The 72089-nt window shown below is 41.3% G+C and overlaps 1 protein-coding gene across 1 annotated transcript; it reads left to right on the top strand.

Annotated features, from left to right (window-relative positions):
* Window positions 1-49131: 49131 nt before the first annotated feature.
* CAVIN2 (caveolae associated protein 2) lies at window positions 49132-62292 on the top strand. Its single transcript, XM_021703054.1, has 2 exons — window positions 49132-49828; window positions 59582-62292. The coding sequence occupies exons 1-2, from the start codon at window positions 49346-49348 to the stop codon at window positions 60374-60376; spliced, it is 1278 nt and encodes a 425-aa protein (XP_021558729.1). The 5' UTR covers window positions 49132-49345; the 3' UTR covers window positions 60377-62292.
* The last annotated feature ends 9797 nt before the right edge of the window (window positions 62293-72089 follow it).

The following is a 72089-nucleotide window of genomic DNA, read 5'->3' as shown; positions in this document are numbered from 1 at the left end:
CTGATACCTAGATAACTCATCTTCCTGGAGGAGAAAATAGAATACCCCAGTCCAAAGCCATTTAAGAAATAGGGCTTTAAGCTTCCAGCATTCTCCTCCAGTTTATCCTTGCTAAAAACTGAATGCTAGCTCAAATGTCCCGTTCATTGATCCTCTTGCCCAGATTATTGTGGGTTGTTTTCCTTAGGAGCCAAATATGAGAGTAGCAACCCCATTTTTTTTTATCTTAAAAGAGAGTAAGTATATTTATTAGATAAAAATAAGAAAGACACAGTAGTAAAATACATGATTAAAAAACCTGATTCAGATATTGACTAGTAATAATCAAAATGACAATAACAACTTAGGGATATTAAATATTTTCTATGTATCAGAGACCAGGTAAACATTATTTAAGTTAGTAATCACCATGGCCCTATGAGGAACGAATTATTCTCATCATGGTTTTACTGATTAGTAACCTAAAGCTTGGCAGAATTAATTGACTGGTCAAAGGTCACCCAGTCAGGAGAAGGGAGAACAGAGACTTGAGCCTGCTTTATCTGGTTTTTGTTTTTTGGTTTTTGGAGTCTATGCTCTTAACCCCATGTCATTGCTACGTGACAAGTCCAGGTTATCCTGGATTGTGATGTTCGTTCCCAAGATATTCCTTTCATGGTGGCTCTAGAGCTTGTCCAGGTGCGGCCAATGAAGAATCAGGACCACCTGAGCCTCTAGGGTGAGCAAATCAGCCCCCTAGGGTCTTTGCCCTAAGTTTCGATTATCTTTATAATATGTACAGATATTCACAGCCCATAATTGGCCACAGCCCAGAACTATATTCGTCACTGAATAAAGCCTTGTATTGGGTATCAGTGAAATCCTGGACGGCTCCAAATGAAGAAGATAACAAAGAAGAGACACGATAGGAGGAGGCAGAGGACAGACAACAGACGAGGAGAGCAAAAGTAGCTTTCTAGCTAACCACACGGGTTCCAGCTGATCCCACACCTCCAGCAGCCTGATAGGACTATCAACATCAGGGAGGTCATTAAATATCCAGAAAACAATAGAACGATCCCCAGATTTGGCCTTACTGATGGTATAAACCATAATCATTAACTTGGTTATAAGGGCCTGCTGCTTTTTATGTAAAATGTCAAATGAACTGCCTGGGTCAATTTATAAATTGAAAGGAAAATGTTGACTTCTCCCAGACCAATAGAATAGAATAGAAAATTGTGTCAATAATATAAAAGGAAAAAAAAAAAAAAAGCCTTCCAAAAGGAAAAAATAAATAAACCTGCAAAATGATAGGACATACCTGGATGTCAGTCAAAACAATGAAAGTGACCAACACTTCGACATATTCCCCAATTTATTGAATTTCTAGGTTGAGAAAGAAACCCACAAGAATTCAGGCAGGAACAGAAGGTAACCTAGACTGAGTAACAAAAAATCAGGCTGACCTCAGACTTTTCCCCTAAAACATTAGATGCTAGTTGAAAATGAAGGAGGGGCACCTGGGTGGCTCAGTCGGTTAAGCGTCTGCCTTCAGCTCAGGTCATGATCCTGGGGTCCTGGGATTGGGCCCCACGTCGGGCTCCCGCTCAGTGGAGAGTCTGCTTCTTCCTCTGCCTGCCACCCTCCCTGCTTGTGCTCTCTCTCTTTGTCATATAAATAAATAAAATCCCAAAAAAAGAAAAAAAAAGAAAGAAAAGAAAATGAAGCAACACCTACCGTATCTACAGAATTCTTCTCTTGGGGGCCCAGAGTGCAATCAGCACAGAACGGCTCTGCTAAGTCCTGCTATGCATGGGGGGAAAATATCAAACATTAAGTTGTCTACACATATTGACCTATTGACTTCTCCTTACTTCCATGAGGATGATGTTATTATTATTTTACAAAAGAGGATGCTGAAACACAGGGAACTTAGTAAAATGCCTGAGGTCACCTATCTAGAAAGTAGCAGACGCTGTGATTTGCGCTCAAGCACTCCAGCTCCAAAGTCTGTACGTTTAGCCCTTATGCTGTTTGAAAACTAACAAATCATCTCAAATAAAAGATAATGTACAAGTACCATACCAATCGTTGCACTATAGTCAGCCCATTTAGGGGAGCTTCTACTCATCCCTTAGGTTTTAGCTTAAATGTCACTCCATTAGGGAAATCTCTATGAGGCCTACCAGTCAGGGTATAACTAGGAAATGAATACGTATTTCAATACGTATTTCAAACAAAGGGGATTTAATACAAAGAACTGGTTACAAAGGTGGTGAAAAAACTGTGAAGTCAAATAGGGAACAGTGATGCAAGAGATGAGCAACAGAGATTATCAGCAGCGGGAAGTTACCATGGTCTCCATGGAGTAAAAGGACAGTGACAACAAGCAGTGTCCCAGAGACCATGGCTATTCAGAGGAAGCTAGGGCCACAGAGTGAGGGGTTTTCTGATGGGAGCTGGACACCCAGAGGGGATGCAGCTATGGCTGGAGAGACCAGAAGGGGCAGATACAGAAGGGGAGAAACACACTGGAATCTCCTCCCTTCTGCCTTCTGAATTCCTGCAAGTGTCCCCCCACTGGCTGAACCAATCTGAAAGGTACAGGACAAGGGAAGCTGGGTAACATGCTCCATAGGACACAGAGCAGAACAGGGGGAAAAGAGTGACTGCAGATAAACTTCCCCTCTATACCACCAAATACCCCTCAATATCCCTATGGTAACATGCCTTATCCTTATATCCACATGTTCAGTGTTTGCCTTCGCCATGGCAACAGCCATGTCCATGCACCCTTTAGATCACCCTTCAGAAAAGAACTTGTCCAGTTAGCTGACAGCCTCCAGCCTCCATACCTACTGGATCCACAGTGGCATTCACACCAAGGCCATATTTGCCAGGGTTGCTCTGAGCCAATGCCTAAACACAACAGAGGTATTACAGCTGGGCCCCTCCCGGCCACTGTGACCAATGTGACTCCCATAAGTAAGTTTTGCTCGGTGCTCCCCATCAGCCTAGCTGAGACTTTCTCAGAGCCACACTGTAGACTGAGGTTCTTCCTACCTTATCCTCTCTTCCTGCAACATTGTCAGACCTTCTCATGTTCTGAGGCTGTCCTCCACCCGCACTCCCTTCATGATCCGTGACAGGTATTTTCTGCAATCTCTTTCCTTTCTAATTCCATCTTGGCATGCGCTTTCCTGGAAAACCCACCAAACTATAATCTTCTAGAGAGAAGAGAAGGTGTACATCTTGTTCATTGCTGAAGTCCCATGACCCAGTGTAATTCCTGGTACATAGCTGGCACTCAAAACATATTTAATGAATAACTGTTAAATGTTCGAAGGACTGAAATGACACCACACAGTCAATCTTCAGCAATAAGTATTAATCATGAATAGATTTGAAACAAGCAATAAATAACTCACCTTCAAATGAGGATTCATTATAAGTCATCTTGCCATTTGCAGCTTGCTCTCACACAAAAAAGAATTCTGTATTAATCATTAAAGCCAATAACATACAAACATTCCTCGACTTGACATAGGGGATAACTCTTAGAATTCATTCTTGGTTTCCAAGTAAAGCAAATCACTTTTAAGTTGGCATTTCAAAATTTTCAGATTTTCACTGTCCACTGAAAGATGTGTGTATTCAACAGATAGAGAACAAAGGCTCCAGACTACATGAGGTCAGAAGACAAGATTATTAATAGGATTATTCCTGTAGTCAGGGGACCGAACACTGTAGAATCCAATTTAACTGCCCCTCACCCCACTGGCCCCTTATTTGAGTCTCATGCCTTTTTCAGGGAGGAAAACATTTAAAATAGCTGAATCAAAGCCAAGATTACTAAAACCAAGCACACAGTGCTATAGAGTGCTAGCAATTTTCTTTCATCTTATTCCACAAAACCAAGAGCAAGATAAGAAGATAGGATGTCGAGAGAAATAATAGGCATCATGTTAAGTGCCAACCTCTTTTTTAAAAGTCTCCTTTGCCACTAAGATTAACCCCTTCCTAAGATAAAAATTTGAACTAGGCAAACATTTTTGTGCCTTTGTGTGAAATTTCTGGAAAAGTTTAGGCTTACTTTGCACAATGGATATGTATTCATTCACAGTTTCAATGTCTGTTGTATTTCCAAAATTAATTATATATAAAATAAGTTTTAAACACAACTGTTTCCTTTGACCAGCATTTCTTGTAAATTGGTAAGTAAATCTACAGGCTTAATGAGATTCAGGTTTTATTTTTTCGGCAAGACTATTTCAAAGGAGATGCTGTGAACTTCCACTGGGAGGCACATAGCGTATGGTCAATATCTGGTCAATGTCCATTTTATGATGGCAACAGACAATGACGCTCAATGCCCAGCTCCGTCAGGTCAGTAGGAGTTGCAAAATGTTACTGTAGTATTATTTTTGTCCTCATTTATTAACTGGAATGCTTTGTAAAGAGAAATCATCTCATTAATAATTTGATTACCTCAGGTACAGTAAGTATAGGAAAAGCAGAATGAAACCTTGATTCTATTCATTTACTTACCAGCTTTCAAAATAATGAATTGGAGCCATACAATCCTCAAAGGTGACTGATGGATTTTTCTTTCTTATTTATTTTAGTATCATTATGAAATCATTTCTTTAAATATATTTGATATGTTTTAATTCATCATAACTGTTATCTTTATTCATGCACGAATTAGTCCATCTTTAGCCAGTGACAACCTACTCAAGTTGGTACCTGAGTCTTTTTGAAACAACCCTTCCATTGTAAATCAGCAGTATAGGCATGCAATGAGAAAAACCCTGGCTATGGAAAAACAGTACCAACTTATTTCCTTAAAAAAGAATGAGAGGAAGACAAAGATAGAGACAGAAAGAAGGAGAAGAAATGTATTGATTAGAAGAGAATTAAAACACGCACTCATTAGGATGGCTATTATAAAACACACACACATACACACACACACACACTTTGGTACAGAGATGGATGTTCCCCAGCAGACCTGACCCCTCTGCTTCCAGTTGCCCTTGGAACCCCGTATTTCAAATATCCTGATCTTGTGCAATTTTTCATTTCAGATTTTAAAAATAAAATTCTATTGATCATCTTTAAAAAAAACAGAAAATAACATGTATTGGTATATGTGAAGAAATTGGAACTCTTGTGCATTGTTGATGGGAATGTAAAATGGAATTACCATATCAACCAGCAATTCCACTTTCTGGCATGTAACTAAAGGAACTGAAGGCAAGGTCTTTAAGAGATATTTGTACACCCATATTCATAGCAGCATTATCCACAAGAGCCAATCAAAGTGGCAATTCAAGTTTCTATCAATGGATGGATGGATAAAAAAAATGTGACATATACATGCAATGGAATAGTATCCAGCTTTAAAAAGGAAGAAGGTTCTGACACATGCTACCACGTGAATGAAACTTGAGGACCTTATGCTAAATGAAATTAAGCCAATTACAAAAAAAAATAAAGGCAAATACTCCATGATCTACCTATATGCGGTACCCAGGGCAGTCAAATTCATAGAGACATAAAGTAGAATGAGGTTGCCAGGACCCGAGAGGAGGGAGGAATGGGGAATTTGTGTTTAATGAGTATGGAGTCTCAGTAACAAAAGATGAAATGAGTTTTGGAGAAGGGTGATGGTGATGGTTGCACATTGTGAATCTACTTAACACCACTAAACCGTACACGTAAAAATGGTTAAGATGGGGGCGCCTGAGTGGCTCAGTCAGTTAAGTGTCGGAGTCTTGGTTTCTGCTCAGGTCACGACGATCTCCTGGGTCATGGGATGGAGCCCGGCGTCAGGCTCTGTGCTCCGCCGGGAGTCTGCTTCAAGATTCTCTCTCTCTGCCCCTCCTCCCACTCGTGAGCGCTCGCTTACATGCGTGCTCTCTCTCTTTCTCTCAAATAAATAAATAAATCTTTTTAAAAAATGGTTAAGATGGTAAACTTTATGTTATAGGTATCTTACCACAATTAAAAAAAAGAACTATGAGATAACAAATTACAATGTTATTTGGATCTGGATTCAAACTCTGTTTAAAAAAAAAAAAAAAAAAGGATAGGATAACATAGTTTGCATTACCCAAGGGCTTGAGATGTCACTCCAGGAAACAGAATCATGGGAACAAGGAAGTATTGCTGGGAAGGAGGAAAAGCTGATATGAAAGTACATTAGGAAGGTAGCCTACCCATAGGGGCTGATTCAGCCAGAAGCCTCTGAAAAGCACATGGCAGGCTGCCGAGAATTGTCTTCCTGTAGGACAGGAGGTGGAATCCTAACTCCACAGACTCCTGCTCCCTGTTTGTATAGTGCCACCTCTGGGTTTTTATGACCCACACGCTGGGGTTGCATTATGCACTCCCTGGTTGTTGGCTCCTTTGGCGGAGAAGGACACGGACCTCAGGCTTAGAGTAAGAGTGCCAGCAGGAAGAAGCCTGAGCTCATGCGAAACTCTGAGACTGAAATCGGAGGGGGCTGAGACGGTGTGACCTAAAGACCGTAAGGCCTTTCCCATGGAAGACCAGGCAGTAAGGAAGGAAGGATATGGAGTGCATATTGATGATGCGGAGGGATGATCATTGTTAACTTTTTTTAGATTTGATCATTATACTGTGGTGTGTTTAAGAGAGGGAAAGAAAATTCTTGTTTTATGGATACATTTTGAAATATTTACAGGTGAATTAATAAAAATATCTGGGATTTGCTCCAGCATAAATGGAGAAGTGTACTTCCGTACTTCAATGGAGAAAACAGAAATAAACTTGGTCGTGAGTTAATACTTGTTAAAGCAAAGTACTAAGTACATAGGAGTTTACTATAATATTCTTTCTATCTTTCTGTGCATTTAAATGTTTCCACAGTATAAAAACTTTTATTTTAATGTAATTGTTTGACAATATTCATGAAGATAGCCTCCAAAATTCACTGATATCAAAATGTATCTTTCTGGGTGGCCTGTTTTTGTTGGCTAGTCATGAAAATTATTTTCCATTCTCAAATTCTGAAGAATTTCTGAAAAAGATCATTTCTGTCTACAAAGTTTGAAAATGTTTGTAATTAAACTCCGAACTAGAAAGACCTTAAAATGTTAATTGCTCCTGCAGTGTAATTATTTACTACCTATGTTTTTTTGTTTGTTGGTTTCCTGCTGCCATAAAGTACTGTTATGATTTGAAGTTGACCCTTACAACACTGTACCGTTCACTCCAGATGGATATAACCAATCCTGAACTGGGAAAGACAACAGGCGAGACTTTGTTGCACTGTGACCACAAGTCACAAAGACTAAGTGTTCTGCCATGGGAAACCCCAACCTGCTATAACCAACTGCATGTGCTGTTTCCTCAGAAAACTTACAAATGTGTCCCAAAAGTCAAAGAGAGGTTTTGCACTACCTTTTCTGGACAATTTACTGTTCCGAATTACGGCATCTCACCTATTTCTACATTGATGTTAGCTCTCTGGTGGCACAGCAGCAAGAACCAACCACTGGCAGCTGAATCTAGGAAGGAAATGACTGGAAGGATGCAGGGTAACTCACAGTGTGACCAAGCAGCTGACTAGGGGCAGAGACCTGAGCCACATCAGATAATGTGGTAGCGGGAACAAATGGATGGTATCTCAGGGCACCCCCCCTCCCCCAGGGGGAATGGCCTAGAACTATTTCCAAGCTTTCAGTCCCTCTGCTCAAGAGTCTTCAGTTGGTATGAGTTGGGCCGAGGCCCCTCTGTGGGGCTTGACTGACAATCCTAGCATGGCTGTATCTGTAAGGAGTTGTATTTCCCCAAAGCAAAATTAGGCCAAAAAAGAAGGAGACTGGAGGGTGCAGGCTGGGCAGGCAAAAGCAAGAGAGGCTTTCTCCTATCTCCCTCACTGAACTGCAAGAGGCCCATTCATCTCAGTCTCCCCAGAACACGGCCCAGCGCCTGGCTGGGGAATGTGCAGAGCAGATGCTAACCCTGGGCCACAGGGGACATGCCAAAAGCCTGGACCTGGGATGGGGGAAGGCGGTGCCATCCAGTACGACTTGACGAAATTAGATGTGTTGGAAGAGAACAGATAAACCCAAGCAGCTTAGAGCCAGACAGAATTAGGACGGGAGGAAGAAACAAGCGAGAAGCACACTTTAGGTAGACCGCCTAACTCCAAAGTAATCAGAGGCAGCACACATCCTTTTAAACAAAGTTTTGATAAAACGGAAGACCAAGGTGCTGCGTGTACACATATATCAATTAGACAATTTCTTGATTGATCACTTGAAGCCATATGCTGACTTGTATGTGGAACCACCAACTTGAGGACGAAATTACAATGTGAGACTCCGCCATACAGTATTTCCCACCCCGTGTGCAGTGAACTATTGATCACGTATTGATTTGGTAGATACATTCCTACATATCTTTGTCAGTGTTATCATTTCCAAACACGAAGGGCAGCAATATTTTGCCATGAGTTGAAGGACTGCCATATATTGCAGAAGCACAATTAGACAAGAGGCATTCTTTATTGAAATTGAGAATGTTATATGAACAATTATATAAAACATGTCAGGGCCTTGCCATGTCTAAATCAACATTGTAGTCCATTAATATTAATATGCAGTTTGTGAAAGGCTGCGAGTACAAAGGTCTTTTTAAATGCAGGTAACTTTAATAGCAACATGCATGCAGGAGTAAATATAGTCTCACACTCCATTCATGCAAATGTGATTATATGCAATGCACTGAAATAATTTTGCACCAGACTATACACGAAAAGTAAGTCACTTAAGTAATGTTCTGATTCTAAGGTAATCATCATTAAAAATGCTGGCTATTTCTAAAACAACCAAAATGTGCTTTCCTCGTACAGACACAGAACCACTCGAACACTAAGGAGAAAGTTAGATTATATATATTATCCATCAGTGGCTCATTCTGGAGAGTTTAAATACTTCTGCACTTTTCTAATTATTTCTGTTTCTCTGCAAAGATGCCTAATCAGCCGGTTAGATCAAAGTTGTTCAATAATGGCCTTCTTACATATAAAGACGCTGGCTGGACAAACCCATATTCCAAAAGTACATCCCTTCTCTACTAATTGTGTTTCATTTGAAAATGGCTTCATGGTCTCAGTTCAGAGGAGTCCTAAATGTCAATTCTTCAATTCGAGCTAATCTTCCAAAGAAAAAATCTTCTTTAGAAAAGAGAAGAATAAAGGAGAAAGAAAATCTTTCTCACATAAAATATGCTCCAAAAGTGGTTGTTGAATGAACAGTGTCGGGGATCCCAACTGAAGCCTACATTGCTACCACATTTCAGAAAATTCTGTCTGGACATCTCGGGGAAGCTGGTACGGAGGACCTGACAGAAATTTATTTGCTCTAAGGGATGAAGAACTTTCCAGAGAAAGCCATCCTAAGAGAATAAAAATTGCCCCCAAACAATGACTCAGTCACTGAAGAGAGGCCCCTCATGCTGGCATTTACCTCTTTCCACTCCCCATCCCCTGGAGGAGAGTGGATACCAAGTAAGACCTCAACATCCCATGTCATAAATCTCCACGTAAATAAAGATACCAGCAGTGACATGTTCATACACAACTAAAAGACTGGGAGAGAGGTCCCATCCCCCACTTTGCCTCAGACCGCCCTGCAGGTGGGCCACTGAGAGGCTCTGTCTTGTCCCCTGTATGCCCATGGGGGGCGGGGGGGTGAGGGGTTAGGGGGGGGCACAGTGCCTGACTCAGAGAGCACAGCGGCCACAAGGCTGGGCATGTCACAGGTACCTGTGGAAATCTCTGGAACTGCCATTTCAGAGGAGCACAGCATGTGGCTTGAGCAGGTATTAGTGAGAGCCCATAAAATCCAGGATATTAATGATTATGTGACTCCATTGTACCTAGAGATTAACAAGCCTGAGTCAACTCAGGGAACAAACAAACGAATAAGCCCTACTCACTTTAAAGCACTTTTCCCTTCACGAGATTTGACTTCAATCAAAATTCAAAGACTGTGATGTCACAGGAGGCTGTGATGTATCAGCTTAAAGGACAACAATGGGAAATATCTGGGTTTATCCTGGTCAGTGGTCTGTGGCAATTACCATTTTTTCTCTAAATCCCCCCACGGTTGCAGTAAATCAATCTAAGCAACTCCTAAGCTCCTTAAAGATTGGCTTGATTTTTATTTTTAAATATGCATTCTGGATCGTTTCTTTCCATCGTTCTAATGTCATCTTGTCCCATCGTATCTGACAAGCAAAAAAATTAACTCAGGTTGACATCCTCCCTACCAGAGACACAGAGCTATTGAATTAACTAAAGATGGTTCTAAATACCAGCCTTTAAATGATAACTGATCTGCAAAAAGCAAGCGTTGTTTCCGACATGCCATGTCACATTTCTAACTCTTCACTCTGCATTGCGCTGCCTGCTGCAATGTCAGCTAACATGGAACGCAGCCGCACGCCACAGGACGGGGTGACTTGAAATTGAATGAAAGCCACTCTTCAGGCTGAGTATCCATTCTATGCCATCCATTAGGAAAAATATAAGGGCAAAGAATGAAAGGTTATTTTCAGAAACCATTGTTTAAAATAAGCCATGCTTCCTTGAACACTCACATAAAATGTATCTCTCTTCTCTGTATCTTTACTCCATAATTTATTATTGTGAAAGCCAATTTGAAAGATAAATCCTATGCCATTTCCCTAACCAACTTGCACTTACCCATGCTGTCACCCCCATCCCATAATATAGTTTCTGGCTTGAAATCATGGGCCTTTTAAAATACTGGAGTTGGAAAGGACCTGGGAGATAATAAAGGTCAACCCATTTACTGTGCTGACGAGGAAACAGAGCTGGGATGTAAAAAGATTTGTCCAAAGTCACATTGCTAATTAGTGGCAAAGCACCTGCTAGAACCTGCATCCCCAGCCAGCCAGCGCCTCCCAGTGACTCCGTGCGGGGTGTGAGCAGCTGGGAGGGAACGCCGAGGGCAGGAGGCACCTTGAGATGAGTTATAGCGGCACCAACAGCGCACCGTTTGACCTGACGTGCTCTGATTGAATTTCTGCCCTATTTTCATTGCTTTTCACATTTCAGTGTTTTAAGAGTTTGCTATTTATGTAGAGTGCTCAAGAACTCCGGTGAATCTGATAAAATACGCTGTGTAATCAGCCCAAAATAAAATGTACGCAAAGCCCAATGAAAGCCCCAAGAAAACAAGGGAGAGGGCAGGAAATCTGGAGAGGAGAGAGAGCACTGGTTGCCACTGGCCATCGTTCCCATTTCCGAGATGAGAAAACCAAGGATCAGAGCCGTTAGCTTGCCCGAGGTGGCCGGGAAGCAAACATTTATCAGATCTCCTCTCAGCCACCTTTCCAACAGATGGCTGACAACCAGACCTTTCACGGCTTCTTCTCAATTGCCTTTCCCACATCAACGGCCCTTATACCAGACTTAGCAGTCCAAGTTAGGTGGTGAGAAAAGGACAAAGAGTAGAATCATATCCTAGAAAGGCACTTCTAAAAGCTGGCTGTATCTCAGGGGTCGGAGAGACCCGCATGGAGGGATTTCAGGAGAGCCGCGATCTCCTCCCATCTTTCACCAAGGCTTGAAAAAACAACCGCTGCTTTGTGTTAAGGATTTTTGCTCTTTGTGCACAGATTGCCCAGCCTGAGGTTTGTGCGTGTTCCCTTCCACGTTGCCCTCATTAACACATTCGACCAAATTCAGTGCATCTCTGCCCGCTTTGCTAGACTCCCTTAGCTCCGCGACTGTGGCACTCGTTTCCAACTTTCCTTCCCTGTGTGAACGTGCATAAATCATTTGCTACAGAAGATACCCTCCCTTTTTGAAAACAGAGCCCTTTATCCAGATTGGGGCAGCTGGTCCTTCCCTCCCCTTCCCCCCAGGTCTCTGCTCCCTGGAGGGCTGCATGTCAGTGATTCGCATCTCCAAGGGAACTGGACAAAGGTGTCTAGACCTGAGAATCTGAACAGTGCTCTCTGGTGACCTTTTCCCGTATCTCGGCCTTCCAGTTCTCCTACCGGTTGTTCTCCACCCTTCCTTGACTGAAAAGCATTCTGCCTGACCCAGGAGACAGATGCAAAGAGGACCGCAACAGGGGGCTTTCTCGCTGTTGTTCGTTGACCTTGCACTCCCACTCCCACTCAACACGAAGCCCTGATGTTAACTTTAAAAGCCTCTTGTTCTCTTTGGCATTTTTCAAAAGGCTCCGTTCTTCCTGAGTCTTAACCTTTCTACCTCTCTTCAGGAAGGTTCCCGTGTGTATTTCATGTTTATACTAGGTCATTTATTCATTCTCCCTTTCTTTGAGCACTTTTAAACCTGAGACAACCCAAGTGGTTGGTCCTTGGCCAGCCCTAGAGCCTCCACGATACCACCCTTTCTGTCTCTTCACGAGGACAGGTATATTTACTTCAGAAGTATACTTCTCATAATTACAGTGTTTCGGGTCTCTCCGTTTTCTCCTGAGTTACCTTGCCCAGTAGAGTCTTGGCGGGGCCGAGAACTGAGGCAGAAGGGACCATCACCTACTCCAGGAACTGAGACAGGAGACTGAGGCCGGTAAGGCACGGGTTAAGGATTTGGGCCTCTTTCACCTTCAGCCTTTTGACATTAGCCCTCGTAATAATTAGAATGACATCGTCGCCTCTCCTTCCCTCTGCGAACACCTTGGGGCCGCTTCACTACCTCGAAGGGGAAGGACGAGGAGAGAGGTCTCAGGACTCTTAGGGCTAGCCATTGGTCACATACGTGATAGAAGCATCGAGGAAAACCAATGGCTGAAGTGAGTGGCTAACGACCCCTTCGTCACAAACAGCAGAGCTACCTGTAACAAAGGGGGAGTTGTCACATCTCAGGAAGTGAGTGCAACTAATCGTATATGTGGGGGTGGGGGAGGCACCTTCATTTGCACTTCCGCCATTCATGGGGGCCCCAATGTGCACTAAAATTGGCCCCAACTCCAAGCCCCATTTGGACCCCCTGATTCATCATGGATGCTGAGATGTGGCAAGTGAGCAACATCAACCTGAAGACTCTCTCTGCCCACCTGTGAGTCATACCTTCTGTCACCTGGCATCCTGTGGCCTGGATTCACTGACTCACCACTGCTAGGGGTGGAGCTGCCAGTATAGACAGGTGTTCCCGCTGCTCCTTTTGATGTCACAGTGTCCCCAGACGGCTGTCAGGAATGAATGACTGAGTACCTTAAGCCTCTTCCCTCCCACCCTCATCCCTGGCCTTCCCAGAGCCCACTTCCTCACGGTACAAGTGGAGAGCTCTGCGAACACTCCAGAGAGTACTCAGGTAGCGTGCTCACCTCTTCGGTAGATGCCACTTTAGGAAACGAGCCTGGCACCCCTGACAGGAAGTAAAGTGCAATGGAGCGCTCCTGCTCGCTTCAGGTTCTGTGGGTCCACGCAGAGGAGCAAGACCCGGGGCACGGTTTCGACTCTTGTCAGAATTTTCCATAATCTGCCAAGCAGTGCTTTTGCAATATTCATAATTCCAGTGCCTGGACGGGGAGGCCTGTACCTATTTGCATGGCTGCTTTTTAAAGATGAAACCCAAAAGGTGTACGTATGCTCCAACATGGCTGCAATTTTAGCTGTTCAGAGAACACAGCAAGATAAATAACCGTGCCATGAGAAATTACAGCATTATGTACTGCAATAAATATGACAAATGATAGGCCAAATATTCATTGGCTCATAACAGTTGGCAGGCGTAACCATCTGTGGATCCAAAGTTTGAACTATTTGTTTTCTCTCCTTCAGCTGCCTTGATCTTTGTCTACCTCCGCTGGAACCTCTGGTCTTTAAGGTAGCCTGGACAAGCTTGCAAAACCTTTGACTTTCTTAGGGTTTAATTAAGAAATACAGGTGTTGCCACAGAAAAGTCAAACCTTTCTGTGTGTATGAGAAAGAAAACACGGCAAGAGATCTCATGTCCCTCTCTTAATGTGGAGGAGCTTTTTACTTGCAAAGAATCTGAAAGCAGGAGAGGCAAACCTAAGGATAATTAAGAAAAATGATGGTGTTTGTCGCCACAGAAGAAATAAATCTTCTGTGTCTCTAGTTTATTTATTGATTAAACAAGGAATCCTACAATGGATTGAAGCTCCTACTTTTGTCACTAGAAAGGTAACACTGAAGTCCATTATTTCATTATGTGAAATGCTAATCTATATTTCTCATTTAGAATCTAAATCCTCTGCTTCGTTGAAATCTCAGCTTACACCACTGATAAGAGAAAGCCTAATGAGCCCTAATGTCGCCGCAGCAAAACCATTAAAAAAGTACACTGTGAACTTTTAATGCAGAATCCTGACAGTTCAGAGTTGAAAAATCCATGCCAGGAAAAATCAGATTTTTCAACAGGTGTCTTTCTGAGCACAGCTACTTCCTGCCTTGATTCTCCCTTCTTAGCCCTGTAGGAGAATATCGAGAAGGGTTTCATCAGAAAGGCAGACAAAAGGATTTTTCAGACGGTGAACAAGGCACTAGCAGAGCTCCCTGTGATAGAAACCTTCCCCCCGTTACTGTTGAGACCTGGAAGTGAGACAGCTGAGCAGGACAACTGATTTCCTGATCAGTACGTCTTTTGTCTTTTATAGGACTGTTTCCCTTTCAGCATTCATTAAAGTAAAGCAAAATGACCATACCCAAGAGCAAAATTCTTTCTACCTTCCTCACACACAAAACACCAAACCAAAGAGTCCTCAGGGGCAGATGTTAGAAAAACAACACTGCGGGGTTATGAGAGCCTTCTGCTACCATTTCTTATCCAGGTAGCACACCATCAAATCAACATTGCCACAGTAACATAAATCCATTCGCTAGTATTAACTGACCAAATGTGCACTGAGCCCCTTCTGTGCGCACAGCAGCAAGCAGAGTTGTGGGACGATGGGGGAATGGGCTAAAAGTAAAGCAGACATGGCCCACTCCTTACAGCTTCCAGTCCATGAAGACAGATTGTTCTAATGCAGGGCAGACAGGCCTCCATTGTGCGTGAGGGACTCAGACAGCACTGGGGGGGATCAGAGGAGAGAGACACTCAGCTCAGAGAGCAGACGAGGGAAGGTTTCCTGGAGGAGATGGTCCTTGAAGAAAAGGGACCACTTCAACATGGTGACATGGGGGAGTGGAAGGGCACCCCAGACAAAGGAAGGAACATGAAAACATAAGAGCAGGAAGGTACAAAAGGGCTTTTGAGCCAAGTAGAGTGAGAAAATGAACAAAGCACCATGCATGCAAGCAAGCATTGAAAATTGCTCAGAAATACTCACTGAACATTTCTCTTAGTATATTTCTGACACACTTCAAGGCACAGGGGAGACAGTAGTGAACGGAACAAACAAAACCCCTGCTCGCCCAGTTATTTCCTAGCCGGGGAAGATACGTACCACCATATAATGTATCAGATGTTTTTTAAAGTTATGCAAGTTCGGTATATGTTTTCCACATTACGAAATGATGGAAAGCAAGGGTTACAGAAGGGGTTCCAGGGAATTTTTCTGCTAAGGTAACTCTCGAGCAGAAACCTCAGGTGAAGGGTGAACTAAGGGTCTGCTTTGGAAAACAGAAGTCCCAGCTATAATGTCAACCTCTCCAAGCCCGACGAGGGGTGAATTGCAAAGGTGTTCCGGCTAGTTCCACTGAAAGCCTTAATGACGCTGTTGCAGTGGACTTTTTTTCACCCAGGGCTTCGGGACTCTGGTTACCCCCCGCCCCGCCCACCCCCCACCGTTCACAGCAAAAATGTGTCAAGGTTAAAAGGCCAACTGCACTCCCCTACTTCTCTGGCTAATGTGAACTATAAAAAGTAATAATGTGGTCTTTGTGTCTAACAGCCCCGTCTTCTTTCCCAATAAATTCAGCATAAAACTTCACCAAGATGATAGATCAAGAAATGTGTGCTAGCAGGTGCTTTCCGTGCTGTCAGGCAGCCGAGGAGGAGCAGGGAGGGACTGATGGCCATTTCCTCCCCATAACTAGCGCTGCTCCCATCCTTCCTGTGACCAGGGGCACAGCCCTCCTGGATTCGTCCCAGCGCCCTCGCCCTCGCCCTCCCCGCTTTAGGTACCCCTCTGGTTTTCATTTTTCCCACAATGCCTTTTGCAGCTTCGTTTTATTATTAACACAAGTTAGCCTGTCACGGGAGATGTGCTTTCTTGATGGCTCGGGTATCTCCACAGTCTCACAATTGATAAGCTCTTAAAATCACCCAGGTAAGAGCAGCTGCAGCACAGCCTCGGATCGAACCGAACAGACAAGAAAGACCGTTATTTCCAAGCGCCTGCAGCAACCTCTAGGTCAGTTTCCCTCTCTGACCCAAAAATAAACAAGGAAGGAAAAGAACCCACCAGCATAATGTGACGAGAAATGCAAGGTGGTATGTCAGAAATAACAATGCCGGTCAAGCCTGCATTTGTTGCTGCTGAAAGTGATGAGCCATATGCCTTCCCCCATAACTGTTTTTGCTCCTCCGGGAAAAATAATTCGGTGTCAGTCATCATCTTTCCAGAGCAGTAGAATATGAAGATTTCTCCTATTATGAAATGATGCCTCCATCGTGAAATAAGGCTGAGCATTCTCTCTTGCTATATGGCATCGTTTTTTAAAAACGGCAATTATTCACATAACTCCATTCTCAAAAAACACCTTATATGGTTTTCAAGCTTTAACATACGGACGAATCACCTGAATCTTGCTAAAAATTAGATTCTGATTCAGAGAGTCTGGGGTGTGGCCTAAATTCTGCATTACTAACTCACTCCTTGGTCAAAGTCTGTAGGTCTGCCAGTCACATTTCATGTAGCAAGACAGTAAAGAGTGTCTTCAGAATTATAGTTTTGATTACTCTGTATTTTGTTTTGCTTTATCGAACATGCCAGTTTCTACTAGATTTGGGGTTTGCTCAGGACCCTTGCTCTCCCAGTGCTTGCGTGTTCTCTGATGACAGCATTTGAATATCTTGACTTTTTAACAATCATGGCTGGTCATGTATTACTGTTCCCAGTGTTAGCTGGATTCTTTACATTTCATGCTCCGCATTTTATTAATGTGTAAGTCACTATGCTGCTGAGTTGAAGTGCAGAAATTTTCTTTCCTAATTTTTGAGAAAGTTAGTAACTAAATCCTTTAGAAATCCAGTAAGCAAGAGTCTATTTGTTTAAGAAATACTGTATTTCTTTGGAAAATATTAAAGACATAGCACCTTTCTAGAGGCAAAACAAAAACTGCTATTTTACTTGTTCCTTGGTAGAGGGAGAGCTATGAACAATCATGGAAGGGAGGTTAGAATTAAAATAATTTTATTTTACATTTTGATTCAGATCCTGTAATTTCAAAGAAAGCCTTTGAAGATAGATTGATTTTGATAATTTCCTGCATTCCACTTAACATCACCTGGAGCCAATCAAGAGAAATCAGAATATCTTGCTCTGACATTTGGGTGTGAAGCAAAAACAACACCTTTATATTTTAAACTATACTGTTTCTGAAAGTGAGAGGTTGAGAGGCGGAAAGGTTAAAAGTTCTGGCTTCATCCATGCACATAAGAAGGGAACACAGCACTCTGCCCACAGATAAATTCAAATCAGATTTGCTAAGCTGGTAGTTCTGTCTGAAACCCTCTTAAGTAGAATCTGTTGATCAAGCCAAAGTGTATCCTGTAGTTCATTTTGCATACAAACATCCTCTAAAGTCTGTGGTTGAGAATATTTTATTTCCTTAAAACCCATGCCAATTTTAAGATTGTCAATTTATTTTCAAATTGCAGAGTTGGGATGGTATTTGAGTATGCAGGAGGATATATTGCTCAATTGTCATTTAACCATAGATTAAATGTCTGCATAAAAAAGGAATGCATTTTACAATTTTCAAATTGATGAAAGTTTTATGGGGAGAGGTAATGAGAATAAGGATGTATTTTATGCAGGAGGAAATGCTGTCTGGCACTGAGAACCATAGACAAGGATTTAAGAGTCTAGGATTGAATTGGTGGCATCACAAAAGATGCCTTCAGGCATGGATGCTCCAAGGTAGGTCAAAAGAGCATCCACTGAATCATAAAGGCTCACTGCTTCCTTTGTAACCTCAAAGACTTTGGGGCTCCCAGGTGTAAGGAGAAGGCAGGATCATCTCAGATCTGGCCATGTGAAGTTGGGCCCAGAACTGAAAGGAGTATAACATAGAGCAGAGATGGCATAACATGGTGGTCAGAGGCATGGATCCTCCAACCAGATTGCCTGCATTTGAATCCACTTTCTAGCTGTGTGACCTTGGGCAGGTTACTTAACTGCCTATGCCTCAGTTTCTAAGCTATCCAATGAAAATAAAAATAGTCCTTACCTCATAAGGCTGTGATGACGATTAGTGAGTAACATTTGTATAATGCTGAGATCAATCCCCGATGTAAGTGTAGGCACTTTGTGTTCGTTAAATAAATGAGTGAAGAATGAAGCAAAGTGGTCGAGGCATATATTCTCTAGATTCATATTGCTCAGTTTCAAATAGCTCTGCCACTCTACTGGGTAAGTTATTAGTCTCGCCGAAGAGTGGGTTACTCATACTCATATCTCCCATTGTCTGAGTGATCTTGGGCAAGATCCTAGCCTATCTGAAGTTTGGTTTATTCATATAGCAGCAGACTTCCTAAGGTTGATGTATATTAGTTATCTCCCCTATACTAGTCTTGTCAACAGATTCAATAAGTGTGTCTTCAACTCACTGAAAAATAGTAACCAAGAAAGGGCCAAGGAAAGGAATGGAAACAAAAGTGCCTGTGGTGTTACACGAGCGGTATTCTTCCAGGTTGGCGTCCATGCATTCATCAACCCTCTCTGGGCATAGGTGTTCATCAATTACGACTCCACTTCAGGGTGCTGTCATGCAGCCCATATTTGGCTACTTAGTTCACAAAAATAATCGCTTCTTACTGTGTGTTTTCTAACATATACTACATGATGATAACACCTTAAATCTAGATAGCACAGTACTATTTTGCAAAGCCTTTCACATCCAGTATTTTATTTAACTAGACATATTGTAAGAAAGTCATTTGTCTTTGAAGAAGCAGCTTTGAAGAAATTTCCAAATTTAATTTAAAAACATACTTTCACTGCTAACGGAAGTTATCATTGAAAACAGTATTTCCATCAGTGATTCCTTTTAGGTGAGAGACTGTAGGCAGTGTGTCTCTGGATGTTTGCTGCAGAGGGCAAAGCCACCCCAACATTAAAATAGTTCTTTGTGTTCTCTCCTCGCCTCTTCTCTCTGCTTCTATCCCAAGCCCATGTTGCCTATTATTTTGAAAACATCTCAATTTAAATTGAAAGTAAATTCTGTGTTTTCACTTGTTCAAAATCTCTACACATTTACCATGAGAGTAGCTTCACCTGTGACTACCTTTCCTTGAGCCCAGGACCCCAAGATACTGTGCCTGCTGCCTTGTCCACACTTAGTTTGTAGAGCCTGAACATTAATGTTCCCCCAGCATCCCTAAATCCATGTCCTGTTCTGCCTCTGATCTCCTGGCCCAATGCTTACTTAATTATTTATGACTTGGACTTCTTTTTTATTTCATTAAATGAGTAAATATATAGCTCACCCACTTCCCAAAAGCATCTGAGGTGACTCAAAAACACATGAGCGATTGGGGAGTTCAAAGAAACAACATAGGTGGGCTTCCCAGGTCTTACTCTTGCTGTCCCCCAGCTTCTTCTGTCTTGCTTCTTACTCACACGCTGCGCATCGAAATCAGTCACTTCACTTGGATAAATATGGTCTTAATCTCACTCTGTGAAGTGAATGCAAACTTTGTGGGCCACAGAATCTTCTCAAGACCCATTTTCTCTACTCTCCCCAGCCTGGAATCCTCCATTTCAGATAAACAGGCCCCTGGAGACTCCATGTGCCTGTTCTCCCTCTCCTGCCTTCATACCTGTCCTTAGAAGTTTATTTATTTAACAAACATTTACATCAAGTTCTTAGTCTGGGGCGCCTGGGTGGCTCAGATGGTTAAGTTCTTAGTCTGTGCCAGTCCTTGTTCAAAGCGCCTTATATAGATTAGCCCATTTAATGCTCATAACAACACTCATGGGTAGAATTATTATCTATCTTACAAATGAGAAAACTAAAAGAGAGAGAAGTTAAGTGGCTCACACAAAAATTTCAAGCCCGAGTGGCACAGCCAGGATGGGACTGGGGCAACAGGTTCTAGAATCTGTGCTTAACTGGACTCTGCCTCCACTCGACTCTGTGTGATGCGTTTTGATCTGCCTGAAGCCCCCTTGAGCTCCTACGAGGTCAGAGCACATGCTACTCTTATATCCCAAGCATCTCGAAAGTAGTTGTTCTCCTCCAACATAGGCTCCAGTAACTGGTGACCCACTAGCATGAAAAAATCATAATAATAATAACTCGAATTCATTGAGAGTGAGTTTCATGGACCCTAGTGTTGCTGTATTCTGTGAAGAATGTAATTTTTACATTAATACTCATGAACAATGTCTGAATTTAGAGATGTGAATCCATTGTTTAGATTTGAATGAAACCGAAATAAAACTACATGCTAGACTTATAACAAAAAATGTTTTCCCAAGTTTTGTTTTTGTTTTTTTTCTCATAGGGAAAAGGCACAACCTATGTAGGAAAATACAGAGGAAGACAATTTTCCAAGAAATGACAGTGCCCAGGTCTACTTAGTAACCATGTTTTTCTCTTGCACTAACCTATAATGTTAAAACTCAAGAAAGCATCCAACAATTATACAGACCTGCTGTTTCACCAGTCCAAGTATTTTCAGCTCTAGACTTTTGTATTGTTTTTATTATTTCATACTGCCTAATAAATTACCAGCAATGTACTGGCTTAAAATATTTATAATCTGGAGCACCACATGATCAGTGGAGGATGGCAAATTTCTGTCAAAATAAATCACCCCCATCGATTTTGCATGAAACCAGGCCTTGCCTATTTGTATCTGGCTCTGAAAGAAAAAACAGGAAAAAATTTTAATCTTTCCCTATTTCTCTCTTCCCCTCCAATAACTCCACTGCCTGTCTCTCAAAGAAATCCTCATCTCCACCACTATCATACACACACACACACAAAAATGCATTGTGCCAGTTGAGAAGCAAATTTTCTCCAAATGAATAAGAACTGAATATTAAAACAGTTTAGTTCACACTAAAAGAACGTAGCATTAGTTTTCACTTCTCAAGGACTTAAAAAATTAAAAATTGAAGATTGGTGAAAGAAATCATGATATATTTTACCTTTACCGTTTAAATATATTTTCTTAAACTTGGGAAAATATTTTTTGTTGACATTTTGGAGCATATGTTGGAGTTATAGTAAGTATTGTGTCATTTAATTTCTTCTTACCAATAGATGAAATAAAAGATTTCTCATATATTTTATGCCAGTCCTTAAAAGATAAGATCAATAAGATGCAGCCTGTATCCAAGGCATGGTTGTCATTCAACAATGCATTTGTGAAGAGAGGGAAGAAGACATTGCAAACATTTAACTTTATAGACACTCTAAAATACAACATTAGTACATGATCAAGAAAGCACCACAAATAATTGAGTGAGGAACAGCTCATTCACTGTTGGGCAAACTGGCTATTTAGGGAGGGAAATTTCTTTGCCAATATCCCATATCAAAATGTACACATGTTTCTCAATTTACAATGGGGTTATATCCCCATAAACTCATCATAAGTCGAAAATGCATTAAATACATCTAACCCACTGACTATGAGAGCTTAGCCTCACCCACCTTAAATGGGTGGGCACTCAGAAAATCTACATTGCCTACAGTTGGGCAAAATCATCTAACACAAAGCCAGTTTTTATAATAAAGTGTTGAATATCTCATGTAATTTATTGAATTTATTGAACTCTGTGCAGAAAGCGAAAAACAGAGTTGTTGCATGGATACAGAATGATTGTAAATGTATCCATTGGTGACCCTCGTGATCACATGGCTGATTGGGAGCTGCAGCTCATCACCACTGCCCTGCATCTCAGGCCAATATATTACCATATTTCGATAGCCTGGGAAAAGATCAAAATTCAAAATTTTATGTATGGTTTCTACTAAATGTAAATGACTTTTGTGCCACCACAGTCAAAAAATTGTAACTTGAACCATTGTAAGTTGGAGACCATCTGTATTTAGAAATACACATTTAAAAAATTAAATGTAAAAAATGTTAAGAATATATAAAATACCTTAAAAAATATAGAGTAAATATTTAATTCCTAAATAGGCAAGAATTTCTAAGCAACAGAAACAAATCATAAATCATTTTTAATTTTCAAATATCTAAAACTAGCATTAGCATATTAAAAATAATATATTGGGGAAATATTTCACAAAATTCTAGTATACAAAATGTTACATGTAGAGCTTTGGGAAAGTTTTTCTGTAGTAAGAAAAATAAAACATTATTAGAATAATGAGTAAAGAACATGAATAAATAATTCATAAAAGAACAAATACAAATGACCAATTAACACAAAAGAAAATATTTCCTCCTCACTCATAATAAATAAAAAATATGTTTTCAACTGCCTTATTAAAGGATTTTATTAAAAAATTCAATTGTAAGGACTATGTGGGGAGAAAAGTGATCTCTTAGCCCAATAATCCTCCTTAGAGGAATCTAGCTAAAGGCATTAAAAGGCATTTATAGACCAGATTATTTGATGTAAGAGTACTTGGTAACAAATTTTCTGACAATAAAGAAATAGTTTTAGGAGTTGGTATATCCATGATGAAATATTATGCAATTATTTTTAAATTCATAATTTAAAGGAACATTTCATGACTTGAAGTAATGCTTTCAATATGTAAATGAACCAAACTAGCAAGATACTACACTATACAAAAAACAATCTCAATTTTATATAAAAAATAAATACGTATTAAGGCATTAAAAAGCCTAGTATTTTTTTAAAGATTATATTTATTTATTTGAGAGAGAGCACGAGTTGGGGGAGGGAGGGAGAGGGACAAGCAGACTTCCTGCTGAACAGGGAGCCTGAGGTGGGGCTTGATCCCAGGACCCTGGGATCATGACCTGAGCCAAAGGCAGACACAACTAACTGAACCACCCAGGTGCCTGGCCCGAATTTTAGTAGAGAGTGCCCTTTGGTGATTAGATTATAATCGCAAATGTTACTCTTACTATCAGGAAAAAATAAGATCTTACTTATATATTTATTGATATAAATATACTTAAAGTAAGAAGACTAGCTTTCTGGGATGATTTGGAAAACTTAAGTCAGACTCTAACATAAGCAAAGTACATGACTAAAAATTTGCCAGAAACAGGTTTCCAAAATGATCTCTCCCAGTCCTCTTATTGATCTGCAATTATTGTTGGGAGACAAATACCCGTGGCTCTCTCATGTTTTAGCAAGTCTTTATTCTTAACAATCTTCCTTAGTATGTTTGTCTAGTGAACAGCTGTGGAATACATAGTGTCTCCATCCAGAGCAAACAGCAGACATGCTTACTGCCCATTTTCAAAGGTTTGAGGTCACTATGTTCTAGATTCCCCTCCTGTAACACAACCCACCGTATGTGCAAGTGTCACCTGGCCCTCTTCCCACCACTTTGTGATAATTGCGACCAGTATCTGGCTACTAATATCACTGTGAGTAATAAAAGGTCCTTTGTCTCTGACCCAGGTGTATCAAATCTTCTGCCAGCATCCATGAAACTGGCAGGCTAACATGTTAGTTTGCAAGTCGGGTAACGTCTCAGACTCTTCACAGATCTTCACAATTATCTCATTAAAAATGTATTTCTTCGGTTTTAAAAGTTTTCTATTAAAATGAGCATACATTAATAAAGATAGTACTTATACTTTATTCATCATTTATAACTTAATAATATGACAGGATTTATAAGATTCTTTGTTACAAACAAGGTTCAGGCAGAGGAGAATATGATAAGAATATATCGTGCATCCTTAATGGTTGAGCTCAGTAGATAATGGTGCATACTCTTCTGAAGCAGAAGCAGACTCTTCTGAAAGGGAAGTAAGGAGAAGCAGACAACCAGTGAATAGGGTGACCATGTAATTTATTGTCACTTTGGAGTATGAAAGGGGTGTTACTGAACAATAGAAGAGGGTATTAGATTTACAGCATATAATCAATTACAAAATCACTATAAAAAGGGTGTTCAGGCTACTCCATACCCCACACCTACTTTCCCACACCTAGAGGTACTGTACCCTGACCCAAAAGAGCATTTCCAACAGTGCAACAGCACAATGTCAAGTTCAGTAACACTGATTGATTGACAAATGTGGGAATTTCAGGCGACATACCACAGAGACTGGACAGATTGTTTTTTTATAGTCTTTGACAGGATATTTTTGCACTGGTCACAGTTTGGATTTTTTTAAAAAGGAGGACACAATGTGTTTTTGAGTAAAAGATTCCTCCCAGTGGAGAAATTCATAAGAAAAAATAACAGGGTCGACTTGAAAGCAAATCCAGTTCCATTTTTGTTTTCCAAGATTCAATGCTCTCTGCAGCACACTGCCCCACCTAGAGAGCTGTATGGGCCACGCCCATGATGATTTCCAACTCAGCATTAACCAAGATTGATGGTAGACATGATTCCCATGAAATGCTCTTGCAGTTTGCCTCCCTAACCTATGGATTGTTTTCAGTTAAATTGTTGTCTAAGAGAGAAAAAAAATCAATAAATGGATTGAGCTTTTTATTAAAAACTCTCCAAGAAATAAGAATCAAATGATGAAAGGGTTAAAGAGAAATAAAGTAGCTGATTCAAATGCTTGTATCATAGAGAAGAGTCATAGCATTGTGAAGTGGTGACAAGTGATAAAAAGGGAGCAAAACACCTGAAGACTGAAAATATCAATTCTTGAAAATTCCACAGGCTTTTCCCCTTTCTGTAATCTTCAAATAAGGGAAACTTGGGACCACAGTTTCTAAGAGAATTCTGCACTTCAGAAAAACTAGTAAGTAAAATCAAATTTAATCTTGATGAAAATGACCTCTTTTTGGATAGAAAAATCATTAGCTTGTGGGACCAGCGGAGTCTATTAAACATGTGGAAAACATCCTTGTGTTTAGTTAATACTGTTTTAACTGTAGTCTCTAGCTGCATAACCTTGGATAAAGCCAGTTATGATGCTGGATTTCCCTAACCCACACTAAAACTAGCTAGCTCTATTTTCTCTCATCTCTGCTTGAAAGGAAAAAAAAAAAAAAAAAGTAAAAGAAAATAGGAAAAGCTCCTGGATTCTTACATGGTGTGTGAATCCACTTAACACAATTATAATGCCCAATTAATCTTAGCAACATGACTGATGAATCATTTCTCCAGGTGTCTCTTCAAAAGAGAGTAAATTGAGTTCCAACATTTGACTATTGTTTCAAACCAACTATAATCATGCCAGATTAATCAGGAAACTAATAATTGAACTCAAATCCATATTCAAAAATACTCTCTCCCCAGGTACCAACATAACAGCACACTCACTACCCTGGATACCAATTTTTCCAGGTAATACAAGGAACAATAACTGAATTCTATCATTTGCTTCCTCTTTTTAATCTTGATTTGATGGTATCTCCTGCCATCTACTGATAGATAAAAATAGATAAAAACAACTTTTCTGAATCATTTTGCCATCATACAATAGATAATCAATTGTCTTTTTTTTTTTTTTTTGGCTTCAATGTGAAAAATCACCTAATCTAAACATCAAAATTTTTATATCCAAAAACTAGAATAGGTTTGTTTCTAGTGGAAAACCTTTGATTGCATTCACAACATTTTACATTTAAAACAATTATCATATAAGAAAAAACATCACTGGCTTTGGAGTCACAGACTCTGGGTTCTTGTGCTAGTTCATCCTAAGGCACAGACCTTGTTCTCTTCAGCTTGGGTTCCTTATTCTAAAATAAAATGTTGGTGGTGGGGGGCACTTCTTCCCAACTTCAAGATGCTCTAAGTTTTATGGGGCATTTGAGTTCTTGATAAATACAGCTCCGAACCACAGGTCACCCACAGTTTTACAGATGGCTCAATTAAAAACCCCAGATTGCTACCTCCCTGTCATGGTCACAGAGTCCCTCAGCCACACTACGGAAGACTTGCTCCCATTTTGTCTGTTGCATCCAAACACTGCACTTCCAGCCTGCCCCCAGCATGTAGCATCTTCAGGAGCTGTCCGCTGTGCCTCCTTATGCTGACACAGCATCTTCTCTATGAAAAATTCCTCTGCATTCACTCAAAGTCAGCATGGGAATCGCGATTAAGCTATTGAATTTAAATGACTTTGCCACCTACTCTGCAGCTGACTCCAACTCCCAATAGGACGACAGATAGATTTGATTCTTCTTCTAACCTTTGAAGAACAGTCAGTCTGATGACTCCTTGCTTATCTGAGTTCACTCATCTGGTAATTTGAAATGTCTAAGACACAGCTGAGAAACAAAGATGGACCAAAAAAGTCCTCTGAGAAACGTCTTTAAAGGTCTCCAAGAAACTAAATGCACGTCACCAAACTCATTTCACTAAAATTAATGCACTTGACTTAAGTGCATATATCATCAAGATTTCTAAGCTTATCCATGCTGAATTTGTAGTCATTGCCATTTACAAGCAGCAAAATAGACATGGGGAGAATGTCTACCAGAGGCAGAATGGCAGACATGAGAAGTGACAGGCAAGCATCTGACAGCAAACAGAAAAAAATGAAAATGTTACATTATCTTAACCAAATCTTTTAAGGAAGCAAAAAGTGTATAAATCATTTTGGAAAGATTCTCCTTAAAATTTGTTAAAGTAAAAAATGATCAGAGCCCTAAAGGTATAAGTCTTAAATAATAAAAATTCACCATGTAGATTTCTGCATGTCTAAATGATTTTTTAAAAGATGAAGTATTCCTATAGAATTAAAACAAGGGAGCTGACACAGTTGGGTTTTTCCGTGGCCAAGTTCTTTTATTCAGACTTAATTTCTCAGTGAATTTTACCAGCTGGCTCCCTTAAGCCACACCCCAGTTCCTAGATTCTTAAGGGCATAGTGTATGCAGCGTCAACATTTCTTGATAATTAAGATTCTTCCCTATTGACATCAGTGGTCAAACCGTGATGCCCTCAGGCTGGCAGAGTTGTAGGATTGTGTGGCCCTCCACAAAATGGTCTTTGGCCGGAGCACTGTTGCAGTACATCTTCCCGTTTTGTTCTTGACTGTCAAATCAAGTCCAAGTTTGTTAAATGAGTGGGAAACACAATTTAGAAGGTGGCCTTCTTCCCTCAGGGGCCTCTTCTATAACAAGTATTTTTCCAAATCCTCAGCAAGACCTCCCTCCCCTTCTCTACCATGCTCATTCTAGCAGGCTCTGGGTTAACCCCACCTGAGTTTGAATAGTCATGCAAGGCAGACCAGGCAAGTCTCTCATCACTGTTGACTTTAGTTTTCACCATTAGTACTGTCATGTGAAGCAAAGTGTGTCAAAAAACAATAATGTGTAACAGATTGCAAGAAAAAAAGATGAATATGCTTTTGCCTCCCTCGGATTTGCCCTTTTACTGTCATGCACTGGGGTGTGAAGAAGCACAGCTTGGGAGGAATTTGACCTACTCTGTAAAGGTCATAAAAGTTTCCAACTGAAAGTGATGACTCATGTTCCATACATCCTGATATTTCAGAGTGTTCAGGAAAAATGCAATCTAGTCCAACACACCCTTTCTTTCCATCATTGTCTTGCCAACTCACTGTACTTGTGAATTTCACTACAAGGGAAGTTCAACAGCCAAGGTGAGGGAAATTGCTTAATGCGAACAAAAGTTCAAAAGCAGGGCAAGAGCAGTGAGGCCTCTCTGTGCTTTGTGTTTATGAACGAGACAGGTTTCATCCAAACACACAGATCTTTCCCATACAAATATGTGGCTCAGTGTTTTGGCATCTTTCAAAGCAGTTTTAGAAGCTGCCTTTCCTCCCCGGTTCTGTACACACACATATGCACGCACACACAAACACCAGCTTTGAAATCGGCTGGTATTGTCTCAGAACTTGAAACACATCCAGCATTTGACCTTAACTTTCCAGCACTTCAGGAAGCAGGAATTCTCACACCCTAAGGCCTCTAGTTAAGTGAGCCCATGGAAATCTCTCCCCCAGAAATACTTAATTGTACACACTGCATATTTATCATTTTCTCTTCTCATTGAAAACATACAAGGTCACACTCCAAATCTTGATATAAATTTCTCATTTAACGACCAAGCAATATGGCTACATAATAAACATACGCAACTTGTGAGATCAACTTGCCATCTGCATGTGGATGTAGGCAAAAGGAACTAAAAGACTTTCCCTTCACAGTGCACTGTAGTGAAACAATCAGCTCCAGCTGTTCTCAGTCCTTGGACCCTAGTTCTCAACATTCAAATTCCCAGGACAGAGTCTGCTTGGCCAACTGTGGGTCAGTCCCTGCCCCTTTGCCTGGAGAAGCAAACGATCTTTGATTGAAGGAAACACCAAGATTACGTGCAGTGGGGAGGTGGAAAATCAGAAGAAATGGGAGTGAATACTCAATGGGCAAAATGCACAGGTTAGCTCTCCAAGCGGGGAAGTCACAAGACAGCAAAGCTCAGTTAAAATCTTCGGAGGTTGTGCGGGCTATAATGAGGATACTTAGCTGATATTATGTTTTCCTTAATATAGGATTATGTACTCCAAAAAAGAAAATAACTCAAAAAAAAAAAAAAAGGATGTAAAACCAAGTTTATTAAAGCCATGGAATGGCTTAGTTGGCTTAATTATCTTATCCTATTAAGGGATATAGGAAGAAAAACAAGAAGCCTTTCAAGCCTTTATCAATCCTCTGTCAAAATGAAAATTGAACAAGAAACTTCTAATTCTGAATATTGCAGAATGTTTGAATTGGAAGGAATCTTCATAGGTCTGACCTAACCACATATTCAGTGCAGAAATTCTCTTTACAAGCTCTTGTAGCTTTCGCTTGCACATATATATTCCATCACTGTACAGCTCTAATAAGCAGAATGGTCTTCCTTATATAGAACAACAATCTATTTACCCATGAAGCCCACATATCGACTCTAGTTCTGCCAACTGGAACTACATGGAAAAGAAAAAATGATTTGCCTTTCAAACATCTGAATCATGCCCACTACCCCTCCACCCCTGCCAAATAAATAAATAAACAATTGCTCCATCCAGGCTGAACACCTCCAGTTCTTTCAACGGCTCCTCATAGCACTTTGCTGACTTCACCACTCTTGGAGGCCTCTTCTGTGCAGTTACTGGTGATGTACACATATTAATGTATTTTTTTTTTCTCCTACCTTGTTCCAAAAGATATTTCTGGTGGCTGAGTTCCAGTGTCAATACCCCTTTAAAAAATATGGTGCCCAAAATGAAACACAATACTCCAGAGTCAGAAAGCAAATGCGCTCCGTTCAGCACACTTCCCAGATAGGCTACCATATGTCACTGAGTGTTTCAGGATCTGCTGTCATTGAGGAGGAGGAAGTACAAGACTGCAGGGGAGTTAAGACAGAGTCCTGGGTTGTGTTCCAGTATCATTCAGTGTGAAATATACCCTATATAAGGAAAACAACAGATGTAATGTGCTGCTTGTCATATGAAACTCTTCCAACATGGGAATATTTTATCACAGTCACAATCTAATGTTGCCTCACACCCCCTAGGGGAAATTCCCCTGGGATGTGTTAGAAGAGGAAACTGCCTTGAAAGATATTTTTCAGGCACATTAGAGCTGACAGAAATCAGTTCTGATGTCAGGACTAGGGATGTAAAGGAGCTAACCAGGAATATAGCCCAGGTGCTCTCAATGAGCCATCACAGCCTATATCGAAAACTGCCTCCTGGATGTTCCTGGCACTGAGGATTTTGACAATCTCTAATATGGGGGTAAGAAGGGGAAATGAGGCTTTGGAAGGTGGGAGGTTGTAACTGAAGGCAGATTTTGTTAATGGGTTATCAAAAAGCACATTTCACAAGTTCAACACATTCCCCATGCCTGCTAGAACAAACAACATATAGGAGCTTCCTTTGATTTGCAGTCAATTGTAAACTGTCTCTATGTGATTTTACAACTGTTTAAGCTAATTCAGAGATTTAAAAATCCAGTCCCAGGAGCATCTTTGTGCATTTATGAAGCATCTGAGAAATTACTCATTCTGGAGCCAGAGGATACCCTACATTTTTCCAACTGTCAACTCACATTTGCTCTATTCCCTAAGATACACACACACACACACACACACACACACACACACACACTCCATGCTGATCCATGTCCTGTGTGTATTAATGGTCTTCTTTTAATCCAAGCATAATTATTGACTTTCCAAATCTCCAAATCTCCTAAGCCATGACAATTCTCTGTGCTTTATCTAAAGCCTACTCCTAAATTTGTTTTTAACCACTGAAAATAGTAAAATAGTAGTTACAAGTTTTGGAAATGTAACAACGAACCATGTTTTATTTAGCTGTTTTGAACTCTGTAGTATCAACAGATAAAGAAATAAAAACTGCATGGTAGCTCAGGCTAGGCTGACAACACGTTGCTTATGCAAACCTGAGTGGGGATTATAGTACCGATGGCCCAACCCTGCTCAAGACAAAAGGTGTGTCACACTGGTTTTCTGGAGAAGCACGGAAAGGTATCCTGCACACATATTTCAAGAGGAGTCTGCCAAAGCCCATCCTGTTTGAAAAGTCAGCCTGTGATATAACTGTCACTTTGTTGGGAGGTACACCATTTCCTACCCAACACAAACCGCTGCACCCCAAAGGCAAAAGGCAGACATATCTGTAAGACGCAAGCAAGTATAGACATCCACCTGCATTTTTATATAAATACATTAACTGGAAAATAAGCCCCATGAGGACCCGGATTTTATTTATTTATTTATTTATTTATTTATTTATTTATTTATTCATTTATTTATAGTCTGTCTTGTGGACTGATTTATCCCAAACACCTGGCACATATTTGTTGAATAAATGATATGAGTAAGAATGACTCTTCTAAGTTCAAGTCTGAAAAAATACAGTTCCTGGACCCTGTACTCTGCTCATAAATATTAAGAAGTAAATTGTCTCATGCTGGCAAATATCAGCATTTGGACTAATGTGGGGATAGGCATCAAATGAGGAGCCTTGGTAGAAGAAGATAATATCTGGATCCATGTAGATATTTTTAAAAATTGTTTTCATGTTTTAGTAACCAAGAAATCATTCTTCACGTCTTTCTATATTATACAAAAGGAGTTTACAAAGAAAAGACTGGCAGTCCTCATGATCAGGTGATCTCTTATTCTGTAAGAATTTAGCATCTTGGGGTCCCTGGGTGGCTCAGTCAGTTAAATTTCCGACTCTTGGTTTCAGCTCAGGTCATGATACCAGGGTCCTGGGATCGAGCCCCACATCAGGCTCCATGCTCAGCAGGGATGCTCAATGTCCTCTCTCTTCCTCTGCCTCTCCTCCCCCATCCCCACTCACTTGCTCCTTCTTTCTCTCAAATAAATTTTAAAAAATCTTAAAAAAAAATAATTTAACATCTTAATAACTCTTCTAACTCAAGGTATTACAAGGTGTTGAAACAAAGAATAGGGCAGTAAATTGAGCCCTGATGTCAGCTAGAATCTCTGCTGAAGAGAGTGTGGCCAAAAAAGAGAGTCTGACAGGAAACAAGGACCCAGGATACTGAGGACCAAGTGCAGACAGGGACGTGAGACGGACAATGAAGGATGAAGTTATGGCCACCGGACAGCAGTGAAACAGAGGGCCTGCAGGTGGGTGGTGGGCAAGGTGCAGAGCCCAGAGGAAGAGGCCACCAGCTCTCCATTGCCTACCTTGAAGGATGGAGAAGGGGAGTGGTTCCTTGGCAGATGTGCTTGGTTGTCACTACAGTTCTCCTAATTGTTCTCTGTTCCTACATACTCTTGGCTGTTGAACAAATAGCAGATCTGGTAGGTGGACCAGCTATCTTCATCAAGATCCTACCAGCACAAATTAGCATTGGTTTGCTAGTCACTAACATTAGCAACATTATTTCTAATAGATACATTAATAACGATAATCCTAAAAACCATAAGCTATCCATAACCTCCTTATAAATAAGTGACATTTTTTTCCTCTAGGAACTTCCAAAACCTGATTTGCTATTTGTACATAAATAAGAACTACAGGTTACATAACACTCATGCTTACTGCAGCCAGAACCATGCTAATCCACGTCCTATACACGTAGAGTCTACTAAATTCCTACAGAGTTTGTTTTGATGGTTTCACAAAAATTCTATAATTATGCCAATTTGAAAATGAGAGAAATGAGAAAAATATTTACCGTAGGATTTTGTTATTGTATTTTTTCCAGTCAGGCACAGAGGACAAAGATTTAGAGCCACGAGTCAAATGTTGCTTATCCTTTAAATGTAGTAGTTTTAATGACCAGCATCTTTAGAATTAATAACAATCATTCTTAGACTGCCCAGCCCTGAAGAGCAAGCCAGAATATGTGTGGAGGGGGGAAAAAATCAAGTGCATTGGAATCAACATCATCTGTATTTTAAGTGTTAAAAACAAGTAAAATAAAATAAAATAAAATAAAATAGTGTTAAAAGCAGCTCTGAGGCCCAGAGTTCTATCAGAGTCAGGATAACATGGAAAGATTCTCACATATGTGGGGTCATCAAGAGGAAGGGAGCAGAGCCAAGTCCTGTCATCCAGTACATGTTTCCAAGGGGCAGGTCACAGCCCTCGGGACTGACTTCTCAGATCTTTCCCAGGAAAATCTAATGTCCCTAACAAAATCTGCACATGTGGGAACTCGGGAGTCACTCCCAAATGAGATTACATAGAAACATCTTTGTTTCTAAGTCATTTTTTCATCCCACACAGCGATGGAAACGTAGCCTCCAATAAAAAAATAACAAAAATTTGGATTTAATGAATATAGCTTTCTACTTCCTAAAACTTTACCACATTAGATGTATATAAAACTGAAAATAAAGCTTCAATTCAACCAAAGTCATTATCTGCCGTTTAGACTTCTGTTCTGTAACAGCCATAGAGGAGATACTGGGGATGAAGATCATGATTGTGCCAATATCCTCTTCAGGGATATGAACGCTGGGGAAGGAGCCGCACAAAAGGCCATCTCTGTAGAGCCATGGGAAGAGCAGAGACTGGGAGTCAGGAGGAATTACTCGGGCCCTGGCTCCCAGCTAACGGGTTGTGTGATGTCAGGCAAGACATGTACTGGGTTTTGTCTATTTCCTCACCTGTGAAATGAGGGGCCCAGATGCTGATGACGATGGTGACAATAATAATCAAGTTGACAGGAATAATAGCCAACAAGGAAAGCTTATTAGCTACAATTTAATTTAATCTTCTCGACATCCCTATGATTTAAATATAATAATTATTATCTACATTTACATTGGAGGAATGCAAGGCTCAGAGAGAGGTTTAATAATTTGCTTAGCTGCATGGAAAGCAGAAGTGAATTTGCTACGAAATTAATGAACTGTAAGCTTCAGAGCCCCTTATTCGCACAGGCCCCTTCCAAGATTCTGTGTCTAATTTTGTATTTTGTCTTAAGGAGGGCTTCTAAAATTATATGTGTAAGTTTCAGGTTCCACAAAAATTGGATTTGCCCCTGATGTGGGCAAGAGGTAGAGTCGGAATTCAAAGGTAGGTGACCCAAATCTGAAACCTGAGATCTTACTCACTCTGCTGAGCTGGCTCCCTTTGTTTCCTGTAACTTCTTAGGCTGCCTGCTATGGACAGAATTCTGTCCCTCTTCCCCACCTCACCCCTGAAAACTCATATGTTGAAGCCTTAACCACCCGCCATGTGACAGTATTTGGCGATGGGGCCATTAGGGAGGTAATTGGATTAAATGAGGTCATAAGGGCGGGGCTCTCACTCGATTGGCTTGATGTCCTTAGAAGAAGATGAAGAGAGGGCATTCCTGGTCCTCTCTCCCCAAGTGCACACTCAGAGGAAGGGCCACATGAAGACACAGCAAGAAAGTGGCAGTCTGCAAATCAAGAAGAAAGCTCTCACCAGAAACAGAATTTGCTGGCACCTTGATCATGGGCTTCTAGCCTCCAGAACGATGAGAAAATAAATGCCTGTTGTTTAAACCCCCCAGTCTGGTATTTTCTTAGGGCGTCTGGAGCAGCCTAATACTCTCCTCTGCCTGCCTTGTCCTTGCGCCTTATGGCTCGTGGAACAGGACTGCCCACATTTCCATAATATGGCCATTTCACAACATAATATCTTGGAGAAACCCAGGGACAACATTTTTCTGGGCGTGATTTTAAATCATTTATCTTAGGAATGAAAATACTTTCTTTTTCTCTGATTTTGGGGATGCAGTGCAGTATTAAACATTGGACAACAGACAGCAAAAGTCCAAGTTCTAATCTCAGTTATTCCTAATTTGCTGATGATATGTGGGGCTTCGGGGCCCAAGCCATTCTAGCATCGTTAGGTTTGATGATTTCATCTACATAAGATTGCTGGGCAGGATAATTCATCAAGATTATACTATGGAAACTTTGCTAATATAATACAGTACAGTAAACGCCATTTGATTTCCCCTTACATTGTATAATAGTCCCAAGCCCCTCAGTGAGGAAAATGAATTAAATGGAAAATCAAATCACATGATTGTCTTGAATTCAATATAGGATTCTAAACATATAGCCAATAGTTTATTTTCCCTTCTCAATGTCTTACTTGTTTTGTTGGCACTTACTTATTCATTCATTCACAAGTACATGTTAAATACCTACTAAGTGGGGCGCCTGGGTGGCTCAGTCAGTTAAGTGTTTGACTTTTGGTTTGGGCTCAGGTCATGATCTCAGGGTTGTGCGATCCAGCCCCGTATTGGGCTCCACGCTGGGCATGGAACCTGCTTAAGATTCTCGCTCTCCCTCTCCCTCTGTCCCTCCCCACCCCCACACTTGCATGCACACTCATGTTCTCTCCCTCTCAAAAACAGAACAAAACTACTAAGTGTCAGATGCTCTCCTAAGCCTTGAAACTACAGCAGTGTGGTAGGCAGAATTATAAACTGGCTTCCAGGATTCCCATCCCTGGTGTACCTGCCCAGTATAATCCCCTCCCCTTGAGTGTGGGCAGCACATGGGAATATGATGAGATTTCACTCCTCTGATTAAGTCACATTATGTGGCAAAGGTGAAGAGATTTTGAAGATGTAATTAAGGTCCCTAGATCCATTGACTCCGAATTAACCCAAAGATTATCCTAGGTGGGCCTGACCTAATCAGGTGAGCTCATGAAAGAAGATCTAGAGTTCAGAGACTCTCCTGCTAACCTTGAAGAAATAAAATTGCCATGTTGTGGGAAAGTCTCATGGCTAGAACTCTGGAAGCTAAGAACATCTCACCAGATGACAGTCAGCAAAAAAAAGGGGGGGGGTACTTAAATCCCACAGTCCCAAGGAACTGAATTCTGCCAGCAACCTGAATAAGCTTGAAAGAGGACTCTGAGTCTCAGATGAGCTTGCAGCTTGGCCAAGCCTGGTGAAGCCCTGAGCAGAGGATCCAGCTGGTCCACACACAGACTCTGGACCCACAGAAACCGAGATAATTAATAAATGTGTGTTATTTCAAGCTGCTAAATTTAAATAGGAAAATAATACAGTGAATAACATAGACAAGGTCCCTGCTCTCATGGAGCTTTAGATCTAAGTGGGGAGATGGGCAATAGGCAGCTCACAAATAAACAGTATTATTTCAACTAGTGATAAGTGCAATGAAAACAAAAGGCAGTGGGGTGGTAGAGGAGAGAGGCTGAGGACGAGACTCACAGTAGGTAGAAACAGTCAGGGAAGTCTCCTCAAATGACGGGGAAAAAGCCAGCCATGTGAGAATGAGCTGGAAGGACATTCCATGCAGAGACAGCAGCCAGGGAGAAGGCCCTTAGTCCTGCTGGCCATATCATTACAGAATTAACTCCAAGAGCCACAGGGAGACACTAGCCCATTTATTCAACGGATGGTTAACTTAATATAAATGTATATCTGCCTTAAAAATATGCTTCGGGGGGTGCCTGGGTGGCCCAGTCAGTTGAGCACCTGCCCTCAGCTCAGGTCATGATCCCGGAGTCCTGGGATTGAGCCCCACATTGGGCTCCCTGCTCAGCGGGGAGTCGGCTTCTCCCTCTCCCCCCGCCTCCCCGCCGTGCTCTTTCTCTCTCTCTCAAATAAATAAAATCTTAAAAATACATATGCTTTGGTAGAATGGGTACTATCAGACATTAATCCATTTAAGTGTCATTATCAAAAGTTCTAATTATAGTAGCCTTTTAAATTTGGCTCTTCTTTAACCTTTGCCAGGCAGAAATTTGCGTTTTAAGACACAGTACTTAGCACATAATGGAAATTCAAAAAAGGACAGTTATTGGAGTGAATTCAACTTTATTTAAAGTTTCATGTTTGTTTGATTCTTTGGGGAGACAATGTTGTTCCCTTATAGTAGAAAGATAAAGAGCTATTAAATTGTTTTATCTGAGACTCTGATGATTAAGTCAAAATCTTAATTAATATAGACACTATATTAAATGAATAAATATAAAATGGGGACCCACTGGTAATTTTGGCTAGCTGGCTGGTATTTATCCATGTTCTATGTAATACGGATGGTGTGATGTCATCAAATCTGTGAAACATTGACTATCAAATTTTATTTAAGTAATTATTATTATTATCATCATCATCATCATCATCACGACTTTCTAATGAGGAAATTGAGGCCTAGAAAGATTAGGTACTTTTGTCAGTATTCTACAGCTGGTAAGTGAGAGGCTGGGACTTGAATCCAGATGACCAGCTCTAAAACCCAGCTGGTACATCACTAGCTGTACCATCACTGCAACAATGACTAAAATGCATTAAGTGCTTACCACACGCCGGACCAAGCACATCCACATAGAAACTTAGTTAATCATCATAGCAACCCTACACAGTAGGTATACCTAGTGTTTCTCATTTAATAGCTGCATCTCAGAGGGTTAAGAAACTTGTCCAAGGTCACCTAACCTCTCTGGGGCTCAGTCCCCACAGCCTAAAATGGGACATCGATAGCACCTGCCTATGATGGGAAAGGGCAGGGGGTGGGTCGGATGCCAGCCAGTCAGGCCTCACAGCCCCACTCGGACCACCTTACCACACCCCTGCCCCAGCACCAGCTATGGGCCAAAACAAGCGAATAATGACAAGACAGAGCTGGCAGACGTACCTAGCCAAACTAATTATAGCTGGAAATTTTAACTTACTCTTCGTTGCTCATTTCTTTAATTAGCGTGAGTTGCCTTTTTTCCTTTACTCCGGACTCTCTTCTATCCCTTGGTCCGTGATTTAGGGCTGGAGTAAGGTACCCCTCCTGTCCTCCCCAAAGCTTGAATTTGAGTAGTAACAGAAATGTCATGCTGTGCAGTTGAAGTGAAAAGAAGCTGTTAAAATAGATGTGAATTGTTAGTCTGCAGCATAACCCACTGTAAGATGTATTTTGTGAATGTGGGGCTAATAAGACCAGGGGACTTTCTGTGTCGTGACAAAAAGACCAACGTGACCTCTCAATCCCAGAAAAATAGAGACTCTTTCTCAATCTCAGCAAGGTGGTAAGAGAATATCCTGAGGACAAGGATATAACTAACATGAAGAAAGTTCCTATTTAATCAATTGTATTGTAACCTTCTGTGGGCAACATATGTGCAACAGGAGGGATGTGATCTGAGTGGAATCTGGAAAAGGAGATCCAGAAAGGAAACACCTGTCAGTGTTGATTCAGCTTCATCCCGGACGAGAGGGCTCTGAGTCTAGAGCAGTGTTTTTCAAATTGTGGGCTGTAAAATTAAATTGTTGAATATCAACTGACATTTTTTTTAAAAGATTTTATTTATTTATTTGACAGAGAGAGACACAGCGAGAGAGGGAACACAAGCAGGGGGAGTGGGAGAGGGAGAAGCAGGCTCCGCGCAGAGCAGGGAGCCCGATGTGGGACTCGATCCCAGGACCCTGGGATCATGACCTGAGCCGAAGGCAGTCGCTCAACCAACTGAGCCACCCAGGCGCCCTCAACTGACATTTTAATCAAGATAGAATAGACCCGAGTGTATTGCATGAGGTAAAGTTAATTATTGTTTTGTGAAACTTTTATTTCTATTGTAAATATTTATATATCCATATTTATGTAGGTGTGAGTTGCATGTAATAATGTGTTTCTGTGCATCTTGATCAAAAGTTTAAAAAGCCACTGGTATATAGATCTTATTTCAGTTTTCTGAACCAATCAGTCTCAGATTTTGGGATTTCATGGACCATAAATCACCCTCCAAAAAAGGAAAAATAGGGAACCATCAGAGGGTTGCCAATATTTTCCTTTGCCTAATTGAAAAAATATATATACACATATATATAAAGATAGCATTATAATTCCCTAAAATCAACTTTTAAAATTTTTATTTTATTTTATTTTATTTTATTTTTTAGAGAGGGGTAAGGGAGAAGGGGCAGAGGGAGAGAGAGAACCTTAAGCAGGCTCCATGCGCAGTGCAGAGCCCGATCTGGGGCTCAATCTCACAACCCTGAGATCAAGACCTGAGCCAAAATCAAGAGTCAAATGCTTAACCTATTGAGAAACCTAGGCGCCCCTAAAATCAAAATTTTTGACATTAAAAACAACTAGGGCATAACCACAGAATAAAGTACATTCTTTTAAGTTAAATATATGTGGGTTTTGGTAGATCAATTACACTTCCTCTGTTTTCTCCATTTTACTACAGATTTGTGAAAACACCCTCCTGATCAGTCATTGGAGGGCAGACAGAAATATGCTTGAAATGTGAAAAGGCAGTACAGACGTTAATCTTACCTCAATAAGATATTTGTTTGGGATACCTATCTCCCTTTGCTATGTTTCAGCATCACTGAGCTAACATCTGTTATGGAATTTTGTACCTGAAGGGGTGCTACGTCCACGACAGTGAGCCAGGATAAAGGAAATGACCGAGGGAGCTCTCTCTCTTTAGTCATTAAGACACACGCCTCGTAAATCACTGTCTTGTGCATTTGAATGACATGAGTCCATTTCCCCCACAACTTATCATCTAAGACTGAGCGGATAAAACTCAATTTCTGGACCTAGGAACAGGAGAAGTGGATATTTTAGACCACATGACTCCGGTGGGCAGAGTGGAAACTCAGCTCACGACAGGTCTTACCATTTTCATACCACTGTGATAAGCTCCCACAGCTGCCCCCCAGCTGGCTGGGTTCCGGTGTCTCCCACATGTTCAGATGCTCTGAGGGAAAACCACCCAGTTGCTCTTTGTTCCCGGCTGATCTTCACCAACACAGCTTTTCCTTCCGGGATGCTTTTAAAACTTTTCATCTCCGCTTCTCCTTAGCCCTTGCCTGGATATGACCGCGTCCTTTCCTGACCAATAGCCAAGCTTGAGCAGACTCTGTGAGGAGCTCTCCTTACTATTTTGTTTTACTTCCCTCTTCCCAGTGTCTGTCAATGTTTTTGTGCCCAAGAAGAGCTTCCAGAAGCTCGTCAGTCACGCCCTTCGCTATGCCATGGCATATGACAGCCTGAAACAGCCAGCTGGCCTCCCTCTGTGATATCTCTTTTAGCAACAACTTTTTGGAGATAACAGTTTCAGATCTGATTGTAATAAAATTGCACAGTTTCTAGTAAACAGAAACCAAAGTGAGACAGCATTTGCTCAGACCCTACTGATTCGTAAAATTTCAAAAACTAAAAGTATATGGGACTCAGGTTGACCTCTGAACTGTTTACATAAGAGGGTGGGGGAGAGGTCATTAAACAAATGAGCAGCATGAACAAAATTTAAAGAGCTTGATTGGTCACTTTATTTTTAAACATGTTAACACATAAATTATACGCATATAGTCCTGATGAATCAGAATTTATCTATTCATTAAAAAGAAGAATCTAATAGCACTTAAACTTAGAAATGCTTTTCTAGCAATTAGTTCAACTTACCACACATACTTGACAATAATATAATTGCGGTTTTTTTTAATTCTATAGTTCAGATTATATTTTTCTCTAATTTAGATTGGCTTCCTTCCATTTAAACTAAATTAGTTCAATCTTACGTCGGGGAGATTTACACCAGTTTCCTCAACTGGCTTCATTACCCTCTTTATGCCCTGATTCTTTTAAAGGTCAGTCCCTGAACTGGAAAAACTCCATCCTCCCGCATTTTCACTCCTCCCACACCCTGCCGAGGAGTCCAGCTAGCAGTGAGAGGTGGACCTGCCTAATCCCCAGAGCAGACTGTGCCTCAGAGTAGCGGCTACAGTGAACTCTGGACAGTAGTTTCAGGGTCTAAAAGGCAGACCAAATACACTTTTCATTGAAAGGGTCTCCAGCCACAGGGGAGTATCAGCTCTCATAATACCTGAAAACTCAAAAGCCCATCGTGCCTCCTCTGCGCTCCTACAGCTTTGTGATTCTGTTTTCTATTACAAAGCTTAACCCTGTCTTTCTTCCTTTGGAGAGCTTCCCCACATCTTTATCTTTGCACTCTTCCCAACTCCCCCCTCATGTCTTATTGAAAGGTCTTAAATGTAGGAAACCATTAATAAATGTCTACTGAATTGAATTAGACCCTCTAGTCAAACCCTACATGTTCCACACGAGGAAACCCGGTCCCTCAAGGTTGAATGCTCAGTGTCATCTAGTTAGTGTCAGAGCCGAAAATCAAGTTCAGGTCTTTTGACTCAATCTATCCAAATGCTACATTTGGTCAAGAGACCTTGGCTATGAGCCAAGGTGAGATCCAGTGACCAAAGGATGCTGTGTTGTTTGTTTGTTTCTGATTTCTACTCATATTTCATTTTTCTGCTCTCTTTGCTGTTGTTGTTTTGTTTGTCTGGGTTTTATTAAATGAAAGGAGCAGAGGGAGAGAAGGGCCTATGGTCTCTTGGGCTAACAGGCATGGCCCTCCCCTCCCTCTGTTCAGAATGCATTGCATGCTGGACTTAAGGTATAAGCTGGGCAGGGAAGGCAGCTGGGAGTGCTGGGAGAGGTCAGAGGTTGGGACCTGTGACCCATGCATCCCACCCTCATGGTCAGGGAGGGAGCTTCTTGGATCTCAAATGCAGCTCACCCTGAGGGCCAAGGGCTGGGGGTGGGGGAACCAAGACCTGGGCTCCAAGCCACAAAGTGAGACCCCAGGCCTGACCCAGGCCCCTTCCCACCCCAGAAGGAGGAAGGAGCAACAATGTCCATCCACTGGAGAGTGCAGGGCCATGGGGCAGAGTAACCAGTCCCCTCACCATGGATGTCCCAGACCCATGAGTTTGTTTGTTTGTCTATATTGTTTTTGAAGCCGAGAATCTGAGACAATGCCAGCAAAATTACTCTGCAAAAATGTCTTAAAGCGTTCATTAAATTGTAAAATGTTATCGCTAGAAAAGTCTTTAGAAATCAAGTAGACAAGTTTTACAAATGAGGAAAGTAAGGCCTGAAAACACAAAGTCCCTTTTGCATTATAATACATTCCAGCATGTTTGCCATTAATTAGTCTTGATATTATGACTGTCTGTGCAACAGCCTAAAATTTTTTAGAGACACTCCAGATACGTTTTAATAAAGCAATAAAGCTCATGAGGACAACCAGCCAAACACTTCCTCCCTCTGCTCTTGTCACTTATCCTTGTTACCTGGATTTGGGGCTCACTCAGTACTTATTTATTTTTTCAACTGGAACAGAGCCATATCTTCAACTAAGACAACAGGTCTTTGAGGCCAACAAATGTGAGCCCAAAGGGATAGGAATTTGGAATCACACATTTTTAGCATTCAGAGATAATTCAAGATAGTTCAAGCACTTTCTAAGTGTTAAGCCACCAGGCAAGTATTTCTTGCTACCACCATTCACCTATAAAAATATTTTATTGCTAAAACATGCTGCATTGCCTAAATATTTTTGAGAAAAAACATGTTTACCAATGGGTTCTATAGAGATACAGCCTCAATTTTATCAAGGATCCAAATTGTAACATCAGTATGCAGAAACCACATAAGTATGATTAATAGGTAATTTATAGAAATCCATTATGTGGCTGTTCATTAACTCAAAAAACAGAACAGAATGAGAGGAAATGGTTTTATATTTCTACAACAAGGATTTAAATTATCTATGAAGAAGAATTTCCTGACAAATACCAGACTTGGTTACCAAAATGGCCTTGGAATTTCCTTCTTTACAACTTTCAATTTATTATAACTTCCTTTTAATACAGGGTAAGAAGATTTTGTTGTTGTCCTTGGTTTTTGTTTGTTTGTTGAAACAGAATCAGATTGTATGGCTTCTTAATGTTTATTCATCATCATACGTCAAGGAACAAATTCACAAAATAGACCTCAGCTAACTAAAAATAAGCCCTATTAAACTCTGGAACGGGTGAGCAGGGAATCTCTAGAATTCCCTTCACAGGGGAAGATTTAAGATTCCATTACCAGCAGCAGGGTGCCCAGGAAGGGAGAGGGGAAACAGAGGAGGCAGCTGGAGATGGTCTGTCTAGTGGAGGAAGGAAGAGAGTGCCAAATAAATCTGCTCATCTCACAGTTCTGTCCCCAGCACTGTGCCTCCCCAAGCAAAAGTCAGGTCAGAAAAAACAGTGGAATCCCTGCCCACTTCCTTCAAGTATTGTTTTCAAGGTCTTATAGTACCTTGAGACAATATACAGGAGAAGCTCTGTACTGTGAGCATTATTACTAAGTTACTCTTCTCATTTAAATCTCTTTGCCTCAGTTCCTGTTTGCTTTAGGGCTCTGTAATGAGAAAAGCAAACGCTAAGGTTATTGTGAGGTGAAGGGGTTTCCTGAGACTGAAAAGGGACCACTTCCTGGCTCCCTTAGGTATTTGCCTTGTTATTGTCTTCTAATTGCTTCTTGTGAGTAAATCTTGCTCTTCCCAAAACTCTTAACTTCTCCATGATAAAAACCTTGATATATATTTTTTGTGTGCGTTGTCCAAGAGTCTAAGTCTACGCTGAGCACACAGCCACTCATTTGTAGTTGATTTACTTTTCTGCAGGAAGGCCAGAGCACCCCCACATATTTCCTCTGGGTACGCCACCAAGTCTTCTGTGAATGAGCACACAAAGGGACAGCAGAACAAGTATTAATTTTGCATATGGCATTTGCAACACAAAACATGAACATATTTTTCAAAAAAAAATTAAATCACATCTTCAAAGCCATGAAGCTAAACTAGACAGTTACATTAAGAGTTTTTATCTATTCAGTGTATGTATTTAACACATATGTTAAATGTGTTAAGCAAAGACTGCCTTGACCACTGGATGATAATGCCCTTGTCACTCTCGGGCCCCTTATTCTGCTTTATTTTTTTTCACAGTACTTATCACTGTCTTACATTACATTGTATTTTTATTTATCAACTGTCTCCACTCCCACCCCTCAGAACACAAGCTCCATAGAAACAGGGACTTTGTCTCTTGTTTACTGTTATATTCCCAGTACCTACTTGTGATTCAGTCATGTTTGTTCAGTAAATGAATGATGAATAGACAATGTTCTAAGTCATCTCCCCGCCCCTGATCTTGACAACAAAACAAGATGGGAAAAAGTTTAGTTAATCTTAACTGGCACCAGAATTCTTCTTAGGAAAATAGGAAACTATTTTTTATGATAATAATAATATCTTTTTGAGGTAGAGGATAAAACCCAAGAGCCAGTATTTGAGTAAAATTTCCTTTCATGAAACAGAAAGTGGAGGTAAGGAGAAAACAGGAAGACGTAAAACTGGGAAGAGGAGAACCAGCAAGCTGTCAGAAATCTTCCTGACTATGACCCTGAAGCTTCATTAACATTCACTACACTCGTGAATGCTTTGTGTCAGTAAGTTCTGTAATGCTTAAAAGCAGGGGCTGGGGTTCACAACTGTGTAGGCACGGAGTTGTACGGAAATGGCACACTGGGAAATGGGAGTCTGAGAGGCAGGGGGCATCCTTGAGAATGCAAGGCCCTCTAGGATTTCCCAAAACTGTGGCATTCCCTAAATGGCAGCTCAGGGGAGTGAAGTGGAATCTTCCTTTTATGTCACCGTTATACATTATCTATGCTTCATCACTCATATATACGGGATCTCCTTATACGTCGCTGTATTTCACACTGGCATCCCTGATAGGTTATATGGGGACTTTGGTTGGGAGATATGAGGGTTATGTAATCACATGTGTTTCGCCATTAATTAATATTTCTAGTGAAAGTGAACACTTAATTCCTCTCCATTGCCTCAGGAAAGGATAAAGAAAAGGCAAGACCTTCAGGCCTTCTGCAAACTATACCCTCGCTTTCATCTGAACCCACTGCAGGATGCAGTGCAGAAGAATTCAGATACGGTCAAATGAGCATTCACCCCCACAAAGAGAAAAGTTAACTTGCCAGTTTCATGGCAGAAGATACATGACTCCTGGCCTGGAGACAAAGACTTTATCACTCATGGCACAGCCCGCAAATAAATTCCATGTTCCCATCAGTTCTTCTTCCCTCCCCTCCTCACGTCACATGGGGGTGACACAGAGGTGGGTATGGGTGGATCCTGCACATGCCATGGATTTGCATCACGTGTGAAGAACCCCAAGTTTAGGGAACTCCAATCTTTTATCAAAGGCTGCCAACAATCTGCCCAACCTTTGCCCAAGATGGAAACATCACGTTTATTATACTGGACATCAAATAATCCTAGCTTCTGCTACTTCTTGCTTTCCAAGGCTATTCACTCTGCATTCTTGAAAAGGTAGTCCAGAACAAAAGACTGTCAGTATATCTGCTCAAAAGACTTTCATCAATATAAAAGATTAATGGAGAGTTGCCTCTTAGCCAGGAGCTATCCACATAAAGGAGACCTCACAAGTATGTGCTGGGTGGTAGAAAGAGTTTTCATTAAGAAGAATAAAAAGGTGATAAGATTCCTCTTCCTCCTGGAAGACACCTTCCTTTTCTTTTGTTCTTTCTTTCCATGTGGTTAATAGAATCACATGACCTCCTGCTCAAGAGGCAACTCAATCTTTGAAAGGCTTTTGAATACCACTATGGGGTTCAAAGGAGAAGATGTATGGAGTGGCCAGCTTAGCTTTTCTGAAGTCTTTAGCCATTGAGGAGAAGGGTTTTCTTTTCTGTGGGATCATCATTCCAGGACTCTAGTCACTGCCACAGTAGTAAGACCAAGAATTCAGGATTCCCGTACAGGTTGAAATGAGAAAGGCCAACCAAGAGGGTCACTGAGCTGCCTCTGGCATAGAAATTATGCTAAAGGAGTAACCAAACCTTACTAATGATCCAAAATGGGAAATAGAGATTGAGACCAATGCCCTGGCCAGTAATAAAGTAGGATTTTCCTGGAATAACCTCTGTGCTTATATGATTTAGACAACTGAGGTAACAGTAGGCAGCTGGGGGTCAGTTGGAGGATTCAGATCCCTAACCATACCCTGTTGTGACTAAAGCCCTCATAGTATCCCACTCCAGCACCACACCTGGACGTCCATATCCAATATTTGTTTACCTGCCTAATTCATTGCCACACCAGTTCTTAAACAAATCACTTTCACACGTTCAAAAATCTCTAGGAGACTCTTATCTGCCCTTGTCTCAAGTCTAAACTCTACTACCTAGTACCTAAGGAACACATTAGTATGTAATAAGTGGATTTAATTTTTTAAAACTTTCTTCTAGGAGCTGATTGCCAAATTTTTCTAATTCCTCCCAGACAGAAATAGGACTTAATTTTAGGTCAATAAATGGTGAGTGTAGCTACTCAGGGTTACCCCAAATTCTAACCTATCAACAGTGCTTTCTTTTATTGCCTTTGCTTTCACTTATACAAACTCTTGATGCCCTTAGAGTTTGCGTCCCAGTCTATTACCTGGTTCCATGCTGTTTTGTACAGGACAAGTCCCCATTATACAGAGTCCCTGTTGATTATATAGTTGTGCAAGAAAGCAAATTACATCACAACATAAAACTATTCACTTAGGATCACATACAAATATAATTTCCAAAGGATATACTCCAAATCCATAAAAATGATTACTTCTGATTAAGAGGTGAAAGGGAATGGGATGAAAATGGTGATTAAATGGGCCTTCAGGTTTATTTATAATAGCCTTTTGAAAGAAGAATGCATTCGTGTTGAGGTAGATTGTTTCCAAAGGTGGCTACAGCAATCTCCCCCATGACACTGACCCTTTCTCATGGGACATTGCTGTTCCTCTCATAAAGAGGGAGAGCCTATTTCCTGCCTCCTTGAATCTGAGTTTAGTCTTGGACCAATATAATGTGATGGAAGTGACAAGGGGAGAGCTCCACAACCTCGCCTTCAGGGATCCTGAAGCTTTTGCTTCCAGTCCCTGGAAATTCTGAGGCACCATGTGAAGAAGTTTGGCTTCCCTACTAGAAAGAGCAGAGGAGAGTGCCTGGAGGCTGAAGACGGAGGAGAGAGAAATCCCAGCAGTCTACTCAATCTAGCTAAGGAGCCAGACATGTGATTGAGACCATCCTGGAATCCATTACAGGTGAATGAGCATGCCTAGTGGAGGTGATCCGTTCTAACTGAGCCCTGCCGAGCCAGTCACAGAATTATGAGTAAATAAAGCTTGATTGTTGTTGTTTTCAGTCACTGAATTTCAGGCTGGTTTGTTACACAGCAATAGAAAATAGTTCTGTTACTGGAGTTATTCAAAATTACTTTTAAAACATAAATAATCTCAAACCTTTCTTCCTGTCTAACAACAAGCTTCTCTCTTTTTCCCACCTCAACTTCATGTCTCCAGTGTCTCCACTCATCTAACTGATGATGCAGTATCTAACAAGGCAATGAAAAATCAATGCAAATCAATGCAAAATCAGGGCAGAGTGATTAAAATGTGAAATTGAAAATCTTTCAAAATACGTAAGAAATCATGAAGTTGATGAAGGTAATGTTAAAGAAACCCTTGAGTCATGGACAAGTCCTCTGACAAATGAGAATCTGCAGCTGGAATAGTTAACATTCGAAGAAGAAAAAACTCTACACAGATGATGGCACAGTAAGTGCTTCAAAAGGGAATGATTTGAATGGCAAAATTGAAGAGAGGCTCCTGGAAAACTGATGAAGTCCTCAAATATTTTTGCAGTAATGACCCTTTTTATGATTTGCCCGCAGAAGTCAAATGTAAAAGGACATTGTATCATGATACCGTGTAATTTTGTTAGAAAATTACGCTTCTCAAAGTCAACACTCGATTCATTCTTTGTTCTAAAAGTTAACATAACACTGACCAACTAAATTTTGTTAAATGTAAGGTCAATTAATTTTAATAATTTTCTTACATTGTTTAAAGATCAAGTTTCAACCAAATCTTTCCAATTTTTTAAAGATTTTATTTATTTATTTATTTATTTGAGAGAGAGAGAGAGAGCATGCATGAGCGGGGAGTCGGGGGCAGAGGGAGAAGCAGACTCCCCCCTGAGCAGGGAGCCCGACGGGCTGATCCCAGGACCCTGGGATCATGACCTGAGCCGAAGGCAGACATTTAACCAACTGAGCCACCCAGGCGCCCCCAAATCTTTTCACTTTCATTGTCCCTATTTTAACAGATTCATTTTAAGTGGATTTGGGGTACCAATTATCTGAGGAAACTAGGGGTCTCTGTAAAAATCTTCAATTCGTCTCCCTAAGTAGCAGGTGTAGCCTGAGATCATGCTTTACTAACATCCCCTGGATAGTTCCTCAAACCTAAAAGTAAGCAGATAGTGGGGACTCACAAATTCAGTAAATGTGACAACAAATGACCCACTGATTGATCGGCTTGCGTGTAGGTTTTTCCCACTGAAGAACGGTGCTTTTCCATTATCCATCCCTCACCCAATAGGAGATGGCATTCGTTCTTCTCAAGACTGTTCATAGCAGGCCTATTACAAACTTCCTGCTGAAAGCACTCTGAAAGGCTGGATACATTTAAAACCAATTCAAGCATGTAAAGTCGTTTTAGGAAATAAGCCCCGCGTCCCAAGGGCTCAGCTGAGTAGGGCCGTGTTTCAGAACAGGTGTGCCACTTCACTGAACGGGAATTTGGAAATGTCAAACATTAGAAGCACTTCAGAAACTCCGACTCAACCTGCCCGACAGTTACACTTGTGGGCACGTGTCAATAAATGACTCGCAGAGATAGGTATTTGAGAAAAGCTCTTGGCACAGATTCAGAATTCGCTAAGCCAAATCAGCATGGTAGTTCTTAAGGAGACTACACCTTTTTTGTCTTGTTTTTTCTTTTTTCAATTTTACTTCTCAAAAGAAACTTTATATTTTTTTTAAAAATTCACCTTCTATTACGTGATAACCAGTACAAAACAGTACAAAACAGCGGTGTGTGTTTTCACATTCCTGAAATTCAGGCTTTTTCAACTTCTTTTGCACACCCAGTTGCAAGAGTAATAAGCATTGGGCTGTTTTTCCTTGTCATTATCGGGGTTACTTCCATTCCTTTGGAAATTAAAAACTCACAAGTACAAGCTTGGCTGCAAGTACCCTTTAAACGTGGCGGCCCCTCCCAGGAGGACACCATTCCTCCTGCAGCCCATCAGTCCTTCTAGAGCAAATGCAAACAGTACTTTCCGTTACAATAAACTGTATCCAGGAAAACACACACACACACGCACACGCGCACACGCGCGCACACACACACGCACACACAGACGTGCTGTGTTGCCTCCGTAGCATAGCAGCCCGAGAAAAGTTTACTAGCTTTAGCCAATTGGAGGCTGTGGAGCTGAGCCAAATTCGCATGTTTTTCTCCGCCTCTAGATGAAGTCATGATTAAAACACGGCATTGGACTTCTTTTATAAAGGGATAGAGGAGGAGGGAAAAAAAGCGACACCTGCAGGAAAGTGCCCCCGTGCCAAGGAGCACGAGGTTAGGAAGTGTGCCCCTGCTTCTGAACCCTGAGTGGTTCTCAGCTCTGTAAACTTCGCCTCCCACTGGGTGGAGTAGGGCATTTAAGAGCAGTGGGAATGCAGTTCCCCTGATCAGTGTAGCCAGTTGTTGCCTGTCTGAACCTCTGCCAGTCCTGGAGAGCAGTGCTCTGAGCTCAGACCAGCGGGCCCCTCTCTGCACCCCCACTGCCGTCCTTCTTGCCGGAGAAGCACGTTCCCACCTGTCCAGCCATGGGGGAGGACCTTGCACAAGCTGAGAAGTTTCAGCACCTGGGCTCTGCCACGTGGCAAGAGAAGCCAGCCAGCCCCAGCCTAGCGCCCTCCTCCACGCCGAGCCCCAGCCTGAACCTGGGCAGCACGGAAGAGGCCATCCGGGACAACGCGCAGGTGAACGCCGTCACAGTGCTCACGCTCCTGGACAAGCTGGTGAACATGCTGGACGCGGTGCAGGAGAACCAGCACCATATGGAGCAGCGGCAGATCAGCCTCGAGGGCTCCGTGAAGGGCATCCAGAACGACCTCACCAAGCTCTCCAAATACCAGGCCTCCACCAGCAACACGGTGAGCAAGCTGCTGGAGAAGTCCCGCAAGGTCAGCGCTCACACCAGGGCGGTCAGGGAGCGCATGGACAGGCAGAGCGCGCAGGTGAAGCGTTTGGAGAACAACCACGCCCAGCTCCTCAGGCGCAACCATTTCAAAGTGCTCATCTTCCAGGTCAGTGCCCCCTACTCCTCCTCCCACCCAGCTGGGACTCCTCAACACTCGTGATCTCAGCCAGCCTGGCTCTCATGGCCATTTGTACATCTGTCCTGCCTGGCAGGGATCTCACACACACGCACACACGGCGTTGTCTCCCCCCCCCCCCCCCCCCCCCCCCACCCTCTTCAGCAGGAGGCTGTGGGATCTGCACACAGGGCTGGAATTTCTCAGGTCACTGCAGCCACAACCCAAGGCTAGTAGGCCGGGGTCATTTGTTAGGGAGCACCTCGAGGCAGTCCATTCAGGTTGGGAAGGTGAGCAGGTGCATGCACCCTAGTCCAGTTCATTTGCCTGTCTGCATTATGAACTAGGGACTTTGACTGCAGCTGTTAGCTGGACAGGGCATATTAATTCCGTGGCTGTTGATTAACTCTGTGGAAATGAGATAATCGCGAGTTGATTTTTGTCACCAAAAAGTCCAATTCATGACTGTTTCAGGTGTCTCTTTGGCTAAAAGCTACCAGTGTTTGGGGGACTAACCAAGTATTGAAGGCTGATTCCATTAGAGTTGAACTCGTCTGTTCAAGATTCCTTTTGGCCAAAGCAGTCTTTGTTGAGTTATTTTCTAGCCACTGATGCACTAAAAATATAGAGGGTAACTCTACAAACGCACTAGGTAGGCGTCCTATCACTCAGGGAAACCACAACTGGAAAGGAAAATACAAGCAGTGTCATCAGTTACAGTTACAAAGGCTAGTCTTGAATATTTTCTCTTGTAAATGGTTGCCTTAGAATTAACAGGCCACTTAATTTTTTTTTTTTTAATGCATCAATGATGCAATTAATGTAGCAAGAGGGTATCTGGGGACAGGGAGATTGCGTGGGGCTGTTGTTCGGCCAAGTGGCGGGCGTTTGTGAATCCAAGGACGGCCCTGCCTAATGCTGGAAGCCCTTCGGCCCAGTGGAACACAGCCAACGGCAGAGCCCAGGAAGCGACTGCCATCCCTGCCCCAGGGCTGTCTCCTTGTGACCAAGTGAATAGGAGAGGATTTCAAAGCCATGGAGGGGAGAGGCTATAACCAACTGTTTGATTGTGAAAGGCACACAAGAAGAGCCTTCATCTCCCAAGGGAGATTTAGAAATTGGAATTTAAACCGAGGGAGCCTTCTTTTTTCTAAATGAATCTGCTCTGCCAAGTTAGAACCTAAGCCTCCTTCCCTCCATAAAAGGAAAGGCTCATCTGGATGCTTTTTTGTCCTTCCCAAATTGCACTTGATGTAAAGCTTCAGGCAGCTGATGTCCTCCTATACCTTGCAGGCTCTTGCAGCCCAGACATTTTTTAGCTTTTAATGCAAATGGAACAGCTTTTCATGCACCAGATGAACTGAAAAGAGATACGGTGACGGCGCCTTTCTTAAGCCATATAAGATCCTTACTTTATTAGCCTAAAAGATATTAGAAATCTCAGCTCTCAAGGCATTTCTAAATTAAATACTGATCTCCAAACAAAACCAAACATGTACAGACATGTTTAAATCTGAGTCGTCAAAGAAAATTTTCCTCCTTCCCATATGAATCGGGGAGATTATCTCTTGTCCTCTATCCCTTAGTTAAGGGGGCGGGGGAGGTACCTAGCAGAGGAAAATCATAATTTGTCAGGATCGGTTTATGTTTCATTTTGCCACGGATGTTCTGTAGATGTTGGGGGCGGGGAAGGAGAAGATATGTGACTAAAAATTCAAGAGAATTGTAACTCTGACATTTAAAAAAAACAACGGTTGGGGAACTTAAAGACTCGGGCTGCCGTTGAGCCCTACCACAGTCTCCTGTTTTGCCACATTGGAATGACAGGTGTGAAATTGTAGCCAGAAATGGTAGCAGTTCTCCATATAGTGAGTAAAAGGTGAAACAGGGGTTCTCAAGAGCAAGGTGGAAGCTAAGAGACTCCAAAGCAATGTGTTCAGGCTCCATTCTGCACCTCTTAGCAAGCTGCCCCCAAGGACCCTTTTTTTTTTTTTTTGAAAGAACAGTTTGGGAGACAAGGAACTAAAGTCAAGGAACTGGACCTTTCTTAAGCCATGGAAGACGCTTTAGTAGCCTGAAAGATATTAGAAATCTCAACTCTCAAGACATTGTAAGATGATTATTTCGACAAAAACACATACAGGTGCAGTTTCTTAGTGGAAGGGTTGTTCTTTCTCTTAAAGTAGGGTCTCCAGGGTAGTAATTACGCCAATGGGTGAACTTCTGACTTGTGCTAGAGAGTGCTCCAGTTTCGGGGTTGAGAAGCTCTGTTTTGTCACATAGACACTGGTTCATATTCTAGTTTCACTGCTTGCCAACTATGTGATCTTGTGCACACTTTGTAGCTTCTCCAAGCTTCTGTTTTCTCATCTGAACCCTGAGGATATTAATAGGAACAAAACATTGTTGAGCTCTTTTAGTAAGCCCTGCATGCTCTAAGTGTCTTTCTGTGTATTATCTCATTTGCCCCCAATTTACAGATGAGGATGCTGAGATTCAAAGATGTTGCTATCTTGTTTGACATTATTTGGTAAGCAAGCAGTGTGGCCGGGATGGGAACTCACATGTAATTGATTCCAGTGTGTGCTCTTAAACATGAAGGCTTCTTCCTTCCTGCCTCTCTTACAGGGTGAGGAGTGACTGGAATAATCTATTTAAAATGGTTGGTGACTGGCATGGTGTCTAAAGGAATAGAAGCTCTTCCTGGGTGGATCTGAAATGCATTTGCACAGAGTGGAGGCTATACTTTTGCTTGGTTAGAAATATGGCTCTTGAGTAAAAAATGACCCCACCCTACCCAAGACCTTAAAACAGCTATGCTTATGCTTTTTAGTTGGGACTTATTTTGCTTATGCTTTAGTTGGGACATTGTATGACAACTATCATGTTGCAATCCATATTATGTCCCAACATACCATGAGAGCAAAGGACTCTGCCCAAAGGGCCAGCCCAAAATAGACACTTCTAGTGGCAGCAGTCTTCAGAGTGGCAGAGGGTGGGTAAGAGAGTAAGGAGGCAGATAATACACCAGGTACCGCATTATAAGTAATTTGTCATTTTCAGTCCACTCGAACCCTATGCTAGACTTTCCTTTACTAAATTCATTGGTTTTCTAATTTAAAACAAAAAAAAAATTGATGTGAAAATTTAAAAAAAGAGTAAAGAAAATCTGTCGCTTTACTTGAGCATATTTAGTACAGTAGTGTTCAGACAATTAGGTTTCCAGTTTGTAAAGTCCTGTTGTGTCCTCCAAAATCTGCAGGTGCTCTTTGGTTGGTCACTCGGTTGGTCTACTAGGTACTTACACATTAGCATTTTTTAAAATTCCAAACTTTGTCCTTAATTTGTCCTATTTAAAATACATTATTTATTAGGTGCCTGAGTGGCTCAGTTGGTTGAGCATCTGCCTTCAGCTCAGGTCATGAATTTGGGGTCCTGGGATCAAGTGGGCTCCCTGCTCAGCGGGGAGTCTTCTTCTCCCTCTCCCACTGCCCCTCCCCACCGCTCATGCTCGCTCTCTCACTCTCTCTCTCTCAAATAAATAAAATCTTTAAAAAAAAATAAAAATAAATAAAATATATTATTTATTTATTTATTTAAATGCATGCTGAATTTTCCACATCGCTGAGGCTTTAAAGCCTCTCATGCCTTTGGCAATTACTTCAGATTATAGCCAGTAGTCTCTAAAACTGGAGAATATTCATCTCCCTTTGAGCAATGAAAGAACTGTAAAATCCTTGTTAAACTTAGCAGCTTTTCTTTTTACATTATTTTATAATAGCTTAAGATCAATGTTTGAATTCAAAATACTGTGACAAGACCCAGTATAAATGAAATAAGACTCAGAGGGATTGGTGATCTAAAAGCAAATGCTAAAGACTAATAAGACTAATGCTTTTCCTGTAAGTATGGCTATCTTTACCTAAAAATGGAATTTAGACAGGAAATCAGTGAATTTACCATTAAAAGGGAGTTTTCTCTGTTGATTGAAGAGCCTAGAACCTCGTAGGCAACTGGCCGCGAGGGGGTGGCACCCACTCATGCCTTAAGGTTCTAGCAATGATTATCTGAAAAAGCAGTTTGGGAATGATTTCCAATCTAGGGAACAAAATGAGAGTACTCATGGACAGCTTACACTTTCATCCACATAAAATTGTGAAATTGGGTGAAAAGAATAGAGGTTGGGTGTTTGCTGTGGACACATTCATGGAGAATCAGGCCTATCAGTGTGTTCAAATCTTCATCATTTGGCTTCCTTCAGTGAGATCAGAATTTGAGAAAAGTGCTAAAAGTGTAACATCTTCAGACTATTTTAAAGTTGATTTTTTCTTAAAGACGGTACTTTATCCAAAGCCACTGTTCTGACAACCGCTAAATTTTTACAGCTGTAGAAGAAATGGGAATACAGAAAATCAAAGACACGTTTATGTGAAAACTCACCATGTTTATGTCGCATTGATTAACGTTCCCATAATGGGGAATTGGTTTTGATGTGTGACTTATCCTGTGCCCTTTGAGTTTCCGAGATAAACAAAATACTCTCATTGTTATTATTTGCACTTATTGAATGTGAGCACTGCCTCAGGCATGTTAAGTGAATAACTGATTATTGTTTCTTCAAAAGAATCATTACTTTCTCTCATTTATTAAAAAACTAGACTGTTTCTCAGATGCAGTCCTTCCACGTAAATGTGGCCCCGTCCATTGTTTTGCAATCTGGATCTGTTAGAATTGAATGAATGAAAGACATTCTCCAGGGCATCTCAGGTCCTACAGTTTGGACTCTTGCATGAAATGAAACCTATTTGGCGTCAGTACACTGGGAGATCTCGTCTGAAATTTGTTAATTATTTTTCATGGGATTTACATTAATATCAAAAAATCAAACATCTTGGAGCTGGAAAGAACCTTAATAATCATTTAGTTTAACCTCACTTTATATCAAAGAAAGAGAGGCCCTGAGAAAGTGACTAGCAAGGTTTCCTTTTACTAATAATAGAAATTATAGAGTCGAATGGTAAAATGAGTAAAAACAAACACTGTATTCCCACTATGGCAAAGTTCATGTTTACTGGGTTTTCTTCACCAGCTTTTAAATAATTCAGAATGATTTGTTTTCCGTTTTGTGGTGGGGTTTTTTTAGTTTTTTGTTTTTTGGGGTTGTTTTGTTTTGTTTTGTTTGGTGGGTAACAAAGAATACCTAACCAGTGTGATCTTAAAAAAGAATTGAACCCTTGATAACACTGAAAAATAATGAAACTTTTAAATCCTCCACAATGTGAAAGACTGCTCAGGGATTATAACTAATGCATTTTATTCTTATGACTTGCTGAGTCTACTGACAGCTGGCTTAGGGGTGCAGTTCTAATCAATGGCTTTATCCACTTGGCAATCTATACCGCAGAAACACAAATTAGAGAAAACCATCAATGTGTAAAAGAGACCTATAAATCAGAATGTCAGGTGGGTATAGTTCCATTTTAATAACTAGTATTTAGAGATTATTGGATAAAACATCCCATGGACACAAATTTATGGTCCTCATATCCCTTCAGGATGCCACCACATCCCTGTGGGACTGTGACGACTGTAGTTAATTTCTTCTAACGACAGGGATCCTAAGTTAGGGACAAAAGAACAGATTGCTGGCTTCTCTCCCCTCGTTCAAGCTTTGTCTCTAGGCTTCCTTTTCTAACGCTGGTCATAGAATCTCCTTCTCTTTCAAAGTGTATGCTTTTGTATATGAGCAAAGATTTGCTTCCATGAGCTCCAGCCCGAGAGGTGCTTGGCAAGTCGGCAAGTTTCTCTGTGTTGATATCTGCATGCACAACCAGGACGGTTAGTTCGTGAGAATCAATATAAATAGCCAACAAGCTAGAGCGTAAGGAAGAATGCCACTTCTCAAGAATTCTTTCCATTCCTTTTCTCTTTCGTGCTGCAAGCACATCATTCATATGTGTTTGAAGTGGGCTGTTTAATTCTCCCTTCCTTTGAAAAACTCCTACGGGTTCTCGTGAAAGGTTAGAACCTGGAGCAGCGGCAACTCAGTGACGGCTGAGTACCTTTTTGAAAAGAAATCTGTCGGGCAAACAGTCAGCCGCTCTCGGGGGACTACTAGGTAGAAGGGCCAAGAAAGGATTGCAGCCCACCAAGGGTTCTTCATGCCACGTTAAGGAGTCACAAACCCGAAGTAGATACATGAGTAACTAGCAGAGTCGAGCAGTGATGGAACGGAGTCCGTAAGCTTGGCCCTCCCCCCGGAAGGAGCCGTCGGTATTGGACTCTGTGAGAGAAGGCAGATCAAAACCATGAGGACGGGAGGCTGAAGGGGAAGTGTCCCTTCACCTGTAGACGGGTGAGCTATCGTCAAATGTTTCCATGAGGATCCGTGAGAGGACCGAGCAACGGCCCATGTGCAGGGAAGACTGGGCCCCCGGGGACAGTGCAGTTCTAGAAGGTCTGCTGTCTGAAATGCCAGCTGAATTTCCACCATCGGAACAGCTACTTCATAGTCCAACACAGGGCAAGCAAGAGAGATTTTGAAGAAGCGTTCGTATTTTCCTGCTTCTACAGATGCAGAACGGAAAGGTAAGACTGCGTGTGCTCAGACAGGAAAGGAAGGGGCTTGCCCTCAGACTGGATGCCATGGGCCGCCGTAGAATAAACGCTGTCCGGCAGACAGAAAACAGAATACGGCTCAAGTAATAACAGTGACAACAGAAGCATAAAGCAGTTAGGCAAAAAGACTTATCTCACTTGTTTCCACAGCCAGCTCATTCTGGATTATGTCTGTTGCCACTGGGTTTATTTTCAGAGTTGGCGTAAGCGCTCTTGAATCAAGGTCCCAGGCATTCCTTGGAGGAAGGAGTTCAACAGGTCTCCCTCCATCCCTCAGCTGTGCTTCTACGTGCCATGTGTATCTACCAGATGTCGCTGCTGACTCACCTGACCTTGCACTTTCCTCAAACCTGTCCCCAAAGGACATGTCACGAGCAAGACCAGAGTTTCCGACTCAACAGGAACTATGCTGTCTTAATAACAAAACGCACATTTAAGAAAAAAGGCAGCATTGTTTAATTCTAAGTACAGTTACTATGTTTCCCTCTCTGTTAAGGTTGAAGAAAGGGAAGTCATCAGGGTAACTCTCTGATTACCTCCGGAGAGCTTAGACCATACAAAATGTATCTCTGCTCTGGGAACCAAGGCTTATTTTTGTAGTTTCCCACCCAAATTTCTGCTTCCTTCACTGAGGACTTGCAGTAACATTTCACTGAGTTCTTGGTTTCTGCAAACAGCTCCTGTCAAAATCTCCCAGCCCTCTCGTCAAACCCCAGAAGTAATTTTGCTTCTAGACTAATAAGCATTGGGACCTTAGCTCTCTCTATAGTGGGCCTCCCTTCCAGTGATGCTCATCCACTGAGAATGACATCCTTCCTTAAAAATGGAAACCACTGTGCCCCTTAGGCCGAGGTTCTCCTCATTTCCCAATGGAGCTACAGTCAACGAACTTCCTTCTAAGACACAGAGCTAAGCCCATTCTTTTGTAGTCCTCAAGCCTACCCAAAGGGTAGGGCTAATTTCTATTGCAGTCACCCACAGGCCTTTCTTAGAAAGCCACCTTAGCGAACAGGTGCTCATTCAGGAAATGGCTATTGAGCTGCCAGGAAGTATTCTAGTCACTGGGGCCTAACCGTGAACAAGAGACAAAAATTGCCACCCTCATGGGGAGTACATGCCAGTGAAATAACAGCAAGATAAGACTTGAAACATGGGGAAGTCGCTCTCTGGAAAAGTCTATGTCATCAACGACTCATGGGAACCCCATACTCCTTTCAATTTTTTTTTCTTTGTCTTTTATACTGTGTTCCTGACACTTTCTATTACATTCATAATGGGTGGTTGTGGAGAGAGCTTTGAGAAACGGAATCTGTGATTTCTTTACTCTAACGGAGATTCTATTTAACCAGATTTTCTGCTATTTACCTCTACCCAAGACTTTATCCTTTGTTTGTAACCAATTTACGGAAAGGACCATGGTACCAGTAGGTGTGTGTGAGGGGAAGACACGGGGCTGTATCTTTTCAGAGTACCACAGTTATACTATTCAGTGGTTAATAATGGGAGGGACTTTTCAGTTTCTCTAAATCAAACTTTGTTCATTTAGCTTTTGTAAGCAAAAAGTTAGGAAGTATGCAGGCAGGTACACTCCTACAGCATGTGTTTGATCATAACCCCAATGTTACTGACTTTCTGGTCAATCAAAATTGCAAAACAAGAAGGGAAATTCTTACTGTTAACACAAACTTTACAGGAAGTGTAGATCCCAGACCGACTTAAATGTACGAAATCTGGTTATTTTTCAAACTGAGAGTCTACTGGGCAGTCCACGATATAATCCAGACATCAAAGCTCTGGTTGAAGCCAGGGTGGGCCTGGGCTCTGAAGCCGGCCCACCTCGGCATGCCTACAGAGCCCCAAGTGTCCCTGGAGTGCAGTTTGAAGGCTGCTCATTGAGGTCAAATCCTCTTGTTCATATGCAGAAAAAGCTGAGATCCAAGGAGATTATTTGCTGAAAGCCACCCAGCCATTCAGCAATCCAGCAGAGACTGAGACTCAGGCTCCTGTCACACGTTCTTTCTACTGTGCCATTTCTTCCCGTGAACATGTGAAGACGCCTTGCTGGCTGGCTCTCGTTAGTCCAGTATTCAAAGATTTATTTAAAAAATGAAAGGGATTCCTATGCTGGGTGACCAAGTCCGTCTGGATTTCTATCCACCCACTTAGTGTTGGAGCACCATTGCCTGTGCACTCTGGAGGCACGTTCTCGGGCTCTGCTCCCCGAGACACAGGGAGGGGCAGACCTTTGCCTGTGTGCTAGAAGCTGGAGGAAGAGGTATGCTGGAAATCGTGCAGGGAAGGGGGCAGATTCCTGAGCTCTCTCCTCACTCTTAGCTCTAGGTGGGGGCCCAAAGTATTCTTGCCCAAGGAAGCCCTGGATAACAATAGAGCCTTGATAAGCTACTTCAGAATTCCTGCTCACGACTCTGAAAATGGCCATGGCATGCCACCTCTGCTTATTAATGCCCACAAAGGATATCCTAAACCACAGGGCAGGGGTGGGCCCCCAGTAAGGCTGGCCCTTGCTTCTCTTACTCTAAAGTTAGGTCATCAGAAAAATTAGTGTGCAGTTTCGAACAGACCCCAAGGTTGACCATACTTTTACTTCTGACTCGTAGCTGGGAGGGAACCCGATCAAGGCTTTACATGGTGTCCGATACCTGAGGACTTCCCAGTCCTCTCCCTTGCCCCCATCTTTTATCTTCTAACTCGGCCTCCAGGCTCTTTTGCAGTGGGATTTTGGCAGGGACAGAGCCATCTGACCTTGAAGGAGGACTGGAGAGAGAGGCCTCTGGGGTTCACAGTAACTTACTTTAGCTCCTTTATCTGGGCGACTTCCTGGTCTGTCAGAAGCACAGCCCACTTCCCCTGCTGCCTGTCACTGATAGAGCCCTTTGCCACCTGCCTTCCTAAGATTCCCAGTAAGCAGCCCTTGCCCCTTATCTAGCCTAGGGGATGACCTAATCAGTTTAGAATTAACTCCTCATGTTCTAGAAAACTGAAGCCACAAAGGTTTCGTTTCTATCATCCCCCTGAGCCAGAAAGACCGACACAGCAAATTACAGCATTTCAGGACATTTGTGAACTCTGTTATTAACATGAAATCTACATTGTCCATCTTTTCAGGAAGAAAATGAGATCCCTGCCAGTGTGTTTGTGAAAGAGCCGGCTTCCAGCCCAGCGGAAGAGAAGGAGGAGCTTCCTGATGAAAACAAGTCCCTGGAGGAAACCCTGCACACGGTGGACCTCTCATCAGATGATGAATTGCCCCACGATGAGGAGGCCCTGGAAGACAGTGTGGAGGAAAAGATGGAAGAAAGTAGGGCAGAGAAAATAAAAAGATCTAGCCTCCGGAAAGTGGATAGCCTCAAGAAAGCATTTTCTCGCCAGAACATCGAGAAAAAAATGAACAAGCTGGGCACAAAGATCGTATCTGCAGAGAGGAGAGAGAAGATTAAGAAATCCCTCACTTCCAATCACCAGAAGATATCCTCTGGGAAAAGCTCCCCCTTCAAGGTTTCTCCCCTCACCTTCGGTCGAAAGAAAGTCCGAGAGGGAGAGAGCCCCGCAGAAAATGAGACCAAGTCAGAAGACATGCCTAGCAGCGACCAGATACCGGATGAGCCGGAAGAGAGCTCAATCGCGGAGGGTCTCTCTGAAACGTCCCAGCCCAGTGCTGCGTTGGAAGGGAAGAGCAAGGAGGGGGATGCAGGGAGGGCAGCCTCCAGGGGGAGCAACTCGGGCTTGGATAGCAACATCGACTTGACAATTAAGGAAGATGAAGAAGAGGAGTCGGTGGCCGTGGAACAGGCCCAGAAGGTTCGCTATGAGGGGGGCTACCTGCTAACGTCTGAGGATGCAGAGCGGTCCGATGAGGACGCAGTGCAGCCTGCGGTGCTCCAGGTGGACCAGACCGCCTAAGTGCACAGCCCGCTGGGCCCAGCCTGTGCTTTCGTTTAAGTGGGTAACCAGAGTGCAGGACAGCCTCTACACACCTCCAGCACTGTCCAGTCTCTGCTGTGTCCTTGTCCAAGCAGCCACCATTTACGACATAGTGTGCACACACGACCAAGATTTACTCTGAAGGCAACCTGTCAGGAGCTCCACTTCTAACTTTTTCTTAGATTCTATTTTTGTAGAATTTCTCCAAGACTGCATGGAAGAGGAAATGGAGCAGCTGCAAAACGCTGATCAGTTTGGCTTAGTTAGAAAAACCAGAGGCTACTTAAGATCTTAGTCATGAAATGTGACTCATTTTTTTGTCATTCCATAAGCTTGCTGAATAGTGTACCAGTACCATATTGAATTTCCACAGAACTCTGTGAAGCTAATGATTGTATTTCAAGTGTGTGATATATAATATATATATGTATTTAAGCTAAAGACATAACTACTTTATATTTTAAGGAAAAAAAACCCCACTTTTAAAAAAAGGTGAAAGAGAAGGTCCAGTTTGTTATTCACTTAGTAGAAACCAGTGTCTTAGTGAAAATGAAGGAAAAAAATCGGAAGACTATAATAGTCAGCTAATAAAGTAAGATGTAGAAAAGCCAGGACTATCAGAGAAAGAAAACTAAGAAGAAGCTGGAAAATAAGAGAAACAGGACAGGAAGAATGCCAAAGAGAATGAAGAGAGGGGAAAAACTACATGCTTAGAAATAAAATATTTGCAGTATTATCTCAAGTATTCCATTCCTTAAATCACAATTCTAAAGAGTTTCATATATCCTGGAATAATATGTCCTATCTTCACAATATTTTTATTTTCTAATATTTTCAAATAATATAAAAACATAGTTTACTGTGTTAAGGCTGGATTCTTCTTAATAAATAAAAGACATTACAAATATTTCTCCAAGGAGGTTTAAAAGGATGTTGTCTCTTTAACAATGGAATGAACGTAAATCTTCAAAATTCATATGTACTGTCTTTTGTAGGAAGTTGGATCCTACTATTCTCTCATGTTTTCCAAATTTGAAATAACCTTTACACTCCAGATGATGTAATGTAGGTCTAGAAAGATGTTAAAATCAACAGGTTTGAGAAGGGAAGGATTTTGTTTTTCCTTTTTGTGCATACTGCTAATTTCATCCCAGGTCATATTTTATATATTAATTTCACAGAATATTGGTATGATTCTTCTGAAAGCATGCTAGTGTATATGTGCACATTTATTCAGACAGGATAATTTTTACTACTGCCTAACATACTAAAATATTGCTTTATCTATTTTTAATTACAGAACGCTAATGTTTTAAGAAAACTTTTAAATTTTAGTTTAGAGACAGTTGTACTAGGGAGCAAACTCCCTGCCTTTCATATGTACCACTCACCATAAGTAACCTTTACAAATATAAGTAATCCAAGACTGTATTAACAAACGATGCTTTGTGTTATAGAAGGAAAAATCGGATTAACAAACGTATTGATGGCCTAATCTATACAGCTATGTCCTTATTTTGCAATAATGTACCCCAAATATTAGATTGTTGAACTAACAATGGCTGTGTTAAAGACTAAATAAACCAAAAAATAAGTATATAACAATGTCAGTTTTTTGGCAGAACAATTTTAGAACAAGCAAAAAGAATTTATTTTTAAACTCTTCCCCCAAACGGAGCTGTAATGTTGATTGTTTCAGTCTTGATTTCCCCTATTAACTCTTTCTTTTTCCCGTGATCTCGTTTAGAAATCCAAGGCTCATTCTTCAAGTTTAACTTTCTTGACATCACCTTGCCAGCTCTGGAGAGCATCTGAATTTATTGCAGCAGCTTGATAAATCTGATAGTTCCATCTGCATTTTTATTGTTTTATACCAGACCTTATAATACCTTAAACAGCCCTGCAAACATGAATGTATTGAACTGTATGTTCAGTTTATTCACACAGAGAAACCTTTGTCTTCAGCGGCACCGTACACTTGGTAGAAGACTTAATTTCACTCTGGGCCCTAAGCTTGCCTATTTAACCTTTATGAAGTTGCTGTCACTTCTTGCAGCCAAAGAACTGGGGGATCCAGAGCTAATGGAATTTTTACACTTCTTTCCAAAAATGCTTATGCCATTTGTTCCTACAAACTATTTGCATGTCGGTGAAAATTCACACTTAAATCTTTTTAGATTTTACTGACAAACATTTATTCTGTGTTCCACATTCGAAGCATTAAAATTCTAAGCAATAAAACAGCGAATTAGGCCAGATAATTGTTGGAAAACACATCCTGTAGGGATTAGAGAGAGCAGCAGTTGTGGAAATGGAAGCTCTTTATTCTGTATTACTGTTGAATTATTTGCATACTGGTGAGGCTGAGAAGTCCCCAAATTAGATATGTCTTCTTTCTACCCACCCAATAACCTGTTCCTAACTTTATGTGCCTGGAGCTCAAGAACTGGATTAGTTTTCCCCCAAAGATTGGTTATACATTAATAAGCACTGAGATCCATATCTCAGAAATATAATCAGGGGCAAGACATGTCTATTACATGGATCACAAATCTCACAGAAATACAGCAAAGATGTCACTTTACTGCAAGATTTTATTTTTAAAATATATAGGCATATATATTTCAACAGGAATATTTTCCTCTTTCCACTTAGGAATCTAGTATATGGCTGAATTTCTTTTTATGCATGAAAATAAAAGCTCCACGCTAAGGCCACTTCAGCACAAAATAAAGATTTTTCACATTTATCGTATGATGAAAGCCCAAAATGTTCCAGTTTTTAGCACTGCATGCGTTTCAGTCCACCGTCAAGAGACTAGAGGCTCTTTCCACGTAGCCAAGCTGCTAGTGTAAGTAAAGGTTATAATGAAAGACATTTCCGACATTAAGACACAAATGCCCAAGCCCAGTTAATTCTTGCTTGAAAGTTTGTTTACTGCCCTGCAGCCCAGGTCTAAATGATTTTGTATCGGAGATTGGGAGTCTGAGGGATTGAAATACAGGCAGCAATCATTATTAACAGTTCCATAGCAACCACAAGTCTTTTCCTAAAAACCAAGACTCTGACACTGCAAAACAAGTTTCAGATGAAATTGGCATTGCGACCTTTGTATTCTGCTCGATCTGGGTGTCGAGATAAAGACTTCTGCAGCCAGGAACTCATTCCTAAAGGGAATAGGCAGTAACTCACATTATTACATTATTACATCCTTAAGATCCAGCCTTCTCATTTTTGTTTTAACCAATGCATTCCCCTGTGGTATTTGAAACTCTATAAATTATTTCCAACTCTTTACACAAACTGCCCCAATTAAGAAGCCACATCTTTAGCAAAATGACTTGATATTCATACATGTGAAGACTTTCCACTGTAAGATCAGTATAAGATCAGTTCATTAAATATGTGTGGGGCAGTGCAACCATTTGCTAAAACTCTTAGTGTCCAAAGCAGTAAGGCACATGCACGGGTTAGAGGGAACCAACGTTTCTGATGGCTCGCTTGACACCAGGCTGTGTGCTCTGGTGGGAACAGTACCGTGTACCTACCACATGCTGAGCACAAGTATTCTCTCATTTAAATTTTTTTTTAAGATTTTATTTATTTATTTGAGAGAGACGGCGATAAGAGTATGAGCAGGGGTGAGGGGCGGAGGGAGAAGCAGACTCCCTGCTGAGCACGGGGCCCCACTCAGGGGCTGGGATCATGACCTGAGCTGAGATCATGACCTGAGCTGAAAGCAGACGCTTAACCTACTGAGCCACCCAGGCACCCCAGTATTCTCTCATTTAATCATACAAATCCTATTAGGAAAGTACTGGTGTTGCACCTGAGACTTTTTTTTTTTTTAAGATTTTATTTATTTGACAGAGAGAGACAGAGCGAGAGAGAGAACACAAGCAGGGGGAGTGGGAGAGGGAGAAGCAGCCTCCCCGCCTGCTGAGCCACCCGGGCGCCCCTTTCACCTGAGACTTTTGAAGTTAATTTCACTACAACTAGTGAGACGGAGGGGAGGGGGATCTCCAGAGTTCTTAATGGCTCTAAGTTCTCACTCATGTTAGCATTATTTTTCCTTTGAAGTTCACCGAGTTAAAAGACTTGTGCAAGTTTACATAACTATTGAATGTCAGAGTCAGTGCTCAAGCCCAGTCTGAGATCCATGCTATGGCCAAGACAGACTCCTAATGGTGTCATCCAACTGTGCCTAATTATGAATCACTTTATAAGCTCTCAGATAGTATTGTATCAACTTCGTTTATTGTCCCTTATGTGGCATCAGATACAGCTGCACTTTATAAATGATTTTGGTGCTTGTCATACCAATGCTAAGAAAAAAACAGCTCACAGTTCCTGGGGAGCCACAGAGAGACTATTATTCAGGTCTGCTGAGGCCACCCAGGCTCTCCTAAGCTCCTGGGCATCACCCCTTGTCAGTAGCTGCGGGGCTCACTTTGGGCATGGTTTAATAAGGGCAAGCTGTCAACAAGGTACCGGAATCAGCTAGCTCCAAGATGGCACAACAAGTCTGCCTCAAACTCTTCAAGTAAAAGCAGTCATATCCCTGTGTCATACTAGAGAAACTGCTATTTCCTGCCTGGACACACCCTCCCATAGGCTGAGGAAACAGGCAAACATCAGATCAGCATCCAAATTGGATGAATCTTGAGGACATAGAGACCTAGCCTCTGAGTATAATTCCTACGAAATCATCTTCTCAAGGAAAACAGGAACCAGGTCAAACAAATGCCGACGTCTCCATCTCTGCGGGCAAGCCATCAAAGAAAACCCTCTAGGCCAACCCTCACTCATCAAGATGTCTGCTGCAGGCAGCTATGTCTACCAAAGGCTTCGGCCGTGGTCATGAACTCACGGGCCCACAGGGCTCACACATGAGTAAAATCGTTCAGGTGGTGGCAGCAGTTGAGGCAACGTTGCTACCTGTGGGCATGATGGGGCACCCTTACAATTCATCTGCCCAGAGGCAGTGCCTTTTTTCTAATTCCCAAAAAGGGAGAGTACCTTCTAGGTGCCACCCTGGACTGTGGTAAACTGACAGCCATTACCCAACCCCCACCGGCATCACTTCAACTTCTTTCGAGAGAGGTCAAGATTCAGATCTCTTTTTTCATGAAAATCTCCTGGTTTTTAATTTTTTGGCAGCAAACTCAAATCATTTTAAAATATTGCATAAACCAATCAACCGTCTGCTGTCTGGATGTAGCCTAGGCCTAGACCATCAGTTTCTGACTCCGGGTCCACAGGGATGAAAGCTCTGGGGTCCTCCTTCCCCACCCTGAGGCACAGACAGGAGAATAGAAAGCTAGTAACAGGATTGGATTTGCCTTGAGAAAAAGCACAAGAACCTTCCTAGGGAAATACAAAAATACAAAAATACCCTTGCCAGAACTTGTAAGACATTTTTTTCTTGCTGCTTACTGAATCTGCTGTTAATGCTGCATAGTTAAGGCGCCGAGAAGACAAGTCGCCAATCACATTGGAAGATGGGTATATGTTCTCTAACGGGAAAGCACCACTTGCTGTTAATAGCACTGCTATCTACCTGTGGGTTATCCGCAGAGCCCTTGAATGTCTAAAGGATTAGTATTTTTGGTAAACTGAGCATAGGTTATGACTACCCCACTTCTGTTTCATTTGAAAAATACCTAGTCCTGTCAATAACCTGAAGTTTTTGTGGATGACAAAAGGTAAGTTTGCATTCTGCTTTGCCATATGTCATAGCAAAATTGCCAGCCAGCACCCCACGTCTTCAACTCTTTATTGTTAGTAATGAGGTACTAAAGGGAAAGAACAGGGCTCAATTTTTTGGATTCTAAATTGAGCCTTCAGAGCTCAGGGTTGGGGAAAAAAAACTGGCACAGATGTAGCACAAGAGGCAAGATGTCCTTTGTTAAGGAGAAATTTTTCTTGCAACCACTTGAAGCTCTAAGAAAGCACAGGTATTAGCTGTGTTCCCCGAGGTCCACTACATGTTGATTATCTCCAAAACCTCAGTGACATGCAGAGAAAAACAGTGTATTCTGGTGAGTGTGCCCTTATTTGGAAAATAAAATTCCCTAGGGACTTTAAATCAATAATTTTAAGTCATTACATGATAAAAGGAAGTCCCCTCCTACGGAGGAAAGCGGTATCTTAGTTTATGGGGTTGCCCCTGAAATTAACCAGAGAAAGGGAATCTGATATACACTGGGTATAATTTCATTATGACCTACACTTCTCTTTTTTTCTTTCTACCATCACTCTTTTTATTGTCAGAGACCAAAAGATCCTTCCCAACTACCTTGTAGCTAGATTTTCAGAGATTAAATAAAAGCAGTTAGACCTGAGTTATCCAATAACCACAGGGAGGTTTCCTCTTTCTATTTCTGCAAGAAACATTTAAAAATCATCTTGTTTTATTAACATTAATACATTTATTGGGCATCTATGTGTGCCAGGCCCCATGCTGGGTCTGTGGATAAGAGAGAAGAGTAAGAGAAGAGTCTTTGCCACTTAGAAACTTTCTATTGAGAAAGGGGAAAGCACTGAGAATCCCCCAGATAAAGAATTTGAACTTATAGTAACAAAGCAAGAGGAAACAAGTAATTTGAAAGAAAAATAAATCTTCAGCCTTGAGGAAGTTATTTGAGAAACAGTCACTCAAGATAGTTGATGGAGATACTGTAGTTTGGCTGTATAGCATATCATAAATGTCCAGGATAGAGATGGAAGGAAGCTATATTGTGGAAGGTGTAGTTGTGTGGACTTAAAGAATACACGGATTAGGAATTTTTCTGCTCTAAAGTACAAAACAAAATGTTAGAGGGGAGACTGAGTGCAAGAAAATCTGTAGTCTTTAAAATGCAACATTGACAGCAAGCACATTCATTCGTTTTAATTAACAAGTAAATATTGGACACATACTGTCTGCCAACCCCTGAGAGAGGCCCTGGGTTCACTAGGTAGACGGGAACAAACCCAACAGTCATGCTCTCCCCTCTCGCCATCCCAGCACAGCCCACAATAAACTGCTTGCTTAGTCACTCTCTGGCCAGAAGTGTTCAAATTGGTTTTGGTTTTGGTCATTTAATTTAGGGAATTTTCCCTCTTGAAAACACATTACTCATTTATAATGTTACATACTATCTTTTCTAGGATGAGGCAGGGATGAATAAATTTAAAAATACAATGAAAATCAATGAGAAATTCTGACTTTCCTTAAGGACAGTAACTTAACATCCACCTTCAAAAGCACATGTTATCCTTACAATAAGGGTTGGGTTATTTTTCAATAGCATATCTTAAGTTTCTTCATTTAATTAAAAATATAATTAAGCAGGGGAAAAATGGCCCATAAGCCTAGTGGCCAGATAATCCCTGATGTAATTGTTCATTTTCTTAAAAGTATTACAGAAAACTAAGTTTTCTGTCACTGTGTAATAAATGACCACAAACTTAGCAGCATTAAACAACACCCATTTATTAGCTCACGGTTCTGTTGGTCAGAAACCCAGCATGATGGGGTTGAGTTCTATGCTCAGTATATCCAAGGCTAGTATCAAGGTATTAGCTGGACTGAGTCCTTGTCTGGAGGCTCTGAGGAAAAATATGCTTCCAAGCTCATTCTAGTTAGCAGAACTCAGTTCCCTGCAGTTGTAGGACAGAGGTCTCCATTTCCTAGCTGGCTATCAATCAGGGACTGCTCTCAGCTCCTAGAGGCTTCTCACTTCCCTTACCATGTAATCCCCTCCATCTTCATGCCAGCAATGGACATTCAATCCTTCGTGTTCTTTGAATCTCTGACTTCTTCTTCCTTTTGTTCTTCTTTCAACCCCCTCCCTTCCTCTTCCAGCCAAAGAAAACTCTGTCTTTAAAGGGCTCCTGTGATTAGATCAGGACTACCTGGATAATCTCTCTTAAAGTAAATTATATCATATAACATGGATAAAATCACAAGAGTAAAATCCATCATATCCACAGATTTGAAGATTATGCAAGGCATGTAATCCAGGGAAGTGGGAAATCTTGGGTCTAAGAGTTTTGCCTACACATAATACAGCATGGTGAGGAAATTCAAATGATGTGAAGAGGTCCATATTCAATGAAAATTGAAGCCAGCGCTTTCCCACTTCTTCCATCATATTCCAGTAGTAACCATGGTCAATGGTTTTCCTACCTATCCTTCTAGGAAAAAAACATAAAAGACATATATGCATCTCTATATTTTCTCTGTATATTTAAGTATGCAGGATCTTCTTGCACCTAGCTGTTCTCGTGTACTCTCTCAAGGTACTCCTTCCTTAGTGGCAAATGTGGGTCTACATTATTCTTTTTCACAGCTACATAGGAGGAGATTTTTATTTCTTTAATAATTACATAAGAATAAGCAAAGGGATCAGCAATGAATCATCACTAAGATGAAGACAGATTATTTATGATTCCAAGGATTTTTAAACTGTGGAGATAGTTTGCAGAAGACCCATTGTTCTTTCTTAGAGCAGATGGATTCTCCTGGAGTCCCTATTTTGGAAGAGAATCAACTAATTTCTCTCCAAAGTAAATTTAAATAATCACTTCTGGAGGAAGTGATCTATAAGGATTTTAACAGAATTTCCTCACATGTAAAGGAAAGGTCCATAAAAAGCAGAAAGATGAGGAGGAAAAGGAAGGGGATGGGAAGAAGGGAAGAAGGGAAGGCGAAGAGGAGGAGGAGAAAGAGGAAGAGAAGGAAGAAAATAGAAAAGTAGAATAAACCAGTTGAAATTAAACTGAAGTCAGGAATTCATCTATGCTTCAGGACAGGAATAAGTTCGACCCTCTGACCATTACCTCATCTTTTCTCCATAGCAACACCAAAGAAATAAAATGTATTTTATTTCTTTTTTTCCACAAAAGATGCATTTCTTTCTAATTATTGTCATTCTAAAGTTCTTAAACTACAATGTTTGATCTATGGCTTTAGAATACCAATTTTTCATATCTGTTTCTTCTAAGTACAAAAAGACAAAGAGACTTCCACTACATTTCATTGTTCTTTGAATGGGACTAGACATGAAAAAAAATAGATTTACATTACTAGTCATAACTTTCAACTCTTAAAGCTCCCACAAAACTCATATATTCAATTTTTTCTACAGAAGTGACAAGTTGCTCTGCTTTCATCAATTTAAATGAAAACACAGTAAACAATAATAATGGTCCCAATTTCCATGAGCATTTTCTCTGCGTGAGGAGTCCATGAGCTGAAAGTTTCTCTGCAGAACTTGGTCCACTGCTCTGAAATGGAGATGGACTATAAACATCATGTGAACACTCATGAATTTGTGTTAATACCTGAAGAACGTGTGATTTGTTCTTCAAATCAGAATTCCTCATCTCCACTCTAGAGAGATGTCCTAAAAGCACATCCTTAGCTAAAGCTTGCCTACCGGGACATAGAGGAGGGCACTTTCATAGTAACTTATCAGCGATTTAAGAACAAGCCCCAAGATTATATAAGGCAATTGCTAGTTAGACAAATTACAACAGAGAAGCTATGAAGAAATCCCATACTGCACTTAGACCCAGACAAGCAGGGACCCTGTCCTGTGCCTGCTCCTCAGGGAGCCCCATCCATTAAAGTACCTTCTAAGAAATTAAGTTCCCCGCTGGTGCCTGGGACCAGCCAGGGCTGGTGTCATCAGACAGGATGACTCAGATCAGATCAGGACCCTGTGTGGGTCCCAGTCTCCATTTCCCCTTTTCAGAGTATCAAACCTCTATCCCCTACAAGCAGTAGACCAGATGCCCCCAGAAACCTTCAGGAGGGAAATCCTGCCAGTCAGCAGAGTATTTCTTTTATGAAGGTGTGAGAGTCTGGATGAGATCAGGCACTCTGAAATAGTACTGACACACTAATTTGAGGAAATTCACATCTCTGAGGGACACAGGACAAGTTTAGGGCTCTGGGATACTGATGGTACCACCAATCCCTGGGCTTGAGATACCCATGTGAGCTGGTACAAGAGTTCTTCAAACAGAGATGCCACCTCCAGTCTGTAGCACCAAGAAAGCAAGATGGCAGCAGGTGTCCTTACCCAGGGCTGTCATTCCACTTCCTCAGAATCCATACCATGAGTCAGGCTGTTTTCCCACAGTTGCCTCTGTAATCTCTTCCAAGAGCTTTGGAGAACTTTGTTCCCCTATGTCCAGTGATTCTTCTGATCCATGTCCTCTTTTTCCTTACATCATGTGTTTTTCCTTACATCATGATGTTTGTTCCCTGCCAGGCTAGTCTTAAGCCATGCTAAATGAAGGATGGACATTTCTTGTTCAAATGGGACCACTCTTCCTGTCCCCATGAGTCTTATCTATTTTCTCCATGAGTTGGAAGTGATAGAAGGCAGGGACACAGCCAACATTGAAAGAGATCATACTGTAGGAAAGCTGTGGGCACCTCCTAAAGAGTTGAAGAGAAGCCATAATTGGAAGATGTATCATTCTATATTTATGCTATAAAATTTTGAACACTAAATTTGGCATAACCAGAAAACAAATTATCATTCACATTTTCCTGCATATACCATATAAGACTTGCATTTGTGGTCATCATCAACAAAGCATAGTAACAACCTTTGAGACAGTCGGGAAATCAGTGTTCATACCATGATGGATGATACGGAATCAGGAGTAATGATATAACCAGCATTAAATAAATGGTCTTAGGAACTACAAAGGCAAGAAGATCTATATTGTTTCAATTCAGACAAGATCTGAAGAGTCATGGCTTTGTGAATAACAGCATTGCTACCTTTTTCTCAAATGATGGGAGATATGAAATTAGCCAGGAACCATTCATTTGACAATAAAAAACAAGAAGATAATAGCACATAGCTACTAGCTAATATAAAAAATATTTACATGCAATGATCAGACAGTAAGCAAATGTGTAAATAGCTCTACTTTATCCATTAATCTGAAGATTTATTGAAAATTACCGTAACTTACATAGGCCTATGAATTTTATAACACTTTTTTAAATCAAGTTTTTATATAGACAGAGACCCTATAGAAAAGATTTCCCTGGGACACTTTATATCCTAGGGATGGCCTTGAGGAGAATTCCTGAGAAAGGGTAGGAGGTAATTTACCAACATACAATTTCATCTTTTCTCAATATGGATACAGATTTCACATTACATGGTTTAGGAATCTGCATGTCTTAATTTAGCAAATATTTTATATACACAATGAGATAACTACCATTATGCATTGCAAAGACTTGGGGACTTTTGCAATGTTTTTTTGTGGGGTATTTTTTTTTTTTTGGTAGCTGTATGCTTTTGTATTTTCCCTGCTTGAAGATAATTCTCAATTACTCAGTTTTGACTTATTCATCTAGTAAATTAAGTGCATAAAATAAATGCTTTATTTCTAGATTGTCTGACCTCCAACTTGAGTATTTTTAGATGGCCTTACTATGTCATTAGTTGGTAGAAACTCAGACAATGTAAATTAATTTTTATGTTAGCCTTAAACATTTTAACTATGGAAGAAAATTTGCTCTAACAATCAGATAAATGCATGCTAACATATCAGATTATTTCTGAAATACCAATCATTTGGATTATCTTTGCCTTTTATATGAAACATTTATAATTGAGGTTTAACCATTTTAAGGCTTCCATTACATCAATGGTATGTTTTTTCAAACATC

This window comes from Neomonachus schauinslandi, chromosome 3 (assembly GCF_002201575.2).
Source record: "Neomonachus schauinslandi chromosome 3, ASM220157v2, whole genome shotgun sequence".
In the NCBI taxonomy this organism is placed as follows: domain Eukaryota; kingdom Metazoa; phylum Chordata; class Mammalia; order Carnivora; family Phocidae; genus Neomonachus; species Neomonachus schauinslandi.
The sequence above is the reverse complement of the archived record's forward strand: the minus strand, read 5'-3'. Positions and strand labels throughout refer to the sequence as shown.

What these genes read in the sequence shown, in the direction of transcription:
- CAVIN2 (XM_021703054.1), top strand. Translation starts at nt 49,346, where the DNA reads ATGGGGGAGGACCTTGCACAAGCTGAGAAGTTTCAGCACCTGGGCTCT. An exon ending in TCAAAGTGCTCATCTTCCAG is followed by an intron (nt 49,829 to 59,581) that starts GTCAGTGCCCCC and finishes CCATCTTTTCAG; the next exon opens with GAAGAAAATGAGATCCCTGC.